This window comes from Gossypium hirsutum, chromosome A05 (assembly GCF_007990345.1).
Source record: "Gossypium hirsutum isolate 1008001.06 chromosome A05, Gossypium_hirsutum_v2.1, whole genome shotgun sequence".
NCBI lineage: Eukaryota > Viridiplantae > Streptophyta > Magnoliopsida > Malvales > Malvaceae > Gossypium > Gossypium hirsutum.
The window spans coordinates 58,850,436-58,916,538 of record NC_053428.1 but is presented as its reverse complement, the minus strand read 5'-3'; the positions used below and the strand labels follow the sequence as shown (position 1 = coordinate 58,916,538).

The 66,103-nt window shown below is 38.0% G+C and overlaps 1 non-coding gene across 1 annotated transcript; it reads left to right on the top strand.

Annotated features, from left to right (window-relative positions):
- Positions 1-27,289: 27,289 nt before the first annotated feature.
- LOC121229899 (small nucleolar RNA R71) lies at positions 27,290-27,395 on the top strand. The gene has a single exon (XR_005927852.1). It is a non-coding gene; the product is annotated as a small nucleolar RNA R71 (small nucleolar RNA).
- Positions 27,396-66,103: the final 38,708 nt, after the last annotated feature.

The window sequence follows — 66,103 nt, the reverse complement described above, 5'->3', positions numbered from 1 at the left end:
TTCATAGCTCAAGTCAGATTGAATTTCAACTTCTGAGGGATTAATCACATGTGACGGATCGGATGTATAACGTCGAAGCATTGAAACATGGAAGACATCGTGCATCCTTTCAAGTTCAGGGGGCAAAATCAATCTATATGCAACCGGCCCCACTCGTTCGGAAATTTCGTACGGCCCAATGAATCTCGGGCTCAACTTGCCTTTACGGCCAAATCTGAGTACCTTCTTCCAAGGTGACACTTTAAGACTTTATCTCCCACCTAATATTCAATGTCCTTTCATTTTAAATCCGCATACGATTTTTGACGATCTGTGGCTACCTTCAGACTTTCGCGGATTACCTTTACTTTTTGTTCGGCATCTTTTATCAAATCAACTCCGAAAATTTTACTTTCACCAAGCTCGGTCCAAAACAATGGCGTACGGCATTTACGACCGTACAAAGCCTCATACGGTGCCATCTTAATACTTGATTGAAAACTATTGTTGTAAGCGAATTCAATCAAAGGTAAATACCGTTCCCATAAACTACTGAACTCGAGGATGCAACATCTCAACATATCCTCAAGTATCTGAATTATCCACTCGGATTGACCATCAGTTTGGGGGTGAAAAGCGGTGCTAAAATGCAGCTTGGTACCCAAAGCTTCTTGTAATTTCTTCCAAAATCGCGAGGTGAATCTCGGATCTCTATCCGACACGATAGAAATAGGTACTCCATGTAATCTCACAATCTGAGAAACATACAATTCGGCTAGTTTATCCAATGAAAAATCCGTACGCACGGGGATAAAGTGAGCCGACTTAGTCAGCCTATCAACAACAACCCAAATCGCATCCTTCTTACTTGCGGACAATGGCAGTCCGGACACAAAGTCCATTGTGACTCGGTCCCATTTCCACTCGGGTATCATGATCGGCTGAAGTAACCCTGAAGGCACTTGATGTTCCGCTTTCACTTGTTGACATATTAAACATCTCGAAACAAAGTCGGAGATGTCTCGTTTCATACCATGCCACCGAAACCGACGTTTCAAGTCGTTGTACATTTTCGTGCTCCCCGGGTGAATTGACATTCGGCTACAATGGGCTTCGTTCAGAATCATCGGAATGAGTTCCGAATTCCTTGGAACACACAAACGACTTCTAAACCTCAAACAACCATCATCATCAATCTGAAACTCCGATTCCTTGTTCGGAACACACTCAGCTCGTTTTGCAACCAATTCCTCATCGACTTTCTGAGCTTCACGAATTTGATGAGTCAATAATGGTTTGGCTTTTAATTCAGCTACTAACACATTGTCAGGTAGAACAGACAAGTGTACATTCATCGCTCGCAAAGCAAACAGTGATTTCCGGCTTAAGGCGTCCGCAACCATTTAGCCTTTCCCGGGTGGTAATTAATGGCAAGCTCGTAATCTTTCAACAACTCAAGCCAACGTCTTTGTCGCAGATTCAAGTCTCGTTGAGTCATCAAATATTTGAGACTTTTGTGATCCGAAAACACATGGCACTTCTCACCAAACAAATAATGTCGCCATATTTTCAATGCAAACACAATGGCGGCTAGTTCGAGATCATGGGTCGGATAATTTCTCTCGTGTGGCTTCAATTGTCTTGACGCATAGGCCACAACTCGACCTTCTTGCATCAATACGCAACCCAACCCAAGTAGGGATGCGTCACTATAAATGACGAACTCTTTACCCGATTCGGGTTGCACCAAAATTGGAGCTTCAGTCAAATGAGTTTTCAGTTGATCGAAGCTTTTCTGACATTTCTCCGTCCATTCGAACTTAACATCCTTTTGAAGTAGCTTCGTCATTGGTGTGGCTATCATCGAGAAACCTTTGACAAATCGTCGGTAATAACTGGCGAGCCCTAGAAAGCTCCGGACTTCGGTAACATTTCTCGGAGGCTTCCAGTTAAGTATGGCTGAAATTTTGCTCGGGTCAACTCGAATACCCGATGCGGATACCACATGACCCAAGAAGCTAACCTCTCTTAACCAGAACTCACACTTACTGAACTTAGCATATAACTGCTTATCCCGCAAAATTTGCAACACTTGCCTCAGATGCTCAGCATGTTCGGTCTCATCTCTTGAATAGACCAAGATGTCATCAATAAACACAACTACGAACCGATCCAAATACGGCCTGAAGATCCGATTCATCAAATCCATAAACACCGCAGGGGCATTAGTGAGCCCGAACGGCATCACTAAGAACTCGTAGTGACCGTACCTCGTTCTGAAAGCAGTTTTGGGTACGTCCGAATCTCGAATCCGCAACTGATAATAACCCGATCTCAAATCTATCTTTGAAAACACCGATGCTCCCTTTAATTGATCGAACAGATCATCAATACGCGGTAACGGATACTTATTCTTTATCGTCACTTCATTCAGTTGACGATAGTCAATGCACAACCTCATGGTTCCGTCCTTCTTTTTCACGAACAATACTGGTGCACCCCAAGGTGAGAAACTCGGTCGAGCGAAACCTCTATCCGTCAATTCTTGCAACTGAGCTTTCAACTCTTTTAACTCGGTTAGTGCCATACGATACGGAGCGATCGAAATTGGCGTAGTTCCAGGTACAAGCTCAATACCAAACTCTACCTCCCGAACAGGTGGCAAACCCGGTAACTCTTCAGGAAAAACATCCGGGTATTCACAAACCACCGGCACCGATTCGGGTTTCTTTTCTAACTCCTTGTCATCAAGTACATACGCGAGGTACGCTTCGCACCCTTTCCTTACATATTTCTGGGCCAACATTGCTGATATTACAGCTGGCAACCCCCTTAAGTCCGCAGACTCAACTCGGATTATTTCGTTATTTGGGCACCTCAAATCGATAGTCTTGCTTTTGCAATTCACAACCGCATCATGCGCGGTTAACCAATCCAAACCAAGAATAACATCAAACTCGTCGAACGGCAAAAGCATCAAATCGGCCGGAAAATAGGATTCTCGGATTATTAGAGGGCATCTCTTACACACTTTATCAACAAGTACGCATTGACCCAACGGGTTTGATACTCGAATTACGAGCTCAGTAGACTCAACAGGTAGAGTCTTACTGGTTGCTAAGGTTTCGCATACATATGAATGAGTAGAACCAGGGTCAATCAATGCAATCACATTAGTATCAAAGAGAGTGAAGGTACCAGTGATGAAGTCGGGGGAGGATGCCTCCTCTCGTGCGCGAATGGCATATGCTCTAGCAGGAGTACGGTTCTCGGCTCGATCGGCCATATCAGAGGCCCCCCTCTGACTACCACCCCTGCCTCCTAAAATTCTCGGTGGTCTACCTCTAGATGTCACTCCACTAGGTCTTGCACCTTGAATCTTATTCTTCTCATCCAGCTCCGTGCAATCTCTAATGAAGTGGTCCTTCGAACCGCATCCGTAACAGGCCCTGCTAGTAGACTTGCCCCAACATTCACCTAGGTGTCGTCTTCCACATTGGGGACATTCAGGTTTCTCGTGACGATTATTGCCCACACTAGCTACCGAAGTAGCTCGGGAGCCCATCGATGGTCTTGCCCTGATGGAAATTCCCGTAGTCGCCCTCGACTTATTAATGTCCTCCCTGAACTTCTTTACAGCTGAGAACGGAGCTTTACCCGTCGATCTTTTACGATAATCTCTAGCTTCAAATTCAGCCTTCCTCTTCTCCTTTCCAAGTTCTTCCGCCTTGCAGGCTCGTTCGACTAGTGTTACGAATTCTTTTATTTCCAAAATACCCATTAGTAGCTTTAAATCTTCATTCAATCCTTCCTCGAATCTTTTGCACATAGCAACCTCATCAGCTACACACTCCCGGGCATACCTACTGAGTCTTACGAATTCATGTTCGTATTCAGATACAGTCATACGGCCTTGCTTGAGTTCCAAGAACTCCTTACGCTTCTGATCAATGAACCGTTGGCTAATAAATTTCTTTCGGAATTCCGTTTGAAAGAAGTCCCAAGTTACTCGCTCGTTCGGGACTATGGAAATCAAGGTCCTCCACCAATAGTAGGCTGAGTCTCGCAACAAAGATACAGCACATTTTAGACATTCGTCGGGTGTGCATGACAATTCATCGAACACCCGAATGGTGTTATCAAGCCAGAACTCGGCCCTTTCGGCATCATCAGTTACTATGGCCTTGAACTCCTCGGCCCCACGCTTCCTAATCAAGTCTACAGGTGGCTTACTCAGCCTCACAGGATCAGCGACTGATGGCATTACAGGCTCTTGGGGTGGATTATTCAAATTTGGGAATTGTTGGACAGCCGGGTTGGTTCGGGCATATTGCGCGACCCACTCATTCATCATGGTAAAGAAGGCTTGTTTAGCCCCCTCACCTTGATTATTCGCAGATGACTGAGGTTCAACAGGCGGCGTCCCTTGTGCAGGAGCAGCCGCTACGCTCTCAACGTCATCCGCTAGGGTTCTTTCTACACCGGGATCCATTTACTAATCAAAACAAAAACATTTCAACCGTCAGAAGTCATCACCCTTTTAAACATTAACATTAAGGCATGTATAGCTAGACTCATACGTGCTATGGTAGTCCTAGAACCGACTAAACCATAGCTCTGATACCAATCAAATGTAACACCCCGAACCCGAAACCGACACCGGAGTCGAACACGAGGTGTTAACTGACTTTAACCCCTTATAAAATTTATTTTCCAAACACTGCCCAATCTGTGTACTAGTCGTTTTAAAAATCATATCTTGAGTTTCGTAACTCGAAAATCAGTTTCGTAATTTTTCCCAGAAACTAGACTCATGTGCCCATCTATGTATTTTTTTCTAGAATTTTTAATCAGGCCAATTAGTACAGTTTATTAGTCAAAGTCTCCCATATTGCAGGGGTCGACTACACTGACCTTTGCCCATTACGACTTGGATATCTCCCTGCACGGGGCTTCAATACTGATTCCGTTTGTTTCTATGAAAACTAGACTCAGAGAGGAATCTGTACATATATGGTACGACCCCTAATTATCTCTGGTTAATTTATAATGAATTTCCAAAGTCGGAGCAGGGAATCCAGAAACCGTTCTGGCCCTGTCCCACAAAAATCTGATTATCTCTTAATATACTGCCCATATGATCTTTTCGTTACTTCCTCATGAAAACAGACTCATCGAGCTTCGATTACATAATTTATTCATCAATTAATTCCACTCCTACTATTTTTAGTAATTTTTCAATCTCATGACACTGCTGCTGCCAGCATCTGTTACGAAAGTAACTAGGTCCATTTCATGCCTACCCTTGATCCAACTCAATCGAACATTCGTGCCATTTTCGCATGGCTTAAAGTTTACATGCCAAAGTTCAAACACAACGTAATAGCTTATACATGCTAAAATGTTCTTCTAAGTCAACTAAGAAGAAAGTACCAAAACTTGCTATCCGGTGTGATGACTTCGATGACGGCCTGACCCCGCAAAAATAGATGAGTCCAAGCAACCTATAATGGGTGACAAGGAAACACCGAGTGAGTTTATAACTCAGTAAGTCATAAGCAATGCACTACCATCCATCAATAACATTATCACAAGAGGAAACAAAATGGAACGAGACAATTTACTCCATCCATACCGAACCATACCATAGTTCCTCCAACCTATCGATTCAGTTTCATATCAATTCATGCATTCACATTCCATATACTCATCAATAGGACATTGAGGCATTTTCATAAATCAATTTATTTTCGTTACAATCAAACGACTAAACGGCCTTTCACCCATCCTACGATAAATTTTATGTACGTGACTTCAAGTATATTTGTCACATAGGTTCAAACTTACCGAGCTCAACACCAAGTATAAGCATAGCACCTATTAGCCATGTACTCAAGACACTTACCCGATCCGCTGTCCGCGATCGACTCAATAGTGTCGCACACATAGTGTCCATAATGATTCACGAATGTATATTGAGTCCGCACACTCAGTGCTATATAATCAACTCGCACACTTAGTGCTACGTAATCAAATCGCACACTTAGTGCTACATAGTCAAACTCGCACACTTAGTGCCGCATGGTCAATTCGCACACTTAGTGCATCATATTAATTTCGCACACTTAGTGCAACATAGTCAAATCGTACACTTAGTGCTGTACAATTTAATCCCGCGCACTTAGCGCCAATCTCATGGTCATAAATGGTTATACCCGCACGTTTAGTGCCAAGATCAACAACTCAGTACATCTTACCTCTTTTCTTTTCATTCAACAATTTCATCATCACATACGTACATGCATATATATATATATATGTATATTTATTCATTCCATTCAGCATCAATACATAAACATTATGACCATTTGAAATAATACCAACTACATGCTTAATGACTTACCTCGTGTTGGGTAAGACGGTTCCAACTCGGCTACTCGATGACCTTTTCTTTGCCTTTGCTCGATTCACCTCCTTTAACTCCTTGAGCTTAATCAATAATTTAACTAGTTTAACCACCTTGCCAAATATTTACAATCCAATTTCACATGTATATGTATGTTAGTATATTCGGCTAATAACCTCATGCAACTACCATATCATCAAAATCTAATCACCCATGCACATGCATTAGGTAAGTTACCTTTGCTAATTTTAAACCCAACATCACACAAGCTCTCAAGGGATGGCCGAATGCTTCTTTTGTTACCCAACTAATCATTCGACAATTTCATCCCCTTTGCCACCCTTTTATGCCTAATTATCTAAATCAAGATAAGATCATCAACATGCCTAACCATAGCCGAATGTGCAACATTAATCTATCACCTCTATCTCTTAAATACTATCAAGTTCATTTACTTCTAATTTCTTAAGTTCCACATCTTAATGCCCATTATACATAATCAAATTTAACATCATCTATATATTTACTCATATGGCCGAATATACATACCCCCATATAATATCATTTTCATTCCATTTAACACTTAATTTCCACCACATAATCACTTGGCCGATTTTGCTAGCATACAAGCTTATGACCGAATGTCCTTGACCTCTAGTCACCTAGATTTTTATTCTTTAAGCCTCATCCAACTCATATTTTTCATTAACAACCTCCTTAACTTCAATTTATTCACATCTTTAATCATGCTACATTCGACCATTATTTAACAATAATTCATGCATCCTTTTTATTAAACACTCAAAATCAACCATCTTCATACCTCATCACCAAAGACATCAAAATACCAACCAAGAATGTAACATTCATGGCTGAATATCATCTCCATCAATTAACAAAATTTGAACCATGGCTAGGTAGATTTTCACTTACAACTTAAAATATACATGAATCTCAAAGAATAATATCAAACATACCTTAGTCTAGCAAACCACCATAGCCGATTTTCTCAAGCTTTTTCCCCTTCCTTTCTTTCCTCTATTCGGCCAAGGATGTTCAAGAATGAACACTTTTTTTTTCTTTCTTCAATTCACGGCAACAAGGGGGTGAGACCATGTTATTTTTTTCCATCACCCTTCCTTTCATTATTTAATTATCATGCTTATTATTTTATTTTCCTTACCATACATCACTAACACAACATGTTGGTGACATGTTTCCACCCATAGCATGGCCGACCACTACATATTAGGGAGGGGGAATTTGACATGCAAGTCCCATTTTTCTTCCACATGCACTAATAGGTCCTCATGCATTGACCTATCACATTTTAAAATTTTCTCATATAAGTCCTATTGACTAAATTCACATGCAATCGACTAAATCGAAGCTTGAAATTTTCACACATTCATGATTACATATTCTAGACAATAAACATCACATTCAAACCTTTCGGTGACTCGGTTTAGCGGTCTCGAAACCACTTCCCGACTAGGGTTAATTTTGGGTTGTCACACCTAAGTTAACGTCAAGCCAAGCAAGAGGAAGCTTCGTTTTTTACCCCGGAGATTATTATTCTTTGTTCTTGTTAAAAGGGTTTGGATTTTGCAATTTTGACTTTCGAGATTATGCCTTTCGACTGTTTTGTGGTTCGGATTTGTTTCTATCCATGAACTTTTTGATTCATTTTGGAAAGGTAAGACCGAATTTCATTTTTGATCCTGGCATTGGGTTAAGCATCCCAATTTTGAATAAGCATCTAAAAAGATCATTTGTGTTTATAATTTTTAGTGTCTCTAATTCCTTTCATTCTCGTGTAGGTGACACTCTAAATTGGTTCCCTCCAAAAGAGGGAGGGCGTGGAAATAATTTAAAATTTTCTCGAGCCATTCGTGATTTTCAAAGTTTTGGAAATGATTCTATTCGGGTCATGAACAAAAGGGTTCGAGATCTTGAAAATTTTTTTTCGAGCAAGTGGCTCGATTTGAGGACAAATCGTCTTCAAGAGGGAGGGTATGATGTGATCCTGATCGCATCATGTAATTTCACAACCCAACGCCGTCGAGATTGGCCTAAACACGAGGGCCCCAAGTGCAAGATGAAGCTAATTTTTAGCTCATTTGAATTTCTTTTCGTGTGGTTCAACTCATTCGAGCTCAAGTTAGCTCATTCGTGCTCAAGTCAGCTCATTCAAGCTCAATTTAACTCGTTGAGCTCGTTATTAGCTCTTTAGCTCTTTGAATTTAATTTGCCGGAATAAATTAATTAGTTGAGTTAGTTTTTTTTAGCTCAAATAATTACTAAGTGTTTAATTAAGAAATCTGGACATTTTAATTATGTTTGTTTATTGCATGTTTAATTTGTTTTAATTATTACCTAGCATAAATGTGTTTGCCTTATTACAATTATTTAATGTGTCTTATTGCTGATTTATTATGCCTAAGTTGTTATTTAATGTTCAGCCAAATTTAATTAACTTGTCTAAGATGCTGAATTAAATGTGTCTTAGTTGCCGAATTTATTGATGTTTTTCATTAGTTTCAGCCGAATTTATGAGCATATTTATTGATCAAATTGCTGCCAATTTAATTTGTCTTAAGATGCTGATTTTTAATGAGCAGATATTAATGACCGAATTTAATTATTTGACTGCAGGTTTAATGGCTTGGACGGCAATTTAAGGAAGTGGATGTTGGCCGAATTTAATGTACAGCAAGACATGCATTAAAGATGCTGTTCTACATGCAAGCAACGGCATTAAAGGAGTTGTTTGTGCTTTTTCATGTGGCCATTTAATGGACGAAATTAAAGAAGCTGCTTGCTGATTTAATGTGCAGCAAAGACATGAATTAAATGAGATGTTCCCATGTATGGAACGGCATTTAAAGGGAAGCAAAACATGAATTAAATGAGATATTCACCATGCATGGACGGCATTAATGAAAGCATGTAAGGGGGACGTTATTGAACAGCATTAAAGCTGGTATTGCTTCGGGTACAGCAAAGAGCTGTTGTTTGGGGAATTTCCAAGTGACCATTCGGCCAAAGCATGTATATTGCTTAATTATTCAAGGCTGAACGTTTCATGCTTCCAAGGAGCATTAAAGGCAGTTTTCAGGTTCCAAAGCTGATGCTTATTGCTGTCTTGAACACACCAAAGGACTTGCAAATTTAGTCCAGCTCATTTAAGTTGATTGAAAGTATTTAGGAGCTATTTGTGTGCTCAAGACGTCATTTAAAGCTGCTGCTGGCCATCCGAATTCCCAAGGTCTAGGATTCTTCAAAGGAGACATGCATTTAAGGGCTGCCGTTTCACTCTTCAAAGCTCCTTGGAAGACGCCACTAGTGGCTTTGTACACTCCCTTGGCCGAACCTGGAATACCTTTTTCAATTCAAGGCTCCTCGTGCGCATCAAAGACACCTTTCAAGGCTGTTCGTGTAGCTCAATGGTCAGCCAAGCATTGAAGACGTTCCATGAATGTTTTCAGCTGAGTTAACACCATCTAGAAGCTGTCCATTTATCTACCTTTTGTGACCATTCGGTTTTACATTCAATATTAGTATAAATAGTTGTTTTGTAATCATTTTTTTGGTTAGACAATATACTTTTAAACTTTATATGAAATCTGATTACTTTGTGAGTTTGTTTTCAACTCTCATTGTTCTCCAAAGACTCGTCTGACTTATCAAGTAACCCTTGTGGCGTCAACCCGTCTTTCTATCCGAACTTATCACTTTAATCCCGAAAGTGTGGCGTTCGATTCGTACTGAGGTTCCTATCATTTTTGATAGCGGGTCGAAGTTTCTATCCACTTAACAAACCTTCCATTAACACCTTACCAACCTAAGCATTCTCATAAGTTACGGGTTAACACACTACTATTGTGTTAGTTCGGCTTTTGAATCCTTAGCCAAATTACATCCATTGTCTTCTAATTCATTTCCTAAACCAACAAAACTCTTTTGAGCCTAAATAATTCCTTTTCTTCTAGCCTATTTTGTAAAGCTTTCAAATTACTCCAATTCACGATCGGGCACATCTACGACTCGACTCTCCTTCCCGAGCCGGGGCGCATCAACAAGTATAAGCAAAGAAAAGTAAAGAAAGAAATCGAAAATAGCAAGAATTAAAGGATAAGTCCTAAAGATCCTTGAAATCCCGAAAGATTTCACAAATCTCTTCAAACGGCTCTAATCTCCCCTCCAAAGAATATCGATGGCAAGAAGAAGGTTGAAGATGGCTCCCACAATCAAAAGATTGTTAAAACAACTTCTAAAGAAAACTCAAGAGAGAATTCTTGGAGAAAACCCCAAAGAAAATTCTGCACTCAACAAATCTAAAATTTGATAGAAAAAATAATAATAAGATGTGTTTACAAAGGGTGGCTGGCCAATGCTTATATAGGCCTCCAACAAATCCTAATCTCACAAGTAACTAATAAAAGTTAAACCTAATTAATAAAATAACAAGGTAAATTCGGCCATGCACTTATATGGGCTGTTTTGGGCCGAATTTTACATGTAATGCTCCTAAAGATTAAAAAATTAAATTAAACAAGTAAGATGTTTACAAATTGGGCCCTTTGACATTTTGGCCTGATTTTCAACTAAGTATGAAGAAATTTCTTGATTGGGCTAAATTTTGGTTATTGGGCCTCGCCTTCAAGAATTTGGGCTCGTGATCCATCTCCTACCAATATTGGGTCGTTGACGCTCGTAATGGAGATCCAATGCGTTTTGGCTGCAAGATTTGGTTTCTTGGACCAAGATTTCCAAGATTTGAAATCTTGGTTTTCTTGATTCTTGAAATCTTTTCGAACAGCAAAATTGGGCCAAGATTCGGTTTCTTGATTTTCTTGAAAACAAGAAAGTGAATCTTGATTTTCTTGTTCTCTCGTGTATGCATCTAAGGCCTTGCTAACAAGCTCTTGAATGGTCCCATTTAGTTTGGACCGCATTTGTCGGGCCTTTGATCTTGTTATTGGGCCTTGTGGCAATTTGAGCCCATCACGTTCTTGAACTTGGATTGGGCCTTTATGACTCGTATCACCACATGGCCAAGGAAGGTTACCTCCTTCAACCAGAATTCACACTTGCTGAATTTCGCATAGAGCTCCTTTTCCCTTAACACTTGCAGCACAATACGGAGATGTTAATCATGCTTCACCTCCGTTTCAGAGTATACCAGGATATCGTCGATAAAGACGACTACGAACCGATCCAAGTAAGGTTGGAATACTCGATTCATCAGATCCATAAAAGCTGCAGGTGCGTTCGTCAGCCCAAATGGCATGACCACAAACTCATAATGTCCGTATCGAGTTCGAAATGCTATTTTGTGAATATCCCCTTCTTTTACCCTTAGCTGATGGTATCCAGAACGAAGATCGATTTTGGAGAATACCGAAGCTCCCCTCAGTTGATCGAACAGATCATCAATTCTTGGTAGTGGATACTTATTCTTAATCGTCAGTTTGTTCAACTGGCGATAATCGATGCACATGCGCATCGTTCCGTCCTTTTTCTTCACAAACAGGACCGGTGCTCCCCAAGGAGACACACTAGGCCTAATGAAGCCTCTATCTAACAACTCTTGAATTTGAGCCTTCAGTTCCACTAACTCCTTCGGTGCCATCCTATAGGGTGCAATAGATACTGGAGCTGTTCCAGGCAACAAATCGATTCCAAACTTGACTTCCCGATTCGGAGGTAATCTCGGAAGCTCTTCCGGAAAAACATCCCAGAATTCCCTAACAGTTCTGATGGTCTCCACAGTCAGATCCTCAGTTTTAGCTTGGCTTACCAAAGCCAGATATGCCTCGCACCCCTTGCGCATCAGTTTCTCAGCCCTCAACGTCGATACTACATTGGATAAGTAATCCCTTCGTTCTCCAATAATCATTACCTCTTCATCATTGATAGTCCTTAACACCATCCTCTTAGCTGCACAATCCAAAGTTTGCCTTATGCTTGGTCAACCAATCCATCCCTAGTATCAAATCGAATTCTTCAAGCGGTACCTCCATCAAATCCCCACAGAAAACCCCGCCTTGAATCTCCAAAGGCACCTCCTTGAAGAGTTTCTCTACCTTAACCGAATGACCTAAAGGACTTATCACAGACACCCCACACACAGTCTCCTCGAAGTGCACACCCAGTGCCCCAGAAATGTTATATGCCACATATGAATGGGTTGATCCCACATCAATCAGAGCAGTATAAGGTATACCATATATAAAAAACGTACCAGTTATGACATCAGGTGCGTCACCCTCCTCGCGGCGACGAGCAGCATACACCAAAGCTGGCTGACGAGCATCCGCATTACCAATACCCCTGCCGGGTGCCCCACGTCCACAGCCATTACCACCGCAACCTTGTCCACGACCTCTTGGCAGCGGCGGTCCATCCCTCACAGGTTGAGCCGGTCGCACAGCCCCATGTTCGGCCACCAGAGCCTGAGTGGCCCTCCTAGGACAATCCTTGATCCTATGCTCCTTAGACCCACAACGAAGTCAAGCCCTAGAACGCTTCCAGCACTCTCCATGATGCATTCTGCCGCAATCCCCACATGCTTGCGGTCTACCTGTGTTCACCGGAACTGCTCGAACCGGTTCCTCCATCCTAGCTCTCTTAGCATTTCGATTTGCAGCACCCGCTGGTCTAGCATCCCTCCTGAACCGATTCCGATCCCTATCACGATTCTTCGGTTCAGTTTGTTTCACCTCTTCGGCTATCTTAGCCTTCTCTACCAGTGCAGCGAAATCTCGCTCTCTCTGCGGAGCTATGAGCACCCTTAACTCATCTCTGAGACCATCCTCAAAACGAACGTTGCGCTCGTATTCAGTGGAAACGATGCCATTAGCATACCGACTCAATCGTAGAAACTCCGCCTCATATTCAGCAATGGTCTTATTTCCCTGAGTCAGATTCAAGAACTCCTTTCTGCGTGCGTCCACATAGCTAGCTCCAACATATTTTGCCTTAAAGGTCTGTTTAAACAGCTCCCATGTTACCCTCTCAGCTGGGGTACCCTCTCTCACAGTAATCCACCACTGATACACTTCATCCCGCAGCAACGACACCGCCCCTTTCAACTTCTATTCTACTGAGCAGTCCAGGTCATCCATGATCCGCTTTGTGGCTTCCAACCAGTACTCAGCCACATTTGGGGCCACTCCAGATACGCCCCTAAAAATCTCAGCTCTGTTGGCCCGAAGGTGCTCAGAAGTGGACCCCCTATTCATGGGCCTGATGTTAGCTCTGGCCACCCTTTCCAAAACCCTCAACATGGCCTGAGACAAAGCGTCATCCCCTGCGGCCCGGTCATACGGCCCATTTTCATTAACCGGTGGTGGATGTACCTCGCCAGCTGGCATGTGTTCAGATGACTCAGATCCAGCTTGAGTGCTACCTCGGCCTCGACCACGGCCTCTTCCTCGAGTAGCCCTTGTACTCATAACGATTTATCTGATTACGAATTTTATGACATTAGTTTACTGGTTCCACTGTTTATTACAGAATGTCTTATGAACAGATAGAGTTTCAGAGTTATTTTCGCGCAATCACAATTTAGCTACGGTCTCAGTTTTCTAGCTCTAATACTACCTCATCAATAGCACTATCTCTAAGGCTCAGTACTATCTATAGTATTATTTCCAGTCCAGTTCCATATAAATATTTAAAGCAGAAAAAGAACACTTACAGACTTGGTGCCGGGGATTCAGTGTGCCACTTCTTTATCAATCCATAAAAACCCATGTTTTTGTTTACCGAAAATAAAAAGATTTCATTTGAAAACACTTTTATTTTAAAACTATTGATTTAACCTCGTTCAATAGAAAAACTTTGAACATCTTTGAAAAACTTATAGAAAAAACTTTTTTTTAAAGATTTTTGGACCCGATCCACAGCCGAGTTGTTGCAGCCAGGCTCTGATACCACTAAATGTAACACCCCAAACTCGGCCTAGACGTTATGACTGGATCTGATGCACCACATCGAAGCATTCAAAACATTCCGTATTACTTAGTTGGAAAACTTAGTTGGTGTTGTAAAAGACACTTTTAAAAGTAGGTTAAAGTGAATGGAAGCTGTGCACCAGGTAGGAAACCAAGAAGAAGAGGAGGTGAGTCCGTCGGACTGCTTAAGTACCAAGCTCCCTTCGGATCCAATCCTAGACATGCACACCGCCATTGCCACACTCTAACATCTCGTATAATTTTGAGAAAACCGTTTGGTTAGGTCCATCTTAAGAAAATGATTAAGGTTGAAAACGTTTGCTTAGCGGAAGTCTTACTCGTATTCGTGTTATTTTGAAATCACTTAATGTTTTTGAAAATGCGTCCTAAAGCTAATCTATTTCTTTAGTTATCATAGATTAGTTTTATCATAATAGAATTAAATAATAAAGAAACAACCCAAACATAAAAATAATTAGCGACCTTATTACAAAAAAAAACCCAAAACCATAAACGAAAATATGGAAAGTCTAGTTCACAGAAGAAAATGAATTTGCAGAAAACGTGTGGCCACTCCGAATCCCGCCCAGCTCCAAGTCCACCAACTAGGGCTCACCTGCAAGGATGGAAGAAAAAGGGTGAGTTTGGGAAAACTCAGTGTATACAGAAACCCATCCAAAGCCCAAATCAGATCGAGCCCATTGGGCCTAAGCCCCATTCAGATAACAGTACATAGTGGACCGAAGCCCTTTTCAGAATACAGTAACAAGGCCTTAGCCCCTTTTTACATAACAGTGTGGCCCATAGGCCCAGTTCAGTAACATAGGTAACAATAGTAGTAATGCATGCAAACCCATCTGGGGAGACTACTCAACCCACCAACCGCTACACTGCCCCGTACCAGCCCTACACTCCATGTGGGGAATATCTCAACCCACCCAGCCCTACACTCCACAGTTGTAGCAACGCTGCTTAAATATCAGTAAGTTGAGGCAAAGCTTCCAGTACGTGGATGAACCACTTTCAATACTTCCTCCATCAATACCGCAATCCCATGCAACAGATATTAATAAAGCATATCATGTACAATACAGTATTAATCAATCATGCAGTTTAGCTAATTTAAACCCTAGGGGTATTTCGGTAATTATGCTCTTTAGGGGTAATTTCGTACTTACGCAACTACACAAGTTATTTCAGTAATTTTTAGCCGTTTTATGCAATTTGGTTCCACCATCTAACTAACATGCTACTTTGCCCATCTCTTACCCATATTGGTCCGTAAGCCCATTGGGCCCAGTTTTGGCCCATCGAGCCCCTTTTTCTGAAGTACGTTAAAAGGTCACACGAACTTACTTACCACTTTACGGTGCCAGATCTGACAATTACTCTATGTCTTGAGAGCATTTGCATACTCACAAGCCTATGAAATGCCAGAATTTCGACATTTCGGCTTTTGCCGAATTGAACTAAGAAAGGGTGTTCGGTACACACCTGATTCGCGACGACTGCTACTGAGATCTCTTCCGATTTCCTACAATTGATTAGCACAGTTCTTATTTACAAACCATAATCACTAAACCCCAAAACTTAATTATCCATGATCGAACCATATCCCTAAAAGCCTTTGAAACCTTACCTTTTTGCCAAAATCGATAGCTAGCTCCGAATCCGATTGCTCCAACAACCCACGCCTTCAGTCCAACACTTAAGAAGACACTAATCATTGACAGAAAATGTCAGTTAAAAACCCTTAGAGCCACATGCCGGAATCGACAGCCTCCCTAGATTTTAGGGACTTCGGCTTTTCCTAACTTTGTAAAATATGACCAGATCTGAGATGATGAACACTTACCCCTTACTTCTCTTTGATCTCCATGCAATCTGATGCAGATTTATCTTTCAAATGACGATAGAACTCGACTCCCAAAGTTTTGAAGTTTCGGCTATAAGCCCCCAAATCTATGGTTTTTCAGCTTTTGGGTGATGAAGGAGATGACAATGTGGAACTATAACCTGGATGTAGAATTGCCGACAGGTCTCTAGAGTTCCGAAAGAATAATCGTTGATTAATGGAAACACAATGTTAAAGGGTTTGGCTCTGAAGAAATCGGTACCTGTAATGTGTGTTCAAGATTTCGGCTTTTATGGATTCGGCAAAAGTATTGATGAACAGCAGAATTGATGAATAGTTTTGAAGAAGAAAAATAGAAAAAGAAGAATAGGGGAAGTGGTAGTTTCGGCTAGAGAGGAAAAAGAGAGAAAAGAAAAACCTTGTGATGTCTGAGCAGAAAAGAACGGCACCACTCAATACCCTAGGTGCCGAAATACTAACCTCATAACCCTCTGCCGATTTTTCCCCCTTCAATTCCCAAAATTCGGCCAACTCCTAACCTCTCTCCTAATCCCTTAAATCTCTCCCGTTATCACTCCTTAATCCAAGCGTTTGGACTGATCCAAACTCTCCTTTAGCAGAATCCACCTGGACTCCAACACTACCCCTCCTGCACTTAAAAATAAATGCATCTATTTGTCAACACAGGGAATCGATCCCATGCCTCCCTCAAAGTTCCACACGCCACCTTTTTAGGAGCCTAGTGGCGTCACCCTGGCCACTTTACCAAGGCACTTTTTGTGATGCAATTTGCCCATAACTCTATACAAGGACCATCTAGCCAGAACCCCTAACTCCTAAGTCCAAAAATTCAAAAATTCAAAAATTCAACCAGGTTTTGGCCAACACATGGGCCTTCTATAAGCCCATTTACCTACTCAAAATATTAATTTCACATCCGAATACAAAATTTTAAATTCTTTACAAAATATTGAAAACCGCGAATAAATCCGAAAATCAGGATGTTACAAAAATCATCCGTAAATGCGCTAAGCATGGGATAAAAATATGTATAAATTATGGTTTATCAAATACCCCCACACTTAAGCATTTGCTTGTCCTCAAGTAAAATCCTCAACTCATGATCAAAATAAATTCTTCTCAATTTATAATCCCTATCAATAATATCTCAAAATAATCCATAAGTATTTATACATTGAAAATTCAACTAAAAGTACATCAAAGTTTCAGACATTCTAAGTGGAGCATTTTATCATGAAAACATAGGTGTCCTCCCTCATCTAAGTGATTACCTTGACCAAAATATCACAGAGTTTAACATCCTCACTAAAGATTCACTCAAATCACTCAAGTTGTTTAAGGACATCAATTAAAGCACTCATTAGTCAATATGAGAAGTTATTACCATAAGCTTGCTTGAAAATCAAATCTCCACCACTATATATTGAGATGATACCTCAATCAAAAAGGTCTTTAGAGGGTTGTAACATGGATTTCGTTAGAAGGTGTGGTCACAAGCTGAAAGAAAAGGTTGGAATCGAGATTGAATTGAAAAATTACCTAGCTAGAAAAATGACTAGTCATCAGTTGAATACAAGTGAGCTTCTTCTCAGAATATGGAATTAACACTCAAGCTAAAAAAAATGGCGAATTACTACTAATATGTATGTAAGTATTGTTGTTGTTGTTGTTTTTTTTTTGAAAAAAAAAAACAAGTCAAATACATAAAAGAAAAAAACATAGCTAAGCAATTAGTTCAAATCAAATCTCGACAAAAATAGAGATCAAATTAGGGGATTTCAACAATAATGGGTTATGGGTTAATATTGAGGGTAAATCAATTAATGGTTTGTTAGGCTTAAAGGGGTTCACTAAGGGTTAATTATGAAGGTAGGCTTTTGTGGAGTGAGTGGGTTAAACCTAAGTGCCTTTATCATCTTGACATATCAAATCAAATGGTGTGGTTTTGACATGCATAATCAAGCAAGTTCTAGAATAACAATTCAATACTGATGCACTCAAAGCAACAATAAAAGTGAGCATGAAAGAAATAATAGATGCTCTAAAGGCTCAAAATCTCACAAAAATTATGGCTTTTTGATGTTTAAACCTGTGAATTTCAACTCAAGATAATACCTAAACTTGGGAAAAACAACCTAAAAGTTTTTAATTCTTCAAAAATCAACTTATCATGATTGATTCCCTAATGTCTTAAAGTTTAAACACTCAATACATAAATGCCTATATTTTAATTCAAAACATATCAATAAAAATAATAAATTAATTAAAATTCATTCTATATGAGTGATTCACGTGAGAATAAGACACAATTCAGGGATTTCTAATGATGATATAAAAGACCCCATACACTTAAGATGTACATTGCCCTCAATGTACAAAGATAGATTGATAATCATAAGATAGGGAGAGAAGTGAAACTTCCTGAATGATGAATGAATTCCTTGAACTGAAGTTTTAGAGAATAATAAACATGAGAGTGGAGGAGGATACTCCGGTGGTGGTAGAGGTTCATTAGTTCATAAGTCTTGCACCAAAAGAATATTATATCTGGCGGTAGCTATGGTCGTGGTTGAGCAGGACATGGCAGTCGTGGAGGACCTTTCCCAGTCGAGTTTATAGTTCCTATACAATGATGAGCTTTGGAGCTCTTTATAACTGTGATAGAATCAGGAACTTTTTAGGAAATATAGGGAAGCATAATTACTCATAATGAAATAGCCAAAATTTAAAATTGTAAAATAATAATTATAAAACCTAATAAAAAAAGCTTAAAGAAAAATAAAAAGTAGTCTTAAAATAGAATAAAAGTAAAAACATAAAATAATAAATAAAAGTTTTTAAACATCTTCATCGCTAGATGGTTCGCAAGGTGGGGGTGGTGATGAGATGTAGAAGTGCTACAAATCTGCTGAGAGTAGCATCAATGTTATCGAAGCACTGAAAACTATTGCTCGAATCGAGTAAGGCGCTCAGAGATGTCAGTGTATGAAGCCACCGCATGAACTGGACGAGAGGGGATGGTGGCTGAGCCAGTGGATGGTGTCTAGGTCATTGTCATCCATAAACTCCTCCGTGTATAGCCCTAGTGCAATCTCGAACTCGAGTACACTCAATTGGTGTACCAGACCACCGAGGCAGAATTGGACTGTTCGAAAATCGTTGAAGTTGGTCATGACGATCTGAAGATGGAACGTCGAGCAGAGTTCCAATGTAAACTCGAGATACATCGGCTCGACGATCTCGAAGAAGAGCCCCCACGAATTAGTCGTTAGGAGGGCTCAGACCGCGTTAGCCTATTGAATCTACTTGAGTGCGGCCCAGTCAAGGTAGCAGCCCACACCTAGGGGTCGGGCCCTTTATATCTGATATAATTCCTCCTGGGGTCCCAATGGAACCTGGAGGAATGGGTGCCTAATCTCTGTGGCAGGACCCGAGGATGACGCTGCTCCTTTCCTCTTTTTTGAGGTGGGAACAACGGTCCTCTTACCACGTGAGGACAACATTGTACCTGCATTGAAAAATCAAAGTTCAATCAATATGCCCCAAGAATAGTATGGAAAATCAAGGCTAAATATGAATATTTTATGAGATTTACATACGCGATGATAAAAACTAAAACGACTAAATATATCAAGTTAGAGGATTATGGAAATAATGAATGAATACGTGTGAGTAGGCATAAATTTCATGGAAACAAGGAAAAATGGAAGAGTATAGCATAATGGAGTAACTAAAATGACAAAAATTTTTATTAAACAAGCACTTTTATTTTACTATTCTAACTATGAATATTCAAAAATAGTTCAATATAGCAACGGAATCATGAAATAAGTAACATATTTGAAGAAAATAGAGAGAAAAGAGTAAACAAACGCAAAAACAAGGAACTTGGGGCATCAAAATTGGTGTTGTAGACGGCACACAGGCGTGGGGGTTAAGGTGTGTAGAGTTACAGCGGCTAGGGTTAGGGATTTTTGGGGAGGGAGATGATGAATAGTGAGGGGTTTATATGGATTTTGGGGCACACGGCGGTGGGAAAGTCCGGTGTGCCCTAATTTTTGCCCGTGTGTTTCACGAATTTTGAATTTAGGAGTGTCTGACATTCGACCCAAGCCCGTGTTGCTTGGGCATATGGGTGCACATGGCAGTGTCACACGGCCGTGTCTTGCTTTGTTTGCTTCTCCCACATCCGTGTACATAGGTCCATGCCCATGTTCGTTTTGACAGTGTTGACCACGAGTGGTGATACAGAATGCACGCGGACCAAGATCGAGTTGCCAAGTCACGAGAAACTCCTACGAAAGATCCTAGACGAACAGATCTGAAATCAAAAACAAAGATTAAGATTAAACCGAATCAGATTTGAATTTAAAATTCCCAAATTCAATTAAAAGAGCAGCAAGAAGAAAAGAAATAGAATCGATGAATCAAACGAAATTGAGAAGAAAGAAAAGATGCGAATCTGCCAAGGAATTGATTCGGCCAGGAATGCCCAATTTCCAGCAAACAATTGATTCCCAAATTGAAAGAAATCCAATCGGCCAAACCCTAGGAATTGGGGATTTTTGGGTTCGAATGGGTGCTGCCAATAGGAGAACAACTTAAACGATGAGATCTTGAGTTTAATCAATGCTGGAAAACAAACAAGAACAGCAAAATATTAGATGAGAAATCGGCACAAGTATAAGCAAAGAAAAGTAAAGAAAGAAATAGAAAACAACAAGAATTAAAGGATAAGTCCTAAAGATCCTTGAAATCCCAAAAGATTTCACAAATCTCTTCAAACGGCTCTAATCTCTCCTCCAAAGAATATTGATGGCAAGAAGAAGGTTGAAGATGGCTCCCACAATCAAAAGATTGTTAAAACAACTTCTAAAGAAAACTCAAGAGAGAATTCTTGGAGAAAACCCCAAAGAAAATTCTGCACTCAACAAATCTGAAATTTGATAGAAAAAATAATAATAAGATGTTTTTACAAAGGGTGGCTGGCCAATGCTTATATAGGCCTCTAACAAATCCTAATATCACAAGTAACTAATAAAAAAATTAAACCTAATTAATAAAATAACAAGGTAAATTCGGCCATGCACTTATATGGGGTGTTTTGGGCCGAAGTTTACATGTAATGCTCCTAAAGATTAAAAAATTAAATTAAACAAGTAAGATGTTTACAAATTGGGCCCTTTGACATTTTGGCCTGATTTTCAACTAAGTATGAAGAAATTTCTTGATTGGGCTGGATTTTGGTTATTGGGCCTCACCTTCAAGAATTTGGGCTTGTGATCCATCTCCTACCGAAATTGGGTCGTTGACGCTCGTAATGGAGATCCAACGCGCTTTGGCTGCAAGATTCGGTTTCTTGGACCAAGATTTCCAAGATTTGAAATCTTGATTTTCTTGATTCTTGAAATCGCTCCGAACAGCAAAATTGGGCCAAGATTCGATTTCTTGATTTTCTTGAAAACAAGAAAGTGAATCTTGATTTTCTTGATTTGAGCCCATCACCTTCTTAAGCTTGGGTTGGGCCTTTGTGACTCGTATCATTCCCCCTTCCTCAAAAAGATTCGTCCTCGAATCTAAAAATCAAATGAACTCGATTTTCCTCGATCGAACGGGACTAATGGCAATTGAGTCCACTGAAAAGAATAGCCATGAAATAGTAAATAGCAACACAAACAAGCTTGTAGTCCAATTATAAGCATAATAGAACAGGTATAACACATGTGAATGGATAGATTCAGATTACCATGCATTAATCGACGGTCTATAGATTCACTCACACATGCATTATCAAAAACAAGAATCTTTTTATCAACCATCAAAATAGATTTATCATCAATAAATAAAATAGGACAGTCAAGCACGTTTCGATCTAAGTGTTCATCAACACGATCTTTGTCGCTATCCGAGGAGTACAAAAGTGTTTCAAAGGTTTCAAGCATCTTACCTTGATAATCAAAAGAATAATGGTCGATTTTACCTTTTTCATTTAAAACAAACCTTCGCTCATCGGGGGCATAGTGTAGTCGAATCTCCGTTGTTGAGTTAACCTTTGTCAAATGGAACTCAAACTTCATGTACAACCACATAAACTGTTTAAGGCACGAATATAAATTGAAAACAAATTTGGAAAATTTCGTTACCTTATTCTCCAAAACAGATTTGGACAAATTCGAGGATTTTACACAAGGTAAATCAAGAGAATAACAAATCACACTTCTTTTCATAATGACTTTATCAACCACAATCGAAGAGTAACAATTAATCGGATCAAAATGAGGGGATCTTTTAAGAACTAAGTCACCAAAAGTTTTATTAATAATTTTCAAATCTGCACTGGACTCGGTTTCTAAAATTTCCTTACCTCGCTTACCTTCGGGATCATGTAGTGTGATTTCATCTTTACCTAAGTTGATCGTATGAAAGTGTCTTTCATTTGAGAGGTATTGAAGTTGAAAGTTATCTTTCGATCTTTCGGGAACCTGAAAAGTAGCAACACAAGAAAAATTCATATCTTGGTTAGTGGAAACATTCCTCACTAGCCTTTCCTCGTCTTTTTCTTTTGTTTCTTTTTTATCTCATTTTCTCTTCTTTCTTCAACTTCTTTTTCAATTTTCTTTTCTGTTTCACATTCCTTTTCACTCTCAATCTCTTTTGCTCTTTTTCATTCTCTTTTTCTTTTTCCTCACTTGTTTTAACAGAATTTCTCAGTTTGATTTGGTCCTCATGGACTTGTTCCGGAGTGAGCGGCACTAAGGTAAGTTTCTTTCCTTGATGCTTGAAAGAATACCTATTGGTACGACCATCGTGAGTGACTTTTCGATCCAGTTGCCATGGTTCTCCTAGCAACAAATGGCAGGCTTGAATAGGCATTACGTCGCACACAACTTCGTCTTGATACTTACCGATAGAAAAGGCAATGCGCACTTGTTGAGTGACCCTAAATTGACCTTCGTTGCTAAGCCCTTGTAGTTAATAAGGTTGTAGATGCTTGGTAGTGGTTAAGCAAAGCTTTTCCACCATCGTCGTGCTGGCTATGTTCGAGCAACTTTCACCATCAATAATAACTCTACAAAGCTTACCTTGTACATGGCAGCGAGTATGAAAGAGATGTTCTCGTTGCTGCTCGCTCTTTGGTTTTGCCAAAGATGATTATCCACGATCATGAAAATCATCATCCATTCTAGGGACACGTTGAGGGTTGCACCTATGGGGCTGGTTATCTCTATCTTCCTTAATTGGATCTCGATATTGATGTTTTTGATTCAATTGCACCTCATTGATGGTAGCAGTCAAAGCTCGAAGAGTAGCAGCCTGTTCATCCAACTGTTGTTGGAATTTTTTAAATATGTCACTATTATTATCACCTGTAGACATTTTTTTAAAACCTGCAAAACACTCAACACTCAAAAATAAAAGTTATCAAACCTCACCGTTAATCACTCAAAAAGAAAAAATCAAATTCTCAATGAGGTCGAATTCAATCTTGTGAGTTCTTTATCAGAGTTTATATCAACCAATTAGAGAGTGTGAACCAAACTACCAAAGAATCCTAATTTGCACTAGGATGCCAAAAACTGACGAGACACCAATTGATTCGTGTTGCACCGAGGAAGAAGTTGTGCACACGTTTAAATCCTACTAACACAAGAATCAATAAAAATGAAAATTGCTGAAAACAGAAAACCCGAAAAACTGCGGAGTAACTTGACAACTTCGTTCGAGGTGTTCCCGATCTCCAAAAATCACGAAATTAAATCTGGAGTGTCCTTATATATTTAATTTTTGATCTGGAAATTTTGGGCACCAAATTCAACCCGCTGAATCTTTTTTTAAATTTTTATTGAATTTCGTCTTTTTTGATTTTTTTGACTTTTTTGACTGATGTTTTTGCGGGAATAATTTTTTTATATTCAATCACAGTGCCAAAAACATGTATGTAAAATTTCAGATCAATCGGACAACATTTACCCACTCAAATGAATTTTTTTGAACAATTTTTCTGGGTAAAACTGCTGTTTATGCTTTAAAAAATAGAGGTCAGTTTAGAAATCAACCAAGAACACCCAAAACGCCCAAAATCTGATACCAAATGATACGGAATGCGCGCAGACCAAGATCGAGTTGCCAAGTCACGAGAAACTCCTACGAAAGCTCTAAACGAACAGATCTAAAATCAAACAAAGAACGAGATTAAATTTGGAAAATTAAAATCTGGAATAAGAACCCTAAAAATCAGCAAGATCTAATCAAGGAACGAAACACTTATGAAAGAGGTTTCTTGAAACCAAGAACACGAAATTGATTCCCAAGAATGAACTCCCACAAGTCGAATCTATCAAAGAACACCAAATCAGCAAACAAATTAGATCGACCAGAATTTCTTTAAACAAATTAGGGTTTATGCGTCAATGAGAAAGAAAGAAATTGAAGGCATAAAACGGCTATTGAGGCTGAGAAAGCGAAGGTGATCTGCTCAATTGACCACCACGAAAGTTTCCCCTAAGTTTCCACAACCAAATTCACCCAAGAAGAATAAGTGTGCATTCGGCAAGAACCCTAGAATTTGGGGATTTAGGGCTGATTGTCAAACTCCAGCAAAAAGTGAAATTGATCAATTCTTTAAGATAAACGAGGGCTAGAAATACAAATAAAACAGCAAATAGATTAGAATTGAGATTCGGCACAAGTAGAAATAAATAAAAGAAATTGAACAGCAAAAATTAAAGGATAAGTCCTAAAGATCCTTGAAATCCCGAAAGATTCCGTGTTACATTCTCAGTTTCAACCACGATTTCAAGGAACAGGTGTGTCGCACACCCGTGTTGTTTTGGTAGTTTCACCCACGGCCATGTCGCATGGCCGTGGCAACTTATCGTATCCCGTGTTGGGGAAAAAAATCTTGCCTTGTATTCACACAGCCTAATGTATGCCCGTGTGCCTGGCCGTGTGGTCTTTAGAAAGTCTACATTCCATGATTCGGTTAGTAAGTTAGATGTTAAAAACTAAAATTTTAAAGAAATTGACACTGTTAATGCTCAGGTTGCCACCCGAGAAGCGCTTATTTATAGTCTAAGCTCGACTTACCTCACTTTTGCATGGTTAAGGTGGTGCGAGGAGTTTACACTTCTCATCCCTAGTATCAACTTTATCAACATAAGGTTTAAGACGAGTATTGTTTACCTTAAAAGTACTGAATTTGGGATGAATTACCTCGACTGTACCATATAGGAAAATACTGAGTACCGTAAGAGGAATTTCTTCATTAGGCTCAGAAGTGGTAATACAAGGATTTGCTGCATCTAGTAGTACTTTGACTCTAACCTTAAGTTGATTTGGAGAGGTATTGAGCTCGTCCTATCTCAGTTTCAGTTTATCGGGTGTTCTCAGTTTCTGTGTCTGCCATCCATCTAACTCCCTGATTTCTAGCCTTCGTTCTTCATAGATAGGTCCTTTGTTGTTGTTTGAACACGGCTTATATGCATTCTTCGTAATTGTTTCCTACATAGAGGGTTTCACCACATTATCAGTACTAGTAGAATGATTTATACAACCACCTTCAATTTTTGATGTGTTACTCGAATTACGAGCTTGAAGGGTGATTGTTTCGTCTCCTACACAAAGTGTGAGTTCACCTGTGCTAACATCAATAATGGTTCTAGTAGTCGCTAAAAGGGGTTATCCTAAAATTAAAGGTGCGTTACTATCCTCTTCCATGTCTAGAACAACAAAGTCTACTGGGTATATAAATTTATCGATCTTAACAAGAACATCTTCAACGATACCCCTAGGAAATCTAATGGTTTTATCAGCCAATTGAATGCTCATCCTAGTTTGTTTGGGTTTCCTAAGAACTAGTTGTTTAAACATTTTATAAAGCATAACATTAATGCTTGCCCCTAAGTCAGCCAATGCATGATGAACATCTAAACTACCAATTAAACAAGGAATCATAAAACTCCCTGGATCTTTCAATTTGTTGGGTAGCTTATTTAGTAATATAGCTGAGCAAACTGCATTCAATTCCACATGCGACACCTCATCCAACTTTTGTTTATTTGTTAAAAGCTCCTTTAAGAATTTGACTAAGTTTGGCATCTGCAAAAGGACTTCAATAAATGGTAAGTTTATATGTAGTTTCTTTAAAAGTTTAAGGAATTTACCAAATTGTTTGTCTGATCGGTCTTTCTTTGTCGCATTGGGGTATGACACACAAGGTTTATATTCTGTACCCACCGGCTTTGGGTCATTTTGGCCTACCTCCTTCTTACCTTTGCTTACCATCGTTTCTGGCCTTGGTTTTGCAACTAACCCTTCCTCATCTTGAATGGCAATTGCGTTGAGTTTCTCCCTTGTGTTAGATTCAGTGTTGCGTGGCAGGCTACCTTGGGGCCGTTCGAAAATTAACTTAGCGAGCTGTCCAATTTGAGTTTCGAGCCCCTGGATTAATGATTGTTGATTTTTGAGTGTTGTCTCAATATTCTGAAAATGAGTTTCTGACACCGAGATGAATTTGGTTAGCATCTCCTCAAGGATCAGCTTTTTTTCTTGCTGGTAAGGTGGTTGTTGAAAACCCGAAGGATGTTGTGGCATTTGATTTCCATGACCACCCCACGAGAAATTAGGATGGTTCCTCCAACCTGCATTATAAGTGTTACTATATGGGTTATTTTGGGGTCTAGAGTTATTGTTGCCCATATATTGGACTTGTTCCTCCTCGATGCTATGGTTGAAGGGCTGATATTCTGTGCATGCTCCTTCTCCATTTGAATTGCACCTCATCACTGGATGTACCTGAGTAGAACCACACAAACCGTCATTCTTTTTATTTAAGAGTTCTACTTAGTTAGATAGCATAGTAACCGCGTCAAGGTTGAAAACACTGACTGTTTTCGTCAGCTTTGTTCTCATAACTTGACACTGATAGTTATTCAGTGACATCTCCTCAATAAATTCTTAAGCCGCCTCAGGTGTCCTATTATTAATAGTTCCTCCAGTGGCTGCATCAGTCATTTATCGAGTCAAAGGATTCAGGTATGAAACGTTTGAACCTGTAGCCAAAGCGGTAACCCATGGTGAGGGCACCTGCTCAAAAGGTCTTTATATCTCTCCCATGCATCGTAGAGTGTTTCTAAATCCATTTGCACAAAAGAAGAGATATCATTATGTAATTTGGCTATTTTAGCTGGTGAAAAATATTTTAATAAAAACTTTTCAGTCATTTGTTCCCAAGTAGTGATTGACCCTCGTGGTAATGACTTCAACCATTGTTTAGCCTTATTTCTTAACGAAAAGGGAAACAACCGAAGGCAAATGGCGTCATCAGAAATGCCATTAATTTTAAAGGTATCGCAAAATTCTAGGAAATTTGCCAAGTGAGCGTTGGGATCCTCGTCCTACAAACCATCAAACTTAACAAATTGTTGTATCATTTGAATTGTGTTAGGTTTCAGTTCAAAATTATTTGCAGCAATAGCAGATCTAACTATACTTGACTCAGTTCCTGTTAAATTAGTTTTAGCACAATCATACATAGTGCATGGAGCAGGATTCTGATTTATTGGATCAGCAACAATCGCAGAAGGTAGCGGATTTTCTTTCTTTTCAGCCATCTACTCAGTTGTGGTTGAAGTATCGTCCTCTTACTCGTCCTCTGTGTATCTTAGGCTTCACCTTATTTCTCTCAAATTTCTACAAACTGTGCTGTTGATCTCACAGTCAAAAAGTAGTGGTCTTGACGGGTTTCTTTTGGTCATAAACTAGAAAAACCTGATAGAAGAAAATAAATGAAGAATTAGAAAATAAAATAAAAATTTAAATTGCAATAAAAGTAAAATGGCTAAAGTAATAAAAATCGAGTGTTCCTAATATCGTAGTTCCCCAAAAACGGTGCGAAAAACTTGATTGCGTGATATTCGTAACAGGTTTTAAAGATTTATAAATAAATCATTCTTGAGATTAACTTGTTATCACGATTAAGGCAAGTGTACCTATCGAATAGTAGTATAGCTCAGCAAGACCGGATTGTTGAACACAAAGGAACTACGAGTACTAGTATTTACTTCCTTTTTATTATCTAGCCTAAAAATTAAGAGGTTTGGTCATCTAAACAAATTACTAACTAAGAATGCACAAAAAGAAAACTCGGGAAAATACTTTTGGGAAAATTCGATTGATTGAGACAATACCTAAGGAAAAATCCACCTAGACTTCACTTGTTATTTGACTCTGAATTAGTTATTCATTTGAATTAATCCGTAGAAATCCCTAAGTTATATTATTATCTCTCTCGAGACTAATAACGTCTAACCCTAGGTTGAATAATTGAAATCTCTTTCTAATTAACACCCTAGAATTGCATTAACTTGATATATGGATTCCCTTATTAGGTTTCACCCTAATTCGGAAAAATCTTGTCACCCTATCTCTAGGCGTGCAATCAACTCCACTTAATTATGACAATTTTACTCTTAAACAGGGTCTATTCCTCCTCTGAATAAGAGTGTTAACTTGAATCAATATCCTGGAATATTAAAACAAGAACTAAGAACACATAATTAAGAACAAGTCAAATATTTATCATACAATTCAAATAATAGTAACAAGATCTGTCTTAGGTTTCATTACCCTTAGGTATTTATGGGGTTTAGTTCATATTTATGAAAGAAAACATCTCAAAAGCATAAAGATAACAAAACATAAGAAAACCCAAAAGTCCCGAAGGAACTTGAAGGGAGATCTCCAGTCTTGATGATGAATCCGACTCTTGAGATGGATCAATCAGCTTTCCTTGAGTAATTACTTGCTTCCTACTCTACATCGCCCTCCTACATGCCTCCTCAAGTGTTTAAATAGCTTTTGAGTGCATAAAAGCCCTAAAAACTGGCCTTTTCCGAATAGGACTAAACTTGGGCTCGATAGGGACACGCTCGTGTGCTATTACTCCAGCCCGTAGTCAAGGCTGTTAAATAGGCACGGGCGTGTGGTCTACCCATGTAACTCGTGCTTCGATCCTGTCAAATTGACACGGTCGTGTGACACGCCTGTGTTGTTTTCCCATGTACATCCATTTTCTCCGTTTTCGGCCCGTTTCTCGCTCTTTTTACTCTCCTATGCTCACCTATGTATAAAACATGAAATTAAAGGATTAGAAGCATTGAATTCACCAAATCTAAGGAGAAATCATCCGTAAATGCGCTAAGCATGGGCTAAAAATATGTATAAATTATGGTTTATCAACCCGAATCTTTTGCTCCACCGTCTTTGATTTTGCATGAATAGCTTCGTTCCCTCTTTGATATTGGACTCTATATGTAACACCCCTTACCCGTATCCAAGGCCAAAACAGAGTACGAGGCATTACCAGATTTAACAATACACATAGACGAAAACGGGGCCATAAAATTTCATTTAATTCAAAACTTTTCGAACACATGCATAACAAACAAAGCTAACTATATCATCACATCAAAACGTAGGACATGGCACGATTAATTAACTTATAAACCATAATGGATAAGGACCACATCTCATGATCATATACGATAACTCAATCCAAATTGATACGTAAGGTCAAAATCATAATAAAAATACATATCACAAACCAACTTCCTATACATGCCACTCATTTGATATTTCTAATATTTGAATTAATTTTCCCAAAGATGATAGTTTGATAGTGTGATTTTGCCTCTGACGATCTCCAACCCTGAGCCGACCTGTCAATACTAAAGAAATGGAGAGGATGGGTAAGCTTTACGCTTAGTAAGTTCATATCAAAATAATAAGCAATTACTACCATGCTTTTCAAGATAAAACATTATAATTGTACAATTATACATATTCAGGTTAAGATGTGTTATCGAGTTACAGTTACTAAATCATTTATATCTGAAGCTACAAAACTTAAAATTTAGTTTTGTTAATTTTCCCTGAAACTAGATTCATATATATTTCTCCCACAAAATTTACAGAATTTTTGGTTCATCCAATTAGTACAGTTTATTAGTTAAAGTCTCCCCTATTTCAGAGTACGACTACTCTGACCTCTGTGTACTACGAACCAAATTTATCCCTGTACAGAATTCCAACGACCATGAAGTTTGGTTCCCTTAAAACTAGACTCAACAAGGAAACCATCCATGTAAGGTATGACTCTTAATAATTTTTTTACAATTTATGGTGAATTTCTAAATTCAGAACAGAGAATCTCGAATTCATTCAGCCCCTATTTCACAAGAATTCAAACATCACATAATATAGAATTCTTTTGCTTCCCCTGTTTCTTTCATGTGAAAATAGACTCATTAAGCTTTATTTTCATATATCATTTGCATTTTTATTCAACTTCCACAATTTTTAGTGAATTTTCAAAGTCATGCAACTGCTGCTGTCCAACACTATTTTACCACTAAAATTCATTCTTACATAATTCCACTTAATCCATTTTGTCTTATCGAAATTCACCCAATTAACGAGCACATTGCTCATAATTTTTCATAATCATATACCTACACTTATTCATCATATAATCATGTTCAATTGTATTTTTACTTAATCGATTTTCCCGTTGAACTTTTCGGAATAATAACTGATACTCAATTGCCTGCACATATTTTCACACTTGTAGCCAAAGCTATCTGGTACGCATAGTAGCCTGCACATAGTACTACACATGCGACCAATTATCCAGTACACGTAGTAGCCTACACTTAGTACTACACATGTGACCAATTATCCGGTACACGTAGTAGCCTGCACTTAGTACTACACACGTGACCTAACCCTCTGATACACGTAGTAGCCTGCACTTAGTACTACACATGCGACCTCACAATAGATCATTCGTATCGTTTTTATTCCGAAGGTTCAATCGAGAAATTCTTCACTTTTCAACGTTTTACTAAATTGTCCGTAATCAATTTAAATTCATAATTTACATCAAATAACCATTTGATAGGCAGCCACATTTCTTATGATATCAAAATATGATAACATTAAAAGAATCGATAGATTATTTATGTACGAATTTACGCGAAAGTGTCGATCTCACTATCCATAGTACCAATTGTCCATTCATAGTATAATAAGACACAACTCAAATATCAAATCAGCTTTTAAGAATTTATGTAACATATATCACATATTTCATATATCACTTGTCATGTATCTTCATTTTCTTGCATTTCATGTAACATTCTTTCATGTCATATTTCCACATCATAAACACCATTCCATCAACTTTTCCAATATATTAAATCATAAAATATATGCTATAATAGTAAGAAATATAATTCAAACATAACATTGCATTATTATTATCATACGAACTTACCTCGATCCAGAAACAGCAATTTATCATTTTAGTCCATAACCTTGTATTTTCCCGATTTAAGCCCGAATCTCGATTTCCTTCATAATCGAGCTTGGAAGCTTGGAAACCCTAGCCATGGAGTCTCCCTTGGTATACACGTCCATGGTGAAGAAGATGAGCAAAATTGGCTTTTAATTTTGTATTTTAATTCATTTTACCCCTAAATGACCAAAATGCCCTTACTACTAAACTTTCCAAAAATTCCATTCATGTCCAATATTTGTCCATAAACTTTGAAATTGGTCAAATTGCTATTTAAGACCTCCTAATTAATATTTCAAAGCAATTTCATACTAGAAACTTCTAGAATGCAAGTTTTACAACTTATTCAATTTAGTCCCTAACTTCAAATTAAGCACTTTATGCATAGAATTTCTTCACGAAATTTTCACACAATCATGAAATCATATCATAGACCTCAAAATAATCATAAAATAATTATTTATATATCGAATTTGTGGTCACAAAACCACTATTCTGATTAGACCTTAATTCGGGATATTACAATTCTCCCCCATTTAGGGATTTTCGTCCCCGAAAATCTTACCAGAAAAGTGGTCTTCACTTAGATTTCTCAATTTCATATTCAGTGTTGAAGAACTTTCACTCAGGCGGTGCCTCCAATATATCTCTTTAATTTCTCATATATTTTGAAATTCATTATCAGAAGTCGATCCTCACTGTACTCTTTTAGTTTGCTACTCACTATCACATTTTCCTCTTTCCGCTAAGGAAATACTTCTGATATAACCTCGAAAATAATCCTTTCTTCTAGTTACAAAACAATTCATCATGCCATCCTTTACTATTCATTCATTACGTTAATCAAACCGTCTCAATTGCATTAGCTCAAGTACCAAAATATCTCAATTGAAGACATTAACTATAATTGACTTACTTGAGAGAAGTAATCCACCATACCAATTGAAACTCGCACTTTTATCACTTATACCTTTACTGTTGTCAAACCTTACACGAAAATTAGAAAAATCCCAATACTGAAATCACCACATCACCCAAATCAAATCAGAAGTATAGCCATACTTGACATGATTATCACGAGCTGAAGAATGCACTCCGAACATGAGTCATAGTTGAAAAATTACAGAATAAAGATAATAAGAAAACTGAATAAAGAAATCCAAGATAGAGAAACCCAGAATAAAGAAACCCAGAGTAAAGAAACCTAAGATACGATACTATGCCGGAAAATCGAAATCAAACTCATAGGAAAATATAGAAGATCCCGATAATTCCTCAGAGAAAAGAAATCCAGTAGAAAACATCATTTAATCTCACTGGAATCAAATGCAACAAGAACAATGTATCTTCCCATATATATACATATCAAATGGAGGATCAAGTAGAAGAAACAGAATCATAGTATCATACATATTCTCTCACCAATTTTTTTATCAGGCAGAATATAATGGAATGCCTGAAGGAATAGAGTAATACAAATTATAAACCAGTCAGGCTACCAATGTTTTCGTCTAACATCAGGATTAGAAAACATCCCCATATAACAAAAATTTCTTCAAAAGATCAATAACCATAGAAATATTTCTGGGAACGGATAAACACATAGAACATCTTAGAAGAAACTACTAAAATCTGTCTAGCCGTAACTGTCACACTCAGATATTACACATTTCAGATATCATTTCCCTAACTATTTCTGTCATCACAAATTTCATATTACTTTTCACTAAAGAAGACTAGTTCTGAATAAATTTGATTTACACTTTTCTCGACCTTGTATCTGAGTAATTCAATTTACCAAAGTAAATTCATTATTTAACTGGGACAGTGCATAGCTCCAATAATCCTTATGCCAATCTAATACTTTTCTAGCTTTAACTTTACTTACCAAGTCATTCTTCAATCTCTAATCATATTTATAATTATTCTAGCACTGAACTCTTTGGTTTCTCAATCAAAAACTTATTCAGTACAAATCTCATGAAATTCCATTATAAAACACCACTTTGGTAAAGGGGAAGGGGTCGTAGGGCCTCTGACTCAACTCTCATATACATATACATGTAACACAGTTTTCATCATAGCAATCATATCTCAATCATGTCATTCATTTCGAGTAACTAACATTCATATTGGTTTAATGCCCACTTTCTAGTTATCTCATTTAGTCAAGTATAATTATGCATGCATCCTATGTTTTCTGGATAGCTTGACTTATCCATTCATCTACTTGAACAAATCATACTCATGACATCATATAAGGGTTAAACAAACATAGATATTTACATCACAATCGTAACTTTCATTTCGTGCATCATCATATACATATCATTACAATCACATAATTCAGTCCAAACAATTTAACATAGATAAATTCATTTCATTATAATCATTTATCTCATAAAAATATCATTGACATTCATCAACATTCAACGTTCAATCAAGGCAATGACATTTTCATTCATATTATGATATTAGGAACTTTTACTCATACTTCTACGAATTTTTATTTATCCCGTTCATCTTATCAAGTAAGCCAAGTGCACTACATCATATGAGCATCAAGCAAGTATGGATATTTATCACAACATGACCTTTCATCTCACGTGTTATCACTTATATATATCATAAATTTTTATTAATACTTTTCTAAATTGAGACTCATCATAATCGTAATTTTATTCAAACACCTTCGCATCACATTGAACATGGTCAGTGCAGCTCGGTTGGAGAGTACCTCTGTCTAAGCAAGACGGTGCTCATACGTGTCGGAAGACATCACACTATCACGGATCAGTGGCATGTATAGCTGGAATTTTACACATGCTAGGTTAGTCTGAGAACCGACTAAGCCATAGCTCTGATACCACTAAATGTAACACCCCTTACCCGTATCTAAGGCCGGAACAGAGTACGAGGCATTACCAGATTTAACAATACACATAGAAGAAAACGGGGCCATAAAATTTTATTGAATTCAAAACTTTTCGGACACATGCATAACAAACAAAGCTAACTATACCATCACATCAAAATGTAGGATATGGCACGATTAATTAAACTTATAAACCATAATGGATAAGGACCACATCTCATGATCATATACGATAACTCAATGCAGACTGATACGTAAGGTCAAATTCATAATAAAAATACATATCACAAACCAACTTCCTATACATGCCACTCACTTCATATTTCTAATATTTGAATTAAATTTCCCAAAGATGATAGTTTGAAAGTGTGATTTTGCCTCCGACGATCTCCAACCCCGAGCCGACCTGCCAATACTAAAGAAATGAAAAGGATAGGTAAGCTTTACGCTTAGTAAGTTCATATGAAAATAATAAGCAATTACTACCATGCTTTTCAAGATAAAACACTATAATTGTACAATTACACATATCCAGGTTAAGATGTGTTATCGAGTTACAGTTACTAAATCATTCATATCTGAAGCTACAAAACTCCAAATTTAGTTTCGTTAATTTTCCTTGAAACTAGATTCAAATATATTTCTCCCATAAAATTTCCAGAATTTTTTGTTTAGGCAATTAGTACAGTTTATTAGTGAAAGTCTCCCCTGTTTCAGAGTACGACTACTCTGACCTCTCTGCACTACGAACCAAATTTCTCCGTGTACAGAATTCCAACGACCATGAAGTTTGTTTCCCTTAAAAATAGACTCCATAAGGAATCCATCCATGTAAGGTATGACTCTTAAATTTTTTTTTTACAATTTATGGTGAATTTCTAAATTCAGAACAGGGAATCTCGAATTCATTCGGATCCTGTTTCACAAGAATTCAAATATCACACAATATAGAATTCTTTTGCTTCCCCTGTTTCTTTCATGTGAAAATAGACTCATTAAGCTTTATTTTTATATATCATTTGAATTTTTATTCAACTTCCATAATTTTTAGTGAATTTTCAAAGTCATGCAACTGCTGCTGTCTAACATTGTTTTACCACTAAAATTCATTCTTACATAATTCCACTTAATCCATTTTGTCTTATCGAAATTCACCCAATTATCGAGCACATTGCTCATAATTTTTCATAAACATATACCTACACTTATTCATCATAAAATCATGTTCAATTTTATTTTTACTTAATCAATTTTCCCGTTGAACTCTTCGGAATAATAACTGATACTCAATTGCCTGCACATATTTTCACACTTGTAGCCAAAGCTATCTGGTACGCATAGTAGCCTACACATAGTACTACACATGCGACCAATTATCCAGTACACGTAGTAGCCTGCACTTAGTACTACACACGTGACCAATTATCCGGTACACGTAATAGCCTGCACTTAGTACTACACACGTGACCTAACCATTTGATACACGTAGTAGCCTGCACTTAGTACTACACACGTGATCACAGTTTTCGAGTACGCATAGTAGCCTACACTTAGTACTACACATGCGACCTCACAATAGATCATTCGCATCGTTTTTATTCCGAAGGTTCAATCGGGAAATTCCTCACTTTTCAACATTTTACTAAATTGTCCGTAATCAATTTAAATTCATAATTTACATCAAATAACCATTTGATAGGCAGCCACATTTCATATGATATCAAAATATGATAACATAAAAAGAATCGATAGATCATTTATGTACGAATTTACTCGAAGTGTCGATCTCACTATCCATAGTACCAATTGTCCATTCATAGTATAATAAGACACAACTCAAATATCAAATCAGCTTTTAAGAATTTACATAACATATATCACATATTTCATATATCACTTGTCATGTATCTTCCTTTTCTTGCATTTCATGTAACATTCTTTCATGTCATATTTCCACATCATAAACACCATTCCATCAACTTTTCCAATATATTAAATCATAAAATATATGCAATAATAGTAAGAAATATAATTCAAACATAACATTGCATTATTATTATCATACGAACTTACCTCGATCCAAAAATAGCAATTTACCATTTTAGTCCATAACCTTGTATTTTCCCGATTTAAGCCTAAATCTCGATTTCCTTCATAATCGAGCTTGAAAGCTTGGAAACCCTAGCCATGGAGTCTCCCTTGGTATACACGTCCATGGTGAAGAAGATGAGCAAAATTGGCTTTTAATTTTGTATTTTAATTCATTTTACCCCTAAATGACCAAAATACCCTTACTACTAAACTTTCCAAAAATTCCATTCATGTCCAATATTTGTCCATAAACTTTGAAATTGGTCAAATTGCTATTTAAGACCTCCTAATTAATATTTCAAAGCAATTTCATATTAGAAACGTCTAGAATGCAAGTTTTGTAACTTATTCAATTTAGTCCCTAACTTCAAATTAAGCACTTTATGCATAGAATTTCTTCATGAAATTTTCACACAATCATGCAATCATATCATAGATCTCAAAATAATCATAAAATAATTATTTCTATCTCAGATTTGTGGTCAAAAAACCACTATTCCGTTAGGCCCCAATTCGGGATATTACAATTAGTTCAAGTATGAAATCTAGAAACTCAGGCAAAAAAATAAATAGGTCATTGAATATTTTCATAAAAGTGTTTCTTATTAAGTCATCTCGTATTTTCGAATATCTCTAGTAAGCTTGTTGATGCCACTACTTATTCTGCATTATGTCTATAACACTCCTAACCCATTTCCATTATCGAATTAGGGTTATGGAGTATTAATATACAATCAGGAAACATTCATCAATATAACATTAAATAAATAAATGACATTCAAAGTATATCAATCATAAGCATTTCGCTCCTAAATCGAGCCTTTGAGGCCCTAAAAAATATTTGAGGCAAATTAGGATTAATTTGAAACAAAATAGAAATTTTAAGGAAGGTTGTAAAAACTAGAGAATGGGGGTCAATGGTCGTGTGGCTAGGCTGTGTAATATTTGAACTAAGGACACACGGCCGTGTCCCAGCCCGTGTCCTCAATCGTGTAACTCACTAAGTAGCCCTACACGCCCGTGTGCCAGGCTGTGTAACTCACTGGCTTGAACATTAAAAAAAAATCCTCAAATGACACACGATCGTGTCACCAAGCCATGTGAACCTAAAATTTTACCTAAAATCAAGTCATTTCATAACCAATTCATGCATAACTAACCCATTCATTTATGCACACTTTCAAGGGACCTAAGCGTCATTCAAATACACATAATCATGCCATTTCAAACAACCTAGTTCATCTAACCAATGTGCTATTCCAAGGCACCATAAATGCATCAAAACATTACATACCAAAACAAGCCAACACTACCTTAGTTCATGCATAAAATCTAGTTCAAACACTTACCAAAACTTATCATAAATAAACATTTTCAAGTTATCATAAAATACGAAAAATGAACCTTATATACAAGCATTTGAAAGTCCCTAAAATGACAATACTTGGTGAAGCATTAAAGCACACCAAACCAAGAACAACCTTCAAAGCATAAACCTACCAAGACACCATTACAAAACATCCTATACATTTCAAAACCACATATTTATCTATATATACATGCCATTACCCTAGGAGATATAAAAATTGTAACAGCCTGTTTACAGTAAAATCGAAATAGTGGTTTTGGGACCACAAATCTGATGAGAAAATTATTATTTTATTATTAATTTAATGTCTATGGGATGTTAGCGAGGTCTTATTAAAATTTCGTGAAGAAATTTTGATGTTTACTTGATTAATTAAGTGAAAAGGACTATTAGTTAAAAGTGTCAAGTAGCTATGAAACCTTGAAGTGGATGGATTTAAATGGTAAATACACCATTTATAAAGCCAGTGCAAAGTTATGGACACAATTTAAGTGATTTTTAAGATTAATAAGTAACGTTAAAAAGGTAATTTAATAATTATGTTAAAGTAAAATATGGTAAAAACATGGTATCATCTTCTTGGATGCATTTCTTCACCAAATTTAGAGAAGGAAAACTCCATTTATGCACTTTGAAGGTTTGGCTAGGTTCAAGTTTTGCATTAAGTGATTTTGAACCCTGTTTTTAATGATTTTTAAGTTTTTGAAGTCGTTTTAGCTTAATCTAGCTAGCTTAGGGATCAATTTATAAAATTTTCAAAGATTGAGGGTTATGCCATGAATTATTTTGTATGATTTAATGATATATTATGAGTCCTTGTTGATAACTAAATAAGTCTTGCAAAGTGATTTTTAATGAAAATGGCATTTAGGGACTTTTTTGTAGATATGGTAAAATTTCATGTTAAATTTATCAAATGATGATAGGTATGGGTTGGTTTTAAGTCTCTAGAGAAATTGGTTAGCTTGAGAAGAGGATTAAAATGTTTAGATTTTAATTTATGAGCTTAAGGACTAAATTGTGAAAAGTTAAAATGTTAGGGAAAAATGGTAATTTTGCATAAATATGAATTGTGGATTGAATTGAATAATAGAAGTATTAAATGGATTAAAATTGTTTATTTAGATCAAGATATACTATGAATAGATTTAGATCGGGGAAAAGCTAAGCCTCGGATTAGCTTGATTTCGTTTCTACGCCCTAATCGTTAAGGTAAGTTCGTATGTACGGATTACTATATTTATGTAATTCAAATGTATGTATTTATGTATTTGTAATGCTATTAAAAAATGTATATCCAAAGCAATGCTATGATGGTTATCAAGTCTCGATTGAACCTTAGGAATTCGTATGATACAAATGACATGTCATTAGGGATTTCATGTTTGGTACTTGTCTTGAATGTCCTATCGATGGCTGAGGTCCTGCATTTGTCGCTTATACTCCACAGCTTGTGTGAGCAGCATCAAGTCGCTTACATTCTGACCTACAACTTGTGTGAGCATGTCCGTTTCACAGCTCATGTGAGCAACAATGTAAAGGAAAGGTTACAGTTATATGTTTAAGCATACTTCATGTGAGTTTTCTTGCATATCCGATGATATTTTAGTTGGTTCAACAGGAAAGAAAAAGGATTGAAATGGTAAGTTTCCAAATGGAATTATGCATATGCTCATGAAAAGGATGTATGAATCAAATGATGTATTTTCTTATGAAAATGGCTTATCATGTGGTTAATCCAAATGACTTATGTATAAATGCACTAACTTGTGTATTGATGATGACGTTAGGCTTGTGTCAAGGTTGTGGTTTGGGTTACATTAAGTTTATACTTATTATTATGCAATGAAACTGTATACCCTGTATTCATCACTAGAATAGGATTACGGAGCATTATCATAAAAACATAACTCAAATAATTCATTCTCAACTTTTCAAAATCATTGCAAAATACAATCAAACACATGCAATACGTCCCTTTTTCAAGCCCTCAAGGCCTTAGAAACACTTTAGAAATGATTCAAGACTAAATCAAAAACATTTAGAACTTCATGGAAAAAGATAGAAAAATTCATGCCACAAGGGTTACGCGGCCGTGTGAGTCACACAGTCGAGACACACGCTCGTGTCTCAAGCTGTATGGTCATTCGAAGTAGGGACACATGGCCGTGTCCCAGCCCATGTCCGTGCTTGTGTAACTCTCTGACTTGGTTCATATGGCCAAACCACATGCCCGTGTGTCAGGCCGTGTAACTCTTAAAATGCAACATTGTAAAAACTATAGGGGACACATGGCCATGTCGCATGGCCGTGTATCACACACGGCTGAGACACACGCCCATGTCTTAGGCCATGTGGATAAGGAATAGGCCAATTTCAAGCCATTCCTTTCACTCAATTGAAGCACATCTTTACAAACCATTTGCATAAATGATCAAGGTATTAAAACATGTTCAAACATGCATAAAATGACCAATTTCAAATGACCAAATTCCATTCAACCCATATGCCAAAAAGGCACCTCAAACACATACATTAATCATACCTAAATATGTGCATATTTAACCATTTAGCAACTAACTTATTTCCATACCAAAACATACCACAATTGACACATACCAACCTTACCATATTAGATTCATGCCATAGCAAAATAACTTTACTATTTGAACCACATCTCATATGTATCTAAACCATATAAATGACACAAAACTAGCCATTGCCAAATGATTCCAAGATCCAATAAATATACATACCAAATTTAGGTCCAAATTGTTGTAATTCCACTAAACATACTTGATTAAATTTCATATCAAGACATACCTTAAATGATTACTTTGCAAATATACTAACACATACCACTTTGGAACCATGCATCAGTTTGATCATATAAAACACCAAACATTAAGCATCAAAGTGCTAAAAGCACACCAATCATCAAGGCGTCAAAATAACATAAGTTTCACAAATTCATAGCAATATTACATGCCAATATCACAAGCTATTCATTAGACATAGTCCACCTATACATGCCATTATAACCACTATTAAAGCATTAAAATCTACCGATAAAATTGATGGATAGTGTGATGAATCTTTGGCTAGCTTCCAACCCGATCAAACTTCTGATAATCTATAAAGTAAGGAAACTAACTACGTAAGCTATGAATGCTTAGTAATCTCATCTTAACTTTAAGCATAATATTCCATATCAATAATAAAATCTATAGGTTAAATATAAACCTATACCAATGCCTCAAGACTTATCAAACCATAATCATCAACTCACAAATGAGTAAGTTCATTTGTAACGCCCCAATTTTTGGGTTTTCTATGTTTCTGTGTTTTTTTTAAATTTCTGTGTGTTCTGGTTGGTTAAAATATATATTTTAGTAGGTTAGTGGGCCTTTGGAAGGCCCAAACTTAAGTTAAATCCGTGGTAGTCTTCGGAATTTTAATTTTATGAACAGGTGATACAATTGGCGTTTGGGCTTTTAAGAGTGAAGGGGTAAAAGATGACACAAAAAGGAGTGTGGTGTACTGGCAAGGTGGCGCCACTTAGGGGACAAGGAAGTGATGCCATAGAGGAAGCAAGGGGTCCAAGGTTCAAGTTTTGGCTCTGCAATATATTTTGGTTTTTCTTTTCAATAAATCTGTAAGCAAGTAGGTGCGCTTTAAAGTTTAATGTGTTGGATTTATGACACAAATGAGTTGATGGCCTAGTGGTGGTGGCGTGAGTTGGCAAATGAGAGGACTTTGGTTCGAATCCCTTGGCACGCAAAGGTTGATTATTTTGCTATGTTGGGACGACAAGAGTTGGTGTTAGTTTTAAACTCTGGTGATGGAGGGATCCCACATCGGGAAGCTAACATAAGAGTAGATGGAGAGCTGACTTTAAATAGAACAAACCATGAGGAGAATAGGCATACCCTTCTTGGCTGATCCATTTCACTTTGTGACGTGCTCGTTTGGGTTGGGCGTCAGTTAAGAGTGTTTGGAGCGCGTATTAACTGCAGTCTCCTAACAGGTGTGTATTTCTCATTACTCTAGCAATAGGACGGCTATTTCGGGCCGTGATGGGCTGAAATGGGCCATGTGGTCCCAATGGGTCTGTAGGCCTAAGTGGATAAGTTGTAGAATTACTAAAATACCCCTGTAGGGTAAGACTACCGATTTACCCCTAGAGGGTAAAATAACTATTTTGCCCCTCGTGCATAAATGACTAACTTGTGTGATGATTGGGTTAGTTGATGTGGATTTATGTTAGTTATCATTAATCCGTAAGTCTAATGTGTTAGTGATCGATTGTAGTATTATCGCGTGGGAGATATCATCATCAATCGTCATCAACCAGTGTGTAAACGATACCCTCCCTTAGATTGAATCGGTAAAAGCTGAAATATCGAAATGTTGGTATTTTGTGAACTCGCAAGTGCTCGTGAGACAGTTGTTAATGAATATGGTGCATTTGGATGATTAGAGTGCAGAGTGTGCATTTTCGTACACAACAGTATTTTTGGGCTTAATGGGCCGAAAACGGGCTAATGGGCCAACGGGCCCACTTTGGTAAAAAGAAGAGGTAAGTACTTCTGATTACTTGGTAAATGTTAGAATGAGCATGAAACCTTAGCAATAGGTAATAATTACTGAAATACCCTTATGCATGCAAAATTATGATTTTACCCCTAGGGTTATTTTTTTCTCAAAAGCATGATGTTCTGTTTCTGTATACGTATGCCATGACACATTATTTCTGTTGCATGGGACATGGGTTTATATTGATGGAGGAAGCATTCTGGCAGCCTCGCTGCAATCTGGTGGCCTCGCCACATACATCTGTTCTGGTGACTTCGTCACAATATCTGGCAGCCTCGCTGCAATCTTGTGGCTTCGCCACATATATATATCTGTTCTGGTGGCCTAGCCACAATATCTATATCTGGTGACTTCGTCACAATATCTGCCAGCCTCACTGTAATTTTTGTGGTGTGTAGCGGTTGGGTGGGTCGAGTAGTCTCCCCACATGGTGTAAGGCTGGTACGGGGGTGTTATGGACGGCTCTGGGTTGAGATTTTTGCATTCATGATATATTTGATCTGTATCTGCTATGGGCCTATGGGTTTCATTCTGATTTTTGTACTGGGCCAAGGCCCAAATAAGTCTGACTCTGAGGTTTGATTTGTTTTGGGCTATGGTTGGGTTGTGTTACACACTGAGTGTACCGAACTCACCCTTTATTTTCATCTCTACAGGAAATCCCCAACCATAGTGGGCTTGGAGCTGTTAGGGATTCGGAGTGGCCACATCATCTGCAAAGTTGATTTTTCTAAGTTAGTTTATTTTTATTATTTTTATATTTTGATTTAATTTTAGGTTTTAAGTTGTAATAAGGCCGCTATTTAAATTTTTTTCCGCTATGGTTTTATTTTCTGATTATATTTATACTATGACGAAACTGCTAGTGTTAGGCTGCGTGGGTTTTCAAAGTTAATGAACGTTTTCAAGACTCAACAAGCACAACAAATGGATAGCCTAAAGATTGATAAACCGACTTTTCATTCAACCACTATTTTTACAAAGATCACCCCAATCACTTAAACCAGCGAATGCATACTAAGTCGTAAGTCCATGTGACACGTCAGATCTGGCCATAACATCTGGGCTGGGTTTGGGGTGTTACATTTAGTGGTATCAGAGCCAAGTTGCAACAACTCGGCTGTGGAACGGGTCTAAAAATGGGAGTTTCTAAAGAAACATTGAATAAAGTTTTTCGAAAGTCATTTTTTTGGAACATGATTATAAATTGTTTTCAAGAATGTTTCCAATATTTTCTCTTTACAAATAGATGATTTTAAAGATTAAAATCGGTTTTCTAAAATTAGGTTTTTTTAGAAGGTGGCACACCGAATCTCTGGCCCAAGTTGTAAGTTTTCTGAGCCTTTTGTTTCTAAAATATCTGTTATATGCTTGTACAAAACCTTATCATGGTACTTTAGTTAGGGTAACACTGGAACTATAGAAACTGTGATAAGTAGACTGAGACTGTAGCTAGGCTACTGCAAAAGGAAACAAACTCAAACTCTGAATTACTGCAATTCATAAGACATCTGTAATAAACACTGAAATATTAAACTGATTCATAAAATTCTTAATCAGATAATACGAAATGAGTACGCGAGCAGCTCGTGGAAGAGGCCATGGACGTGGCCGAGGTAATGCTCAAGCTGAATGTTCGTCTTCAGGACATGTGTCGGTAGCAGATACACCGGACCACCGGCAACAGAGGTAGAGTCTTATGATTGAGGTGCCGAGGACGATGCTCTGTCCCAGGCAATGCTCTGAGTTTTGGAAAGGGTTGCTGGGGCAAGTACGAGAAATGAAATTCGGGGTCTATTTCTGAGTAGCTCCGAGCCAATGGAGCAGAGATATTTAGGGGCGTATCTGGTGTAGCTTCGAATGTGGCTGAGTATTGGTTAGAAGCCACAGAGCGGATTATGGATGATCTGGACTGCTCTGTGGAGCAGAAGCTGAAGGGAGCCATATCGTTACTCAGGGATGAGGCTTATCAGTGGTGGCTCACGATGAGAGATAGAACTCCTGCTGACAGTGTGACTTGGGAGCTGTTTAAGACAGCCTTCAAAGGAAAGTATGTTGGGGCTAGTTACGTGGACGCTCGCCGGAAAGAATTTCTGAACCTGGTCCAAAAAAGTAAGTCAGTAGCTGAGTATGAGTCTAAGTTTCTGAGACTGAGCCGGTATGCTTCTAGGATTGTCGCTACAGAGTATGAGCATAGTGTACACTTCGAGGATAGTCTGAGAGATGAACTTAGGGTGCTGATTGCTCCGCAGAGGGAGCGTAACTTTGCTGCTTTAGTGGAGAAAGCTAAGATAGCTGAGGAAGTGAAGCATACAGAAAGACAGAATTGTGAGAAAGATCTGAACCGTTTTAGGAGAGATTCAGGACTTTCAGGTGGTATGAACAGGAATGTTAAGAGAGCAAGGGTAATGGAGCCAGTTCGAGCAGTACCGATGAATACTGTTCGACCGCAGGGTTGTAGGAATTGTGGGAAGATGCATATGGGCGAGTGTCGAAAACGTTCTGGTGCTTGCTTTCGATGGGGATCTATGGAGCATAGGGTTAAGGATTGTCCCCAAGAACCAGATCAGGTTCAAGATTTAGAGCAGAGGGTCGCTCAACCAGTGAGGGGTGGACCACGGTTTCCGAGAGGACGTGGGCAAGGCAGAGGTGGTAATAGAAATGGTTGAGGAAGAGGAGCGCCTGGCAGGGGTGCTGGATTTGCTAAGGCTCGTCAGCCGGTGTTGGTGTATGCAGCTCGTCGCAGAGAGGAGGGTGATGCACCTAACGTCATAACTGGTACGTTTCTGATTTCTAGTATGCCATACACTGTGTTGATAGATGTTGGATCTACCAATTCATATATTGCATGTGCTATATCTGGGTCGCTGGGTGTGCGCGCTAAGGAGACCGTGAGTGGGGTATCTGTACTAAGTCCTTTGCGTCACTCGGTTAGGGTAGATAAACTGTATAGAGATGTGCCTATAGAAACTCAAGGAAAAGTTTTCTCTGGAGATCTGATGGAGCTATCTTTCAGAGAATTCAATCTCATTTTGGGAATGGATTGGCTTGTTAAGCATAGGGCTACTCTGGATTGTGCTACTAAGCGAATAATGTTAAAGGCCATAAAGGATGAGGAGGTTTTGGTGATAGGTGAACGCAGGGATTATCTGTCTAATGTGGTGTAAGCATTGAGAGCTGATAAATGGATTCGAAAGGGATGTGAGGCTTATTTGGCATTTGTAAGCCAATAAGAAATTGATGATCTGATAGTGGATAAAGTTAGAATCGTCAAGGATTTTCAAGATGTTTTTCTAGAGGAGCTTCTGGGTTTGCCCCCGAATCGAGAGGTTGAGTTTGGAGTCGACTTGTTGCCTGGAACGGCACTGGTGTCCCTTGCACCTTATAGGATGGCACCGAAGGAGTTGGTGGAGCTGAAAGCCCAAATTCAAGAGTTATTGGATAGAGGCTTCATTAGACCAAGTGTGTCTCCATGGGGAGCACTAGTGTTGTTCGTAAAGAAGAAAGATGGGTCAATGCGGATGTACATCGATTATCATAGTTGAACAAACTGGCGATTAAGAACAAGTACCCACTGCCGAGAATCGATGATTTATTGGACCAACTTAGAGGAGCTTCAATATTTTCCAAGATTGACCTTCGATCTGGGTATCATCAGTTGAGGGTTAAGGAGGTGGATATTCACAAGACGATATTCAGAACTCGGTATGGTCACTATGAGTTCTTGGTTATGCCATTTGGGTTGACGAACGCACCTGCAGCATTTATGGATCTGATGAATCGAGTGTTCCAGCCATACTTGGATTGATTCGTGGTTGTTTTTATCGATGATATTCTGGTTTATTCTGAAACTGAGGAGATGCACGATGAGCATCTTCGTATTGTGCTGCAAGTGCTGAGGGAGAATGAGCTTTATGCAAAATTCAGTAAGTGTGAGTTCTGGTTGAGAGAGGTAACTTTCTTGGGGCATGTTCTCTCTACTGAAGGGATCAAGGTGGACCCTCGAAAGATTGAAGCGATTCTGGAATGGAAGCCACCGAGGTCAGTGCCAAAAATTCAAAGTTTTCTGGGTTTAGTTGGGTACTATAGAAGGTTTGTGGAACAATTTTCTGTGATGGAAGCGCCTTTGACAAAGCTTATAAGGAAGAGAGTACCGTTTTTTGGACTGAGAAACAACAGAAATCTTTTGAGAAGCTGAAGAAAGTTCTGACCGAGGCACCTGTACTGATTCAGCCAGAGTCTAGAAAAGATTTTACCGTATGTAGTGATGCATCACATGTAGGGTTGGGCTGTGCGCTGATGCAAGAGGGTAAAGTGGTTGCTTATGCATCGCGACAGCTTAAACCACATGAAGTTAACTATCCTACTCATGATCTGGAGTTGGCAGCGATAATCTTTGCGGTTAAGATTTGGAGACATTACCTGTACGGAGAAAGGTTTATTATATACACAGATCATAAGAGTCTTAAGTACTTACTGACTCAGAAGGAGCTGAACCTTAGGCAACGGAGATGGATAGAGTTGCTTAAGGATTATGACTGCGCAATTGAGTATCACCTAGGCAAAGCTAATGTGGTGGCTGATGCCCTAAGTCGTAGAATTGTATCTGATCTGAGAGCCACGTTTGATCGTTTGAGTTTGTATGACGACGGTAGTCTGTTAGCAAAAATGCAGGTTAGGCCGACCTTGTTGGATAAGATAAAGGAAAAATAGTCGAGGGATGAGTCCTTGGTTTCTTGATTCCGGCAGGTTAAGAATGGGGATACTTTTGAGTTCGGACTAAACAGTGAGGGAGTTCTGTGTTACCGAGGTAGAGTTTGTATTCCGAAGGACTCTGACTTGAGGCAAGCAATTCTGAAAGAAGCTCACAGAGGTCTGTGTGCTATGCATCCTGGAGGGAGTAAAATGTATCGCGACTTAAAGGAGTTGTATTGGTGGCCTGGATTGAAGCAAGAGGTAACGAAAGTTGTGGGAAAATGTCTGACTTGTTAGCAAGTGAAAGCTGAACATCAATTACCTTCTGGACTTTTGTAGCCAGTGAAAGTACCACTTTGGAAGTGGGAGAGGGTAACCATGGATTTTGTGAGTGGGTTACCCTTGACACCATCGTAGAAGGACTCGATTTGGGTAATTGTGGATAGGTTGACTAAATCTGCTCATTTCATACCTGTCCACACTGATTATTCACTTCAGAAGTTAGCCAAATTGTATGTGGCAGAAATAGTGCGACTCCAGGGACTGCCAGTGTCGATTATTTCTGATCGAGATCCTAGATTCACATCTCAGTTTTGGAAAAAGTTGCATGAGGCGTTGGGTACGCGGTTGAACTTTAGTACAGCCTTTCATCCTCAGACTGATGGTTAGTCAGAAAGGGTTATTTAGATTCTGGAAGACATGTTGAGGGGATGCGTTATCGACTTTCGAGGCAGTTGGGAGGATTACTTACCATTGGTAGAGTTTGCATACAACAACAGTTATCAGAAAAGTATTCGAATGGCTCCTTATGAGGCACTGTATGGGCGAAAATGTCATACACCTAGTTGTTGGATCGTGTTCGATGAACGACAGGTTCTTGGAGTTGAGTTGGTGGCAGATACTGAGGATAAGGTCCAGTTGATTAGAGACCGGTTGCAGGAAGCATCTGATAGACAAAAGTCCTATGCAGATTTGAAGCTCAAGGAAATTGAGTACTCTATGGGTGATATGGTCTACTTGAAGGTTTCGTCTCGGAAGAAAAAATTAAAGTTTGGGAGGAAAGGCAAGTTAAGTCTACGGTTCATTGGGCCTTATCGGATTCTTAAGCGTGTGGGTCCAGTGGCGTATCAGTTGGAGCTACCTCCAGAGTTGGATAGGATTCATGATGTCTTTCACGTCTCCATGTTAAGGCGGTATCGTTCTGACCCTACTCATGTTGTGCCGATTGAAAAGATCGAGGTCCAAACAGACTTGACTTTTGAGGAAGAGCCTGTGCATATTTTGGATCGAGATGTTAAGATTTTGAGGAGGAAATCAGTTCCGCTAGTAAAGGTGCTGTGGTGTAATCATGGCAGAGAGGAAGCTATGTGACAGCCCTAAAGTGACCCTAGTCAGAAAGCGGTTTCGGGACCGCTAAACCGAGTCACCAAAGTATTTAAATATGATATTTATTGTCTAAAATATGTGAATATGAATGTGTGAAAGTTTTAAGCTTCGATTTAGTCGATTGCATGTGAATTTAGTAATAGGACTTATGTGTGACACTTTTGAAATGTGATAGGTTAATCTATAAGGACCTATCAATGCATGTTGTATAAATGATGGGTTTGCATGTCAAATTAGCCAAAAATCTAGATGGTTGCCGGCCATGCTATGGGGTAAAACATATTATAAACATTTTGTGTTAATATGTTGTGGGAAGAATAATAAAATATGAGGGGAGTGGGAGGAGAAACAAAAGTTGTTTCATCCTTGCTCCCCATTTTGCCATAACTTGAGGAAGGAAGAAGAAAGGAGTTCTCTTGCTTCATGTTCGGCTTGGATGAGGATTTGGAAGAGGTAAGTACCTTGAAATTCTTGGAAAATTATGTATAAAGAAGGTGGTTAGTTCAAGTTCTAATCATTCCATGGATTAAGTTTTGATTGTTTGGAGGTTTGATATTCGGCCAAGTAGTTTGAAGCTCTTAGTACATATATTTTTTCTTCTTTCTTGAAGGTTGAAATTGGGTTGTTCTTAAGGAGGTGCCGAATGTGGTCATTGAAGGGCCTTGAGGAACAATATGTGTGGCTTGGGTTATAACATTCGGCCATGGTAGAAAATGGAAGAGATAAATGGTTGTTAATTGTGATAGTTTAAGGAAATTGTAAGTAGTTTGAATAAATGAACAATAATAATAATAAATCATCTAGTGAATTGGTGTAGTTGCCGAATTTGAACTAGGAAGTTATTGAGTAATGTGTGTATTTTAAGTGATAGAATAGAGTGAATGCTTGGAATGTGATATGTATGAATTATAAGTTGGATTAAAAGCTGTTATATTGCCTTATCATTTTCGGAAATGTGCTTTGTCAAAGAAATTGAGGGTTGATGTTTAAGTGATGTGAGTATAGGGATATTCGGCTTGTAGTTTTATAGATGTAATATGAGTGTTAGGACGGAATGATGTTTAAGTACGAATGTATTTGGATGGATGTGCTTATAAGTATAACTTGAGATAAAATGGTGCTTAGTCATCATAAGTAACCATATTTGTAGAATGTATTAAGTATATAATCGGCCTCAACATAGACATGCATATTCGGCCACATGAATGAATACATAGATTGATGTTGTACGTTCGGCTATAGGTAAGCATATTAATGGCTTTATCTTGACTTAGAAAATCAGCTAAAGGAGAATATTGGCTAATATGTTGAATTTGATTCATGATTTCATACATATATGACTCTAATGCCTAATATATATGGGCTAAGTACCTTGAATTTCTCTTTGATGTTCAAAATGATTAAATCAATTTATTTGTTAAATTAAGCTCAAGAGCAAAGGGGAACTAAATCCTATAAAGCAAAGGAAAAGGTGATCGAATAGCCGTTGAAATCGTTCGACAACTTCCGAGGTAAGTTTTAAGTGATTAAACGTTGAGTAAATTCAATCATAATGAGTTGATTTAATAAGATATGATGTGGCCATGATATGTCTTAAACTCAAATGGTAAGTTCATAAGTGTTTGGACTTGGAAATTTAAGAGCAAATTGTAATAATTTGCTTAGGACAGCAGCAGTAACGTGATTTTAAAAAATCACTATAAATTGTTGGTGTGGAATTATAGGCTGAATAAAATATGTAATCAAAGCTTAATTAGTCTAGTTTCTTATAAAAGAGACCGTGTAAGCAAAGAAATTTCCTATAAAGAGATATTTAAAGTTGTGTGAGATAGTGTCAGAATGACTCCAAAATCCCCTGTTCTATTTTTAGAAAATCATTATAATTTGTACAAAAATGGTTATAAGATAAAATTTATATGCTTAGACTCCTTAATGAGTTTAGTTTCAAATGAAATCAAATAGAACATATTTTGAATTCTTTACAATGAGAAATTTGATTCGTAGTGAAGAGTGGTCAGATTAGTCAAATAGTGAAACAGGGGAAACTTTAAGAAAAATCTAGTATTGATTGGCCAAACCTAAAATTCTGAAAATTTTATGGGTGGAAGATATATGAGTCTATATTAAGGTAAAATTAATGGAAATTGATTTTGAGTTTTGTAGCTCCAGTTATAAATAATTTAGTGACTATTGCTCAGGAAAATAGCTTGTAGTGAATATGTGAATTTGTTGTAAACATTGATGAAACTATTTGAGTTGCTTATAAGCTATTGCTGAAATTGATGTACAAGATAAATATATATGTGTGTGGTAAAGTTGAATGGCTAATGTGAAATATGTATGAGATATGTATATGTGGTAAAGCTGAATGGCTAGTGTGAAATATGTATGAGACATGTATATGTGGTAAAGCCGAATGGCTAGTGTGAAATATATATGAGATATGTATATGTGGTAAAGCCGAATGGCTAGTGTGAAATATATATGAGATATGTATATGTGGTAAAGCCGAATGGCTAGTGTGAAATATGAATGAGATATGTATATGTGGTAAAGCCGAATGGCTAGTGTGAAATATGTATGAGATATGTATATGTGGTAAAGCCGAATGGCTAGTGTGAAATATGTATGAGATATGTATATGTGGTAAAGCCAAATGGCTAGTGTGAAATATGCATGAGAGATGTATATGTGGTAAAGCCGAATGGCTAGTGTGAAATATATATGAGATATGTATATGTGGTAAAGCCGAATGGCTAGTGTGAAATATGTATGAGATATGTATATGTGGTAAAGCCGAATGGCTAGTGTGAAATATGTATGAGATAGCCGAATGGCTAGTGTGAAATATATATGAGATATGTATATGTGGTAAAGCCGAATGGCTAGTGTGAAATATGTATGAGATATGTATATGTGGTAAAGCCGAATGGCTAGTGTGAAATATGTATGAGATATGTATATGTGGTAAAGCCGAATGGCTAGTGTGAAATATATATGAGATATGTATATGTGGTAAAGCCGAATGGCTAGTGTGAAATATGTAGGAGATGTGTATATGTGGAAGAGGTCGTGGACATGGCTGAGGTAATGCTTAGGCTGAATGTAATATCCTGATTTTGGGCCTAGTCAGAATAGCGGTTTTGTGACCACAAAATCCAAGATAGAAATAATTATTTTATGATTATTTTGAGGTCTATGATATGATTGCATGATTGTGTGAAAATGTCGTGAAGAAATTTTATGCATAAAGTGCTTAAATTGAAATTAGGGACTAAATCGAATAATTTGTAAAACTTGCATTCTAGAAGTTTTTAGTATGAAATTGTTTTGAAATATTAATTAGGAGGTCTTAAATAGCAATTTTACCAATTTCTAAGTCTATGGACAAAAATTGGACATGGATGGAATTTTTGGAAAGTTTAATAATAAGGGCATTTTGGTCATTTAGGGGTAAAATGAATTAAAATACAAAATTAAAAGCCAATTTTGCTCATCTTCAACCCCATGGCCGAATATAGCAAGGAGAAACCATGGCTAGGGTTTTTCAATCTTCCAAGCTCGATTGTAAGTCCGTTCTAGCCTCGTTTTTAATGATTTTTACGTTTTTTGAGTCCCGGTAGCTCGATTAAGCTTATGCTAGCAATAATTCAACCTAGGGTTCATATTTGGAAAAATACCGATAGGTGAAATTTGTGTATTTTGGTGTTTTATGATAGAATATGAGGTTTTAAATTATGTTAGACAACTTGTACTACTCAGTTTTAAGTGAAAACAAGCAAAAGGGCTTAATCGGTAAAAATACGTAATAGTCATAAGTACATGTTAGAGTGAGAATTTGATGCTACCATAGAAGGGAAAAATGATCAGCATGTCATAAAACATAAGAAAATAGGCTGAAGTTTAATTTACGAGCTTTGGGGCAAAAGTGTAAATATGCGAAAGTTTAGGGGCAAAACTATAATTTTGCCAAAATATGATTTTGGGTCAATTTGAATAATGTGAGTCCTAATTAGACTATATTTTAAATGATAGAGTAAGGAAAACTAAAATTCGGGCTAAAATGGGGAAAATACCAAGTTGTGGACGAAATGGTAAAAGTAGCCATTTTCGCATACGAGGTAAGTTCATATGTAAATGTTGGTAACATAGTTATTATTTTAAATGTTTTAATGTTATTTAAATGATATGATAATTATTATGAAATATTATACTGTGATAATTGTTTGTTAATATGTCAAATTATGTGATATACTTGGAAAATGTGAAATACTACCGAGTATCGGTAACGGCATTCCGTAGAAGATGGTTGAGACACATGATTGGTAAAAAGGTCCCGTTGAACCTTAGGAATGGATTAGGATACAAGTGACATGTCACTAGGATATTTGGGCATCCGAACTCGTTGAGTTGAGTCCGAGTTCACTTATGGATGCGAATGTCCGAACTCGTTGAGTTGAGTCCGAGTTCGATAGATGTAACTAGGCATCTGAGCTCGTTGAATTGAGTCTGAGTTCACTTATGGATGCGAACGCCTGAGCTCGTTGAGTTGAGTCCGAGTTCACTTATGGGCGGGTTACATGGTAGCTTGGCTACATATGTGGCACTTATGTGCAAACTTTCCATGTATCCGAATTATATTCCGATGTGTTCAACGGGTAAAATTCTACTCAAATGGAGGAATACTCGAGATGAAAGGGACATATTGGTAAGTGTTGTGAAATGAATACTTTGAACAGGTATGTACTTAACCCTCGGGTTGAAAACTCGATATAACAACAATATGGTAAGATGATAAATGAAAATGTGGTATGAATGTCTTGGTGATGATTATGCAAATGATGTTTTATGTTTGCGTATATAGTTGTGTTACTTGTTATTTGCATGTGAGCTTACTAAGCATTTATGCTTACTCCCTCCTTTTCATTCCTTGGAGTGTTGACAAGCCAGGTCGGAAATCGAGAACGGTCGGAGGCACACTCACACTATCCGTATACCATCTTGGCATAATGGCTTGTATATTTTGAGTATGGCATGTATAGCATTATAATCATTTTGTATATATGGTCTTATGATATGGTTATTGAGTGGTATGGAAATGCTTGGTAATGATTAGCCATTGGAATGGCTAATCATGATCATATTTGGTGTTATGTATGCTAAATTGCTAGCTAATCCATGGAAACCATGAAATAGGTAAAATTTACCATAAAATAGATTCAGACAGCAACAGTGATGTGAGTTTGAAAAATCATTAAAAATAGTAGAGATACAATTAGATGATGAATAAAATATGGAATTGAAGAATTATGAGTCTATTTTCACATGGATGGAACAAAATAGGTATATGAGTTATATTTTATGAGATGTTTAAATTTTTGTGAAACAGGTCCAGAGCGATTTCTGGATCCCCTGTTCTGAATTTGGAAATTCACCATAAATTGTTAAAAGATAATTATAAGTCATGATTTATATGTACAGATTCCTTATTGAGTCTAGTTTTATTAGAAACAAACGGCATAGTCATTGAAACTCTGTACAAGGAGATATCTGATTTATAATACATAGAGGTCAGAGCAGTCGAACCCTAAAACAGGGGAGATTTTAACTAATAAACTGTACTAATTTGCTAGACCAAAAATTCTAGAAACAAATTAGTAAATATATATATGAGTCTAGTTTTAGGGAAAATTTATGGAATTGGATTTCGAGTTTTGGAACTCGATATATGAATTTTTAAGCGACTATGACGCTGATTGCTAGCTTGACTGAAAATTTTAAAAATAAATTGTTTGAGCTATTTAAGTAATGAATTAAGTCTGTTAACACCTCGTGTTCGACTTCGGCGACGGTCTTGGGTACGGGGCATTACACTGAATCTTCGTCTTTAGGACATGTGCTGGTAGCAGATGCACCGGTACTACCGACAACGGAGGTAGAATCTCATGATCGAGGTGCCGGGGACGATGCTCTGTCCCAGGCAATGCTCTGAGTTTTGGAAAGGGTTGCTGGGGTAAGTACGGGAAATGAAATTCGGGGGTCTATTTCTGAGCGGCTCCTGGCCAATGGAGCAGAGATATTTAGGGGCGTATCTGGTGTAACTCCGAATGTGGCTGAGTATTGGTTAGAAGCCACAGAGTGGATTATGGATGATCTGGACTGCTCTGTGGAGCAGAAGCTGAAGGGAGCCATATCGTTACTCAGGGATGAGGCTTATCAGTGGTGGCTCACGGTGAGAGATGGAACTCCTGCTGATAGTGTGACTTGGGAGCTGTTTAAGACAGCCTTCAAAGGAAAGTATGTTAGGGCTAGTTACGTGGACGCTCGCCGGAAAGAATTTTTGAACCTGGTCCAAGTGAGTAAGTCAGTTTCTAAGTATGAGTCTGAGTTTCTGAGACTGAGCCGGTATGCTTCTGGGATTGTCGCTACAGAGTATGAGCATAGCGTACGCTTCGAGGATGGTCTGAAGATGAACTTAGGGTGCTGATTGCTCCGCAGAGGGAGTGTAACTTCATTGATTTAGTGGAGAAAGCTAAGATAGCTGAGGAAGTGAAGCATACAGAAAGACAGAATCGTGAGAAAGATCGAAACCGTTTTAGGAGAGATTTAGGACTTTCAGGTGGTATGAACAAGAATGTTAAGAGAGCAAGGGTAATGGAGCCAGTTCGAGCAGTACCGATGAATGCTGTTAGACCATTGTAGGAATTGTGGGAAGATGCATATAGGCGAGTGTCGAAAACATTCTGGTGCTTGTTTTCGATGCAGATGTATGGAATATAGGGTTAAGGATTGTCCCCAGGAACTAGATTAGGTTCAAGTTTTAGAGCAGAGGGTCGCTCAACCAGTGAGGTGCGGACCACAGTTTCTGAGAGGACGTGGGCAAGGTAGAGGTGGTAATGGAAACAGTCAAGGAAGAGGAGCGCCTGGCAGGGGTGCTAGATTTCCTGAGGCTCGTCAGTCGGTGTTGGTGTATGCAGCTCGTCGCTGAGAGGAGGGTGATGCACCTGACATCATAACTGGTACGTTTCAAATTTCCAGTATGCCATACACTACGTTGATAGATGTTGGATCTACCCATTCATTTGTTGCATGTGCTATATCTGGGTCGCTGGGTGTGTGCTCTGAGGAGACCATAAGTGGGGTATCTGTATTAAGACCTTTGGGTCACTCAGTTAGGGTAGATAAACTGTATAGAGATGTGCCTATAGAAACTCAAGGAAAAGTTTTCTCTAGAGATCTGATGGAGCTACCTTTCGGAGAATTCGATCTCATTTTGGGAATGGATTGGCTTGTTAAGCATAAGGCTACTCTGGATTGTGCTGCTAAGCGAATAATGTTAAAGACCACAAAGGATGAGGAGGTTTTGGTGATAGGCGAGCGTAGGGATTATCTGTCTAATGTCGTGTCGGCATTGAGAACTGAGAAGTGGATTCGAAAGGGATGTGAGGCTTATTTGGCATTTGTAAACCAATCAGAAACTGAGGATCTGACAGTGGATAAAGTTAGAACCGTCAAGGATTTTCAAGATGTTTTTCGAGAGGAGCTTCTAGGTTTGCCCCCGAACCGAGAGGTTGAGTTTGGAATCGACTTATTGCCTGGAACGGCACCAGTGTCCATTACACCTTATAGGATGGCACCGAAGGAGTTGGTGGAGCTGATAGCCCAAATTCAAGAGTTATTGGATAGAGGCTTCATTAGACCAAGTGTGTCTTCGTGGGGAGCACCAGTGTTGTTCGTAAAGAAGAAAGATGGGTCAATGCAGATGTGCATCGATTATCGGCAGTTGAACAAACTGACGATTAAGAACAAGTACCCACTGCAGAGAATCGATGATTTATTCGACCAACTTAGAGGAGCTTTAGTATTTTCCAAGATTGACCTTCGATCTGGGTATCATTAGTTGAAGGTTAAGGAGGTGGATATTCACAAGACGGCATTCAGAACTCGGTATGGTCACTATAAGTTCTTGGTTATGCCATTTGGGTTGACGAACGCACCTGTGACATTTATGGATCTGATGAATCGAGTGTTCCAGCCATACTTGGATCGATTCGTGGTCGTCTTTATCAATGATATTCTGGTTTATTCTAAAACTGAGGAGAAGCACGATGAGCATTTTTGTATTGTGCTGCAAGTGTTGAGGGAGAAGGAGCTTTATGCGAAATTTAGTAAGTGTGAGTTCTGGTTGAGATAGGTAACTTTCTTGGGGCATGTTGCCTCTGCTGAAGGGATCAAGGTGGACCCTCGAAAGATTGAAGCGATTCTGGAATGGAAGCCACCGACGTTAGTGTCGAAAATTCGATGTTTTCTGGGTTTAGCTGGGTACTATAGAAGGTTTGTGAAAGAATTTCTGTGATGGCAGTGCCTTTGACAAAGCTTATAAGGAAGGGAGTACCGTTTTTTTGGACTGAGAAACAACAGAAATCTTTTGAGAAGCTGAAGAAAGTTCTGACCGTGGCACCTGTATTGATTCAGCCAGAGTCTGGAAAAGATTTTACCGTATGCAGTGATGCATCACATGTAGGGTTGGGCTGTGTACTGATGCAAGAGGGTAAAGTGGTTGCTTATGCATCACGACAGCTTAAACCACATGAAGTTAACTATCCTACTCATGATCTGGAGTTGGAAGCGGTAATCTTTGCGCTTAAGATTTGGAGGCATTACCTGTACGGTGAAAGGTGTATTATATACACAGATCATAAGAGTCTTAAGTACTTGCTGACTCAGAATGAGCTAAACCTTAGGCAGCGGAGATGGATAGAGTTGCTTAAGGATTATGACTGCGCGATTGAGTATCACCCAGGCAAAGCTAATGTGGTGGCTGGTGCCCTAAGTCGTAGAACTGTATCTGATCTGAGAGCCATGTTTACTCATTTGATTCTGTATGCCGACGGTAGTCTGTTAGCAGAACTGCAAGTTAGGCTGACCTGAGTGGATGAGATTAAGGAAAAACAGTCGAGGGATGAGTCCCTGGTTTCTCGATTCCGGTAGGTTAAGAATGGGGATACTTCTAAGTTCGGACTGACCAGTGAGGGAGTTCTGTGTTACCGAGGTAGAGTTTGTGTTCTGAAAGACTCTAACTTGAGGCAAGCAATTCTGAAAGAAGCTCATGGAGGTCTGTGTGCTATGCATCCTGGAGGGAGTAAAATGTATCGCGACTTAAAGGAGTTGTATTGGTGGCCTGGATTGAAGCGAGAGGTAACGAAAGTTGTTGGAAAATGTTTGACTTGTTAGCAAGTGAAAGATGAACATCAATTACCTTCCAGACTTTTGCTGCCAGTGAAAGTACCATTTTGGAAGTGGGAGAGGGTAACCATGGATTTTGTGTGACAGTCCTAATTCGACCCTAGTCAGAATGTGGTTTCGAGGCCACAAGATCGAGTCCCAAAATTTATTTAAAAATTTGGTTGCATATCCTCTATGAGTATTAGTGCATGTGTGAAAATTTGATGTTTTAATTTAGACTTAAGAATGTGAATTTCATGTGATTGACTTAGTTGAGAACTTAAGAAAATATGATAGGGGGATATGTAAGGACCAAATAATAACAAAGTGAGGAAACTTGGGTTTGCATGTCAAATTGCCCAAAAAAAACCCAAGTAGTGGCTGGCCAAGCCATGATGCCCATCCACTAGGTTGAATTTCGATGCAATTCTTTTATTAGTTAGCAATTAAAATAAATTAAAGAAAGGAATTAAAAAGAAAAGATGAATAAAATAAGGAAGGAAGAGGGAGTATTCATCTTCTTTCTTTTCTTGCAATTGCCGTGAGTTAGGAGAAGGAAAGAAGAAATGCTCTAGACATTCGGCCAACTCAAAAGGGGTTGATTAAGGTAGGATTTATGTTACTTTTGCTAAATTCTTGTGAAAATCTAGTTAGTAGCCAATGTCTTATTACAACCCATATGTTAATTTTCTACCTAAAAGGGTACTTAGATGGCATATGGTTAGGAAGAGGTAAATGCTAAGTGTATGGTGCTTTTGATGTTGTGAATGGAAGTAGTGGAAAAGTAAAAGAAAATTTATGTAGAAATGTGGTATATGTGGATTTATAGGATGTTACAAATAGATGTGAAGCCATGCTAGATTAGGAAAAATTCGGTCAAGTGTTCATGAGATGAAATTTTGTGTTTAGGTGAATTAAAGATGATAGTATAGTTGATATCATATATATATGTATGCATATTCGGCCATCAAATTAAGAGCATAGGTGATGTTGAGTCTAAGCTTTGCACATTCGGCCATATATATATATATGCAGGTGTGATTGGATTATTGATAGTAGGGCGATAGCATATGGTTATTAGCCGAATAGCTCAAAAACATATGGTAGGAAGATAAGAATTAGTCATGTATCTCCTATGATATGAAATCATTAATATTTTGATATAAATATTTAGCAAGACGGTTAAACTAGTTAATTTGTTGATTAAGCTCAAGAAGTTAAAGGAGGAGAATCAAGCAAAGGCAAAGGAAAGAACATCGAGTAGCCGAGTTGGAACCGTTTTACCCAACACAAGGTAAGTTATTAAGCATATATATTTTGTATTGATTTAAATAATCATAATACTTATGTACTTATGCCGAATGGGATGATATATAAATGCATGTAGTGACAAAATTATCGATTGTAAAAAGAAGTGAGATGTATTAAGTTGTTGATTTCGGCACTAAGTGTGCGGGTATAAACATTTACGATAATGAGATTGGCACTAAGTGTGCGAGTTTAATTGTATAGCACTAAGTGTGCGAGTTTGACTATTAAGCACTAAGTGTGCGGACTTACTATATATTTTCGAATAATTATTAACGTTAAGTGTGCGACTTCATCGAGTAAATCATGGACAGCGGAATGAGTAGATATTTTGAGTTCATAAGGAATAGATGTTATGTTTATATTTGGAACTGAGCTTGGTAAATCTTGAACCTATGTGGTAATTATATTTGAAGTTAGGAACATAAGATTATTGTGGAGTAGATGAAATTGTATTATTATTATAATCTAAACGAAAATAAAATGATGTGTGGAAATGCATCAAATATCATATCGAATATCATAGAGATGTCAATGGAGGCTTGGCTAGTTGAGAGCATGTAATGATAAATGTGCGTGAAATTATAGCATAGTCGGTATGGATGGAGTACCTAATCTTGCATTATTTGTTTTCTTTTATGATATTTTATAAATGGACAGCAGTGTAATGCTTATGACTTACTGAGTTATATACTCATTCGGTGTGTTTATTTGTCACTTATTTAGGTTCCTTTGATCCATTTTTGTGTGCTCGGGACCATCGTCGAAGTCATCACACCAGCTTGCAACTTTTTGGTATCTTCTTCTTAGTTGGTCTAAGAGAACATTTCGGCATGTATAGGCTATTATGTTTTGTTTGAACTTTGGTATGTATACTTTTAGCCATGCGAAAATGGCATAAATGTTAAGTTGGATTTGGTCTTATGATACTTAGTTATAAGCAATAGTTAAAGTCTATTTGATTATTATGCCGTTTGTCATGGCTAATCATTTCCGGTGTTACACTCACGATATGGTTATTGAGTAGTAAGAAAATGCTTGGTAATGATTAGCCTTTGGTATGGCTAGTCATGATCATACTTGGTGATATGTTTGTTAAATTACTCTAATAGGTAAAATTTACTCTAATAATAGATGCAGACAGCAGTAGTGATGTGAAATTGAAAAATCACTAAAAATAGTAGAAATGAAATTAAATAATGAATAAATTATTGAATCAAATCTTGATGAGTCTATTTTCACATGGAAGAAGTAAAACAAGAATATGAGCTATATTGTATGAGATATTTAAAATCTCGTGAAACAGGGTCAGTACGATTTCTGGATCCCCTATTCCGAATTTGGAAATTCACCATAATTTCTACAAAGATAATTAGAAGTCATACCTTATATGTAAAGATTCCTTATTGAGTCTAGTTTTATTAGGGACAAACGTCATAGTCATTGAATCTCTGTACAGAGAGATATCTGGTTCGTAATACACAGAGGTCAGAGTAGTCGAACCCTGAAACAGGGGAGACTTTAACTAATAAACTGTACTAATTGGACGGACAAAAAATTGTGGAAAAATTTCAGTAGATAGATATATGAGTCTAGTTTCAGGAAAACTTCTCAGAATTAAATTTCAAGTTTCAGAACTCAAGATACAAATTTTTAAGTGACTATAACGCAGATTGATAGTTTGTCTGGGAGTTTTAAAATAAATTGTTTGAGTTGTATAAGTGATGAATTAAGCCAGATTACACCTCGTGTTCGATCCCGGTGACGGCCACGGTTTCGGGGTGTTACATTTTGTGAGTGGGTTACCCTTGACACCATCGAAGAAGGACTCGATTTGGGTAATTGTGGATAGGTTGACCAAATCTGCTCATTTCATACCTGTCCGCACTGATTATTCACTTTAGAAGTTAGCCAAATTGTATGTGGCGGAAATAGTGCGACTCCACGGAGTGCTAGTGTTGATTATTTCTAATCGAGATCCTAGATTCACATCTCGGTTTTGGAAAAAGTTGCTTGAGGCATTGGGTACGCGGTTGAACTTTAGTACAGCCTTTCATCCTTAGACTGATGGTCAGTCGAAAAGGGTTATTCAGATTCTGGAAGACATGTTGAGGGGATGCGTTATCGACTTTCGAGGTAGTTGGGAGGATTACTTGCTGTTGACAGAGTTTGCATACAACAATAGTTATCAGGCAAGTATTCTAATGGCTCATTATGAGGCACTTTATGGGCGAAGATGTCGTACACCTAGTTGTTGGACCGAGTTGGGTAAACGACAGGTTCTTGGACTTGAGTTGGTGGTAGATACTGAGGATAAGGTCGAGTTGATTAGAGACTTGTTGAAGGAAGCATCTGATAGACAGAAGTCATATGCAGATTTGAAGCGCAAGGAAATTGAGTACTCTGTGGGTGATATGGTCTTCTTGAAGGTTTCGCCTTGGAAGAAAATATTAAGGTTTAGGAGGAAAGGAAAGATAAGTCCGCGGTTCATTGGGCCTTATCGGATTCTTAAGCGAGTGGGTCCAGTGGCTTATCAATTGGAGCTACCTCTAGAGTTGGATAGGATTCATTATGTCTTTCACGTCTCCATGTTAAGGCGGTATCGTTCTGACCTTACTCATGTTGTGTTAGTTGCAGAGATCGAGGTCCAAACAGACTTGACTTATGAGGAAGAGCCTGTGAATATTTTGGATCGAGATGTTAATATTTTGAGGAGGAAATTAGTTCCGCTAGTAAAGGTGCTGTGGCGTAATCATGGCAGAGAGGAAGCTACTTGGGAGCCATAAGTGCGATGCGTCAACAATATCCTCATCTGTTTGATTCAGGTAAAATTTCGAGGACGAAATTTCTTTAAGGAGGGTAGAGTTGTAACGCCCCAATTTTTGGGTTTTCTGTGTTTCTGTGTTTTTTTTAAAATTTGTGTGTGTTCTGGTTGGTTAAAATATATATTTTAGTAGGTTAGCGGGCCTTTGGAAGGCCCAAACTTAAGTTAAATTCGTGGTAGTCTTCGGAATTTTAATTTTATGAACAGGTGATGCAATTGGCGTTTGGGCTTTTAAGAGTAAAGGGGTAAAAGATGACACAAAAAGGAGTATGGTGTAGTGGCAAGGTGGCACCACTTAGGGGACAAGGAAGTGACGCCATAGAGGAAGCAAGGGGTCCAAGGTTCAAGTCTTGGCTCTTGCAATATATTTTGGTTTTTCTTTTTAATAAATCTGGAAGCAAGTAGGTGCGCTTTAAAGTTTAATGTGTTGGATTTATGACACAAATTAGTTGATCGCCTAGTGGTGCTGGCATGAGTTGGCATGTGAGAGGACTTTGGTTCGAATCCCTTGGCACGCAAAGGTTGATTATTTTGCTATGTTGGGATGGCAAGAGTTGGTGTTGATTTTAAACTCTAGTGATGGAGGGATCCCACATCGGGAAGCTAACATAAGAGTAGATGGAGAGCTGGCTTTAAATAGAGCAAACCATGAGGAGACTAGGCATACCCTTCTTAGCTGATCCCTTTCGCTTTGTGACGTGCTTGTTTGAGTTGAGCGTCAGCTAAGAGTGTTTGGAGCGCGGATTAACTGCAGTCTCCTAACAGGTGTGTATTTCTCATTACTCTAGTAGTAGGACGGCTATTTCAGGCCGCGATGGGCTGAAATGGGCATGTGGTCCCAATGGGTCCGTAGGCCCAAGTGGATAAGTTGTAGAATTACTAAAATTCCCCTGTAGGGTAGGACTACCGATTTACCCCTGGAGGGTAAAATGATTATTTTACACCTCGTGCGTAAATGACTAACTTGTGTGATGATTGGGTTAGTTGACGTGGATTTATGTTATTTATCGTTAATTCTAAGTCTAATGTGTTAATGATCGATTTTAGGATTATCGCGTGGGAGATATCGTCATCAATCGTCATCAACCAGGTGTGTAAACGACACCCTCCCTTAGACTGAATCGGTAAAAGCTAAAATACCGAAACGTTGGTATTTTGTGAACTCGTGAGCGTGTGAGCGCTCGTGAGTGTGTGAGCGCTCGTGAGACAGTTGTTAATGAATATGGTGCATTTGGATGATTAGAGTGCAGAGTGTGCATTTTCGTGCACAACGGTATTTTTGGGCTTAATGGGCCGAAATCGGGCCAATGGGCCAACGAGCCCACTTTGGTAAAAAGATGAGTTAAGTACTTCTGATTACTTGCTAAACATTAGAATAAGCATGAAACCTTAGCAATAGGTAATAATTACTGAAATACCCTTATGCATGCAAAATTACGATTTTACCCTTAGGGTTATTTTTTCCTCAAAAGCATGATGTTCTGTTTGTGTATACGTATGCCATGACATATTATTTCTGTTGCATGGGACATGGGTTTATATTGATGAAGGAAGCGTTCTGGCAGCTTCGCTGCAATCTGGTGGCCTCGCCACATATATCTGTTCTGGTGACTTCGTCACAATATCTGGCAGCCTTTTTGCAATCTGGTGGCTTTGCCACATATATATATCTGTTCTGGTAGCCTAGCCACAATATCTGTATCTGGTGACTTCGTCACAATATCTAGCAGCCTTGCTGCAATTTTTATGGTGTGTAGCGGTTGGGTGGGTCGAGTAGTCTCCCCACATGGTGTAAAGCTGGTACGGGGGTGTTATGGATGGCTCTGGGTTGGGATTTCTGAATTCATGATATATTTGTTTTGTATCTGCTATGGGCCTATGGGTTTCATTCTGATTTCTGTACTGGGCCAAGGCCCAGATAAGTCTTACTCTGAGGTTTGATCTGTTTTGGGCTATGGTTGGTTTATGTTACACACTGAGTGTACCGAACTCACCCTTTATTTTCATCTCTGCAGGAAATCCCCAACCATAGTGGGCTTGGAGCTGTGAAGGATTCGTAGTGGCCACATCATCTGCAAAGTTGGTTTTTCTAAGTTAGTTATTTTTATTATTTTTATATTCTGATTTAATTTTGGGTTTTAAGTTGTAATAAGGCCGCTATTTAAATTTCTTTTTTCCGCTATGGTTTTATTTTCTGATTATATTTATACTATGACGAAACTGCTAGTGTTAGGCTGCGCGGGTTTTCAAAATTAATAAACGTTTTCAAGACTCAATAAGCACAACAAATGGATAGCCTAAAGATTGATAAACCGACTTTTCATTCAACCGCTGTTTTTACAAAGATCACCCCAATCACTTAAACCAGCGAATGCATACTAAGTCGTAAGTCCATGTGACAAGTCAGATCTGGCCATAACGTCTAGGCCGGGTTTGGGGTGTTATATTATTAATGTCACATACATTTATCATTCATAATATGATAGGATTTTATGGGACTTAATAGATAATCAACAACCTTTCTATAAGATTATACACTTTTCGATTTACTTTCTTTTCATTCTATTCCCAATGCTTATCATAAGCCTAAACCACATTATCAATTCCTAACTTAATGAATTTATCCATGATATAGGTATATTCGTCCGTAGCATACATAAATTTCTCACATATTATACATCATTCAAACTCATTACTCCCTTTTCATCAAATTTCATTTCAACTATGAATTTACCATTTCGTTACCTTTCCTTACCCATTTTATATGCACAACACACAATATATACGCATAATATCAACCATGACTACAAACTAGTGCACTTAAACATAACTCATTTGGAATCAACTACATAATCAACCACTGCATAAGAAATTACATACTTTGATTTATTTCACCTTTTTATGGACATAAGCACGTTACCAATTGAGCACTTACCATTTCAATGTATTTCATTAAGATTAAACATGATATAATTCAATCATAAACTTGGCACAAGCCTAAGCACCAACAACAACACATGTTAGCATAATTGAATATAATTCATGTGAACTTAACATTGATAACCATTATACTTGAGCATGATCCAATTGGATTTATCATCCTTCATAACATATCATGCTTTCCATGTATCATCATTTCAATAAGTTTCATACCCACATGTCTTGGTTCATCTTGATCACTTACCATTTCATTTGCATAATACCAAAGACATAAACATAACATTTACCATATTCACAAGCTATTGATTAAACACATAACTTAGCAATATCCTCACATGGTAAGATTTGGTACATAAACATAGCATCACTTAAATCATGCCTTTAAAATCATGGATACTAATACTTTGATCATTGGTACATCATACCTTTTCATATTTGTCATAGTGAAGTCAATCAGAACCCTTACTGGAGCTCACACAAGTGTGATAAATGATGGTCGAAACCTTTTCTTTTCTTTTAATTGATGGTCAAAACCATCCCTTTTCATATTCGATGGTCGAAGCCATCCCTTTTCATATTCGATGATCGTCACCATCTCTTTTCATAGTTGATGGTCATCACCATCCCTTTTCATAGTTGATAGTCGAAACTATCCCTTTTAATTAATCGATGGTTGTCACAATCCCTTTTCATAGTTGATAGTTGAAACTATCCATTTTCATATTCGATGCTTGTCTATACGTCTTTGGATTTTCTATTGAGGAATGATATGATAATATAACATGATAACATTTAATCAACAATTTAAAATTCTATTTAAACATACGAACTTACCTTGCTAAATTGCAGAAATGACAAAGTACAGGGGCATTTTGGTATTTTTCCATTCTCTTTAACTTTCCACTCAATCTTGATCTAAATTAGTAATTTCATTCAATTTATTAATTTAGACAGTAAAACAATGTATTTTATGCAGCTTAGTCATTTTTGACATTTTTACAAATTTGCCCTTAACATTTTACTTTTATTCAATTTAGTCCCTACGCCAAAAACGTGCAAATTAACTATTTTTAATGCCAATTCACATCAGCCAAATATTCATAGCCTCCATTTTAGCCCATTTTTACAATAATTTCACATCAAATCCTTATACTTTTATTATTTCAACAATTTAGTCCCTAATCGAAAAATTCATCAAAATTAATTAACAAAATACC